Genomic DNA, 72,089 nt, shown 5'->3' with positions numbered 1-72,089 from the left:
TGTCTCTGCAGCTCGTCCGACCTGGTGAAACTCTTCCCACAGAACAGCCAGTTGCACACAAACGGCCGCTCCCCAGAGTGCCACCTCAGGTGCGCCTTGAGGTGAGAAGTTTTCCCGTAAACTTTCCCGCAACCCGGTATGTGACAGATGTGCTGCTTCTTCTTGCCCGGCTCGTCGCTGGACGTGGACGACTGACAGTTCGGACACCTGCACCTCCTGCACCGCCGCGCAGTGGCGAGCGGGGACTTGGTGTGCAGCAGAGCCGCGATCTGCGTCTGGTATTGCGCAAAGTCCGAGTGCCCCAGAACCAAACCTCTCTGCAGCTGGAAGCGGTGCGGGGCGAGGGAGGACGAGTGGCTGACGTGGTTCCCCTGCTGCAGGCTCCACCACGGAATATCCTCCCCGGGGTTTGGGGACAACTGTCTCTGCTGCTGGTGCACAAGGCCGGAGGGTCCCGTGACAAAACTTGGCATCGCGGGCGGGATGGGAGTCGGTGCTGCGTAGCTGACGGCCGGGACGTAGGTGGGAGGGCAGGTGGACTGCAGGGACTGCATGGAGCAGGGCAGCATCTTCACCGGGGAGAAGTCATAGGGGTACGAGGGGTCCGCCGGAGGGGTGAGGGGCAGTTCGTGGTGCGAGCTGAAGGAGCTCTGGATGTGCGCACTGAGCTGGGGCTTGGAGGATAGTCCGAAAGTAGAGTTGCCGGCCAGGCTGCTCTGAGGGTTGCCCTCGTTAGTCCACGGGTGAAACAAACGCGAAGGGGAGCCCAGAGTGGGATCGTAGGGCACCTGGAGGAAATCTGCCGGGTTTGATCCGTGGTGGTGCCCGATCCGGTTACAAGTGGCAGCCAGGAGAGCCAGCGGAGAGTGTTTACAGTTCTCTGGAGAAGAGTTTGGAGTGCGATCCTGGAGAACAGACACACACACACAGCCTCGGTTAGGACCACATTTAACACGTTCACGAGGTTAAAAAAACAAACACAAATAATCAGACACTTGTTTACTAATTACTGAACCGAATGATGAAATTGTTTAGAAAAACCGCGTCCGCTCCGAGTCCAAATAAAAAAAAGTTATGAAATCACGAGACGAGCGCGCGATCCAACTTTTTATCTCCGTTAAACCTTAAATCAATGAGCAAGTTGACAAAGTGGTCAAAGTGAGGAGAAAAGTTGCGCACAAACCTGCAGAAAAGCCTGAAGTGTTTCATTCCGCAGTACAGCCACTGCTGCCATGTCCTCCTCCTCTCGATGGAAACAAACACAAATAATAATAATACTAAAAAAAAAAGCCGCTAATTTAGATAAATATGTGCATTCGCAGTCAAATATGTTGCGGAGCGAGTCTTCAGTGTGCGCTGGCTCCTCTCTCCGATATATCCTTGGTCTATCTGAAGAGTGAGGGATCACTTCTTAGAATTTGATAAGGACTTTGGTGGGCCGCCAGCCAGTCAGAAATAAGATTTATTACTTTGAAGTTTGCCGCTGCCCAATCATCAAAGAATAGCGGCTCTTTGAGAGGGGAAAGCAAATCCTTTGAATCCACAAAGCTCCTATGGTGTGTTTGTTGGTCTGGATAAAGGAGCTGATTATTAGGGGGGTTGGGAAGGGAGGAGATAAAGGCGGGACAATTAATGAAGTAATCACTATGTGGGAAATGTATATACACAAATAATTGGATTTTCTTGATCAAAGACCCCCATGCCGCCTGGAGACCCCGGTATTGGATGCTGTAGTCATCTGATCCTCTTTTTGTAATTAAGGATTTGTAGCAGAACCCTATGTGACAATGTGACATTGTTATCTCTGGAGATCTCCAAGAGCTGCCTGTTTGATGGAGGAAAGAGACCAAAATCAAGTGACTCAACACAAAGTTCTCATCTCGGAAGAATCTCTTTTACATTTCTAATTTGAATTCTAATTTCTTTGTTGTGCCTTTGAACTACAACACAGCATTAAACACTTAATTATGCCCTCTCTGAATTATTTAAATGCTTAGTTCCCCTTCACTCATTTCAATCAGTTGTTTTATCAGCCTCTCACTCCAAATTTAGATTTTTTTTTCTTAAAGCACCTTTTCTTTGTTGAGCTTTAAAACTGACACTCTCTGCGAGAAACATGCACCAAACCTCTGTGTTTTTAAAATCAGGTGACAAAAGCAGCACTTGAAACGTGGACGTCTCAATCACAGCGTTTTCTCGTCACGTCGGGATGCCAACTGGAGAAACAAGCTGCATCCAAACAAAACACAGGTGTGAGCAAACTGTAGTATAAAAACTTACATATCCTGAAATATCCCTTTGTTGTTTGTGAGCATTTAATGAAGGCAAAACTATGCAGTTTTCATAAGATAATATCCACACAAAAAACTTTAGTGGCAGAGCTGGAGAAATGGAAGTTGTAGTTCAACTCTCTGATCTTTATCTGGCTTCCCTGCAGAAACAATCACTGTCCTCTCAACTAGTTTGGAGCGGCAGATTTTGAATTAGATCTGTTCCTTTGAAGGGATTAATGTTCCCAGTCCTCTCCCACGGCTTTACACACAGTCGTGAGGGAAAGGGGGAGTCCTGCTGGGCTGCACTGGAGCCATGTTAAACTACAACACTGGCTACAGCAGCGGTGTAGTTACAGTTACTGATTTAAAGAAAAAAAGAAAAGAAAAACTAGATTAACCTTGTTTACATCAAGTTATGGCTGGTTATGGTCGCCGAGGCTGATGCTGATTAGGAAAATATGCAAGAACTGAGTAAACAGGAAGGACACGGCTTTGAATTCTGAGCCACGTTATATTTAATCTATCATTTACACAAAGAATGTGTCTAGTTTTATAGCTGCTGGTTGGAAAAATGACTGTACAGATGCCACATTATGAATCAGTGCAACCTCAGAACACATGTCACCATCAAGAAGTATTGGTGCTACTTTTTTTTTGTAAACAGGTCACCCTTTGTTAACGGTTTATAAGTTTTATAATGGTTAATTTAATATTTTTTTAATAAGCTTTGTTCTTTAATTAGAAGTCATTAATATGAAGAACTGGGTTGCCAAATCACAAACATGCCCTCGTCCTCCTCGGTGTTTATCCGCCTCCGACTTAACACTTTGTGGTTATTTATCAGTCAGATGACTTATTAACGTACTACAAACTAGGTGGCTTTGTCAAAGACTGTTCATTACCCATATATTAATGTTTTATCAAAATGTATTGGTGGATTACTACCAAACTGAAAGAATAAACAAGAGTAAAGGAACTTGTTAACAACCTGGCACCCCAAACTCTCAAAATGAAAAGGTGTTATCCACGAACAAAAGTGTGAGACTCACGTCAATGATGAACATGTTTTCACTTTGTGTATTTGGGTAGTAAAGGAGTTTGATGCAAAAGGGCTCAAAAAAAGGTAAAAACAGAAAACAGTTAATAGATCAATGAGGAGACATTATATAGGATCACTGGGGTTGCCAGGTTGTGAAAAATGCATCTGATGGGTGTATATCATTTCTATTTGGCAAGAATGCAGGTATAAATGTTGGCAAACATTAATGCAGAATGTTTATAAGCCATTAGTACAAGTTTTTGTTTGCAAGGTCCAGTTGAATTAAAACGATAGAAGTGTTATGTTGGTAGGAGATAAACACCTTCAAAACAGATATTTATTGTGCAAGTTGACAACCTCAACGTTGTTCATGTTTATCACAGCTGATTTATAAAGCATTAGTAAATGGTTTATAAGTCATTTAAAGCTGTTACAAATTAAAAAGTCTGCACAACAGATGCCTAATTACAAAGTGGCACCAAAATGCAGTTTTACTGTGGATTGGACTTAACTGGTGCACAAGTATTTACTGTCACAAACAGGATCTTGACACAAAGTACATGAGAGCAGAATTAGAAAACGACCAAACGCTGTAAACTTGCCCAACCAGCAGAGACCAGACACCTCAAACATCACCGGTAAACATTTTTACAGTCGACACCGTAAAGTTTGTATTTGTGCAGCAAAGGGCTGTCAGTTAGTTTTCGCTTTTAGGTTTAAATGTCAGATAAATGTCAAATGTTGTAATCTGCTCTCTTGCCGTATGTCAAACCAGACAACTGTAAAGTAAAGGGAGAATCCACCCTAAAACAAAATTGAGATTTTACTGTGATCCCCAGCAGCAGCAGCGATATATGGACACTAAAACAGCAGATGTTAATTCTGATTTAGGCTGGATTTTCAAATAAATCTGCTTTACATGTGAGCTGTCATGCCATGCAAGGCAAATTTCTGCCATATATGACAACTGCATGAATTTTGTGAGCCATCAGCATTAAGAAATTATTGATATGTTCCTTTGAGATGCTCGGTTCAGCCCTAAAAGCAGGTTCTTACATTTTAATGCATCTCAATAGGACTCCAGCTGAGGGATGGATTTGGCTGAGCAGGACTTTGATATAGTTTGTAAGAAATTCATGACTGTGTGCTTGACACAATGTCCAGTCCCCGAGGTAATTTACTTGCTCCAAACCTGTGCCGTCTTATGGCCAAGCCTCAAGTTTTACAGGGTTACCTCAGCAGTGGTTTGGCTGAAGGAAAATTTTTCCTGCAGCATTTGATGGGAAAATTAAATTGGAGGAACCTCCACTGCAATAGTTTTCTGCCAGTAGACTCAAAGGTTTGAACATGGACTCAGCCAGAACCATCCAAGTATTTCATCCAGTCCTTTAAAGCAGAAAGCAGAGAGTTGATCAACAGAAATGCTGTTAGGAGGAGCAGATGTGTCTGGAGCTGCATTTAGGGGGATGTAGAGCGTCTACAAGGACAATACAGTTTGTAATCAAGTCGGTAAATAAGAGCACCTTCATATTATGCTTCTATTTTAAACAGAATGAGTTGTAAACACAAATTATCTTCTTTTAAAAGGTCAACAGGTGACTAATTCTTGTAAAGTTTGTTATTGGCATCAGACCAGTAGTTTTTAATATGTGTGAATGACAGCAAGCAGGTGTTCATGTGACTACAACATGATTAGTTATGACCCAGAAGAAGAAAGAAAGAAATTTTATGAGATAAAAATATGTCCAAGTATGAGCCCATGACGACCAATATCATAATGTTTGTGTAGTTGGTGCAATAAATTACAGTAAATATCTCAATCATAAAGTTTTGCATACAATATAAAAATGAGTCACCAGGGTTTGTAAAAAAGAAATACACTGATCAGCAATACCAGTAGTTTAAACACATTTATTTGTCTCATATAAAACAGCAGTTTAGTAGAAATAAATACACATTTACAATAGATGTCAAGTGTGTTGCTGAGATGCAGTTTTGTTTTGGTCCAGTTCAAAGGCGAAGAAGGCAATCTGCAGGAAAGACAGAGAAACTACATTATGCTGCACACGTTAAACACTTTCCAGTATAACTGATAAGCTTCGCATTAGGATCATTCCAGTAAAATGATCTGCACCTTATTCTACTGACCCACAGCGGATGTAAGAAGTGTACACGATCTTGATATTCTGACAGTGAGCAGTGTGGATTTGACAGAGTTGCGGGGCAACGCCACAACACCAACCCTTTTTATAACTTTCCATATTCTCTGGACAGTTGGAGAGAAAACAGGTTCCACATCTGTCTCATACAAGAGATATCAGAGACTTGGGGATGGGTGGGGGAGGGCGGGGTGAGGGGGTGTGAGAGTGAGAGTGAGTGTGTGGGAGAGACAGAAAGAGAGAGAGAGAGAGAGAGAGAGAGAGGGAGGAGGAGGGGGAGAGATGCTCGAGGCTACTGGGTACTTGAGCCGCTATAATGGTGTCTCGTATGAGAAAACATCTGTGAATTTCCTCAGTGATCTACAACAAAGTATAACTCAGAGCAGTCACTCAGCAGACCTTTGAAGTTGCTGTCTGACAGAAAGCTGCCATTGTTCGCAGCCCCCAACACACAGAAACTCCAACTTTGGTCTCACTAATTTTCCCTGCAACGCGATACAACTCTTTTTTTTTTTTTTACCCCCCTTCTCTCTCCCTCTCTTCCGAGCCTATGAAGCCGGGGATCTCTGCATATTCAAGAGCAAACAGCAAAGCCTCGGCAATGCGCAGGGTTGGCCCGGGGTCACGTAAGGCGGGACAGGTCATTTTACCTTCTCTCGGCCCACCCTGGATGCGTTGATCCAGCCTTAAAGAGGAAAACGCTCCCCCCTCTATGATGATGTACAGGGTTACAGCCTCAAGTGCTCTCCCAGGGAAAATTACGATAAAAAGGCATCACCTCCAATCATCAAACTGAGATGCCACACACAAAAAAACAACCCTGAGTTATTCGAGTGCTGTCAGCTTTTAAGGGCAACCAGTTTATTATGCTTGGATTTTTAAACACTTGTTTACTACATACTCTGTGTGCTGGAAAAGCTTGTGTTGTGTTGCTGCTCCAGGGTGCTTGAGCCAAAGAGGTTTGCTGCAAGGAGTGTTTAGCGTGTGATGCTGTGGAGCAGGTGGCAATGACATAACTGTGGGAAATTTGAGACATTTTATTTTATCAATGGACAACTCGACCTCACACAAGAAATTGTCAGAAACAGGAAGAACTAATATCAAGACACGTATGTTAATATTGCCAAATTATGTTTTTTTCCCCTACTTCTACCATGAGCTCAGGTTTGTAAGTTTCTTCGCACAATCTAACATTTAATGATGCACTGGCCAAAACTATATTTTTTTAATTAGGGGGATGATTGCTACTATTTTTTGGGGCCAATACAGATTTTAAGGTGTAAGAAATTCTGACATATCAGCGAATAGCATTTAGAAATATGTTAATTATATTGTAATGGGTAAATGATGGGGTTATTATTTATTAACATTCTAGCAACGTATTTCACAAACTAGTTCCCAAGTTACCAAGACCAAGCTTGACTCGGCACCTTCTGCTCATCTGTGATGCGTACTCTGCCACATGTGCTGCAGGCAGTTCTGAGGGCATTAAAAACAATTCTGCTCTGCTGGACAAACTATACGATGGCACCATTTCTAAATTACTGGAAGCATCTCTTTCGTCATTATGTTTGGTAAAATAAAGTTTTGAAATCAGAAAATGTCAGACAACATATACACCGTGATACGCTGTGATAGGCCAATAAAGGCCGACAGAATCAGCCAATTGATACATCAGTTGGACTCTCAAATAAACATAATTTCCAGATGAGGAAGAGGTCCTCATATGCTCAGTTCAGACCTGGTGCAGCATCAGTAACAGATAAAAAGGTATTTCTAAAGAGTAGCATTAAGTGATTTTGTTCTTTTTGTTTATCTGTGTTTGTGAGGATGAGTTTCCATTTGTTTCCATGAAGAGTCATACATCTGGACAAGATTAGTTGAAGATTCCTAATTTGTTTTGATCAATGTAAAGCTGAGCTGGCTCTTTAATGAGGAGATCTTTGGTTTGGCAAGATTGATAGAAAATGAATGGAAACTTATTTTTGGTGCAAAAAATAAGAGAAAGAACTTAATGTAATGGAAAAAACTTAATCTATACACAAAACACTACCAATATATATATGTACTCAAGATGTTCCTGGAAAGCACCATTTGTGTATAAGTACTGTGTTGCACTCATGTGAACCTCATCTAGCTTCAACAATATCAATAAAACTCTGAAAAAAAGAAGACGACTGCAAAAAATTAGCACAGTTATGGTCGCAAAATTTTAAACTTTCTTTAAGTCTTATGGTGATTATTATTTTTGGGGAAATTGACAGAAAATAAAAAGGAAACAGAAACAGAAAACAGACAATAACACAAATAACTTGCGTTTTAAAACACTCAGACTGGGCGCTGTTTTAGTTTGACCGCAATCAAAAGGTCGTTTGGTTGAACACCAGGTGACCGTTACAGTCCCTCCTGGCAGTAACAAAAAAGACAAGCTTTCTGTTGTGCCTCCCAAAACTGAAACAAGGTCGTAGTAATTCTCACACTGTTATCAGTCCAGCGTTTATTCAATGGCAGCTGGTCCCACCATCTGGGAAAGCAATGCTGGGGCAAAACAAAACAGGTTACACCTTTGGCCATGCCAAGTCTGCTAGTGCCCCGCTCCGTCTACAAACTGAGAGAGGCTAATCATAATTTCACGCTCTGATTTGTCAAATCCCATTCCAGCACCGGAGGCACCAAAAAAACTTTTAAGTCAATAAATTTCATGGCATACAGGATAACAGCTTTTCCAGATTGTTTCTATTGTTCTATGTAAGCCTTTTCTAGCTTTATCCCTCTTTACAGTGGGAGGAAACTGAATGGTTGCATGTGTCTGTTGCAAATGAAAAGGAAGCTGTAATTTTGACCAAAACATTCGGTGACCTCTTAAGATTAACAGCCGGGAAGGAACTCTTATCCCCCACATGCATGCATTTTATAATCATGCAAATGTTAACAACAAAACAGTGCATAAAGTGCCCTCAACAAACTGCAGGTGAGAGGAAGCTGAAACAAAAGCCACTGTAACCCTAATGGCATCCCTTGTCATTAAGAGACCTTTGATGTATGTACTCAACAGACTCTTTTATCTCCTTCTTCCTCTATGCCTCTTACGCTCTGTGTCGCTACCCGGCTCAACCAGTTTCTTTATTAATGCCGTCTTTAGGGAACGTTTCTTTTGCCCAGAGCCCTCGACATACATCTGGCATCTGGTTGACGCTCATGCATGTCACTCTCTTCAATCATTAGCCAGCAAACAGCATCACAATGCTGAGTTTGTAGCTATTTTAGGTATTTGCTCGTCCTCTGTAATTGAAGTTTGTGGGAGCAACAACAAAAAAAAAAATCCTGAAACAAGACCTGGCATTAATTCTTTCCTTACAGAAAGAAACTATACAACTATAATAGAGTGTGATATATTCTAGTGTGGTGAAAATCTGACACATCTGGGTATCAAAAGCACGTAAACTGCATTAAAACAGTATTTGAAAAGGCTGCACATGAAATGCTGTATTGAAACTCTCCCTTTGAACTCAAAGGATATAGAAACAGGACAATGTTGGCCTAATCGTGTTCTCTCTTTGAAGTGAGACATCACTATTAGGTGAAAAGGTAAGTATGCTTCTTTAGAAAATAAAAGCTTTTCATCATTTGTTAAGGCTGCAGCTCGAGCGATTTTCATGAAGGTGGTTTAAAACTTTGGATAAGAGTGTTTGGAGCTGCCTTGGATGTAGCTTTAATGAAAGTGCGGCTCATGAAGCAAATAGCTAAAATGGCAAGAATAACACCAGCAGTAACGTTAGCCACATTAAAGGAGTGCTCTCCCGCACACCAGATGTTGTCAGATTTAATGAGGGAAAACAAGAGGGAGCTGGATTTACGAAAACGTATTAAAGAAAACACAGGTGTCAGGCCTCGAACGCTGACTTGACACTGCGTCTGTCCCTCGGCGTCCTGCCTGCAGACCCGTACGACGACCCGGGAGTCCGTGCAAACACAGAAGCTTCGGTTCATCAGGTCAGAGCATCTTTCATTTGAATGACGACAGCATTTCATAACATTTGCCTTTTGCAACACATAATCAGCTATCCAAGCCAATTACATACACACCTCTGCTCACCTCCTCTCATATGCTAAAGCAGGCAATCAGCCAGGGAGTTAATTTGGCAGAGAAAAACAGGAGAAGAAACACCCACTCTGGCACCATTTGTCACCACAGTCCAACCTTGTTATTCAAACTAGTGAGCCTATTTGAAATTCCTCTCTGTGGTAAAACAGGGCCAAAATAATCAAGGGAGCATGATCACACTTAATTGATTCAGTGTACTTTTAAGATGCACTACAGGGTGCTGGGGTGACCTATTTCAGACTGCTCTTCAGAGGAACCAACTATCCCAGCAAGGGAGTAATGCACAACGAGGATTTTAATTATTGCAGGATCTGTGGCTACGACCGGAGGTGAAATGCTTCTGAACTAACTGTGACACCACATTATAACGCTGCCATGGGTCTGGGGCTTTACTCTTTGAATTTTTTGCAGACTTACATGTGACAATAAACTGAAAGGACCAGAGAAAAAAAAAATCGATTATGTGTAATTATGCAAGCTCAATTAAAAAAGACAAGAATGTATTTTTTTTTAGATCAATATTATTTTAACATCTAATTTAGTGATGACTGATTTTTTTGTCTGTGATCTTTTAATAGTCAAGAGTACATTCACTTAAGTATGCTACTTATGTAGTGGCACTTTACCTTAGTATTTCTATTTAATACTACTACTTTATTATATTTCAAGTCTACTTCACTACATTTATTTAACCGATGCAGTTATTAGGAACAAAACGATAGTAAAAAAACAAAAACAGTACATTATTATAGATTAACTGCAAACACTTTGAATTAAACAAGTGCTGGATACGATGCTGCTTTCACATCATGCATCATGAATAATAATCCAATCATATAAAAATGACTGGAGTCACTGTCTTATTACTGCTTTACTTTAAACTTCATTTTCTTGATAACAATTTTGAAAATAGGACTCTTTAATGCAGTACTTCTACATTGTGGTATATCTACTTTTACTAGTAAAAGACCTATATACGTTTCCTAATACTGACTGGTTTGTTTTACTTCCAGGAGACGTGTGACAAGATGTGTAGCTGTTCAAAGTATCTGAATTAACCACATTCATTCTACAAGCATTGTGGCTGTTAGAAACAACAAACAGCATAGTTATGGTTGGAAAATTACAGGGTTCAAACCACAGTGTTGTCAAGTGACAAAACCAGTAGAGTCAAAACCAACTTAAATTTTACTTGTAAGAACTTTTACCTACAATAAAATCTCAGAGGAGGCATCTGATCTTAATAAAAAAAAAAAAAAGGGAAAAACACCACATATGAGCAGTGATGTTTTGGTGATGAGTCAGTGTCTCAACCTGAGTCTGACCCTCACAGCTCTGAGCTGCAGGATTTGATGAACACTTGGGCCTCTTTAAACCCACCAGGATTCCTGCGAATCTGAACCTAAGTGAAGCCGGTCTCGCTATCAAGGCAGAGCTCTAATGTTTTCCCCGCTGAGTATAAGGAGGATGAGATCCTCAGTCATACCACCCTACTCTTCCTATTAAGATCAAAATCTCCTCTCAGGCCCTCGGGTGTCAACAAAGGGAGATGCAGTAAATGATATGCAAATTGAAAAGAAAAAAAAAAAAAAAGCTCTACAAATCAACTCGCCAGCCCTGCATTTCCGACACTTCACATCTTAAAAGAAAATTCCTGTATTTAGGGTGAAATTCAAAGTGAGGTCTAGCTCTGCCTCTGTGAAGCTCTGTGTGGTGATTCTAGCACTCAGACAGCACAAAGCCCCTCTAACTACAGGCAACTCGCTGAGGGAGAACTCGTCGAAAGAGTTTTGGGTTTCACAAGGATTTGTCTCTGGATCCGTCTTAGACAGTAGACATAATGCTCGAAAATTCAGATGTTTCCACGTCAGGTTAACGGCACTGAATTTAGAGACATCCTGCCTGCAAAACGAGGAGCTGCTTATTGTGAATGTGGAGCAGTGCTGAAACAATGGGTCGATTAGTCCATTAGCACAACAACAGAAATGAATAATTAGAATTATTTCAATGTACATATACGATAGCGAACCAAAACACTTGGTTTGCTTGAGTTCACATCATTATAAACTAAATATTACAGTTTTCTTGAGACAATTTCTATCACTGATATTTGTCGTTATTGTAAACGTCATATACTGACAAATCAATCAACAACGCAATTAACAGATACATAGATAATGACAATAATCACTAATTGCAGCCCAGTAGAGCCTAAAAATCTGGCACAATATTTCAGATGCTCGAGTTTATGTGTTTCATTGTGACTTTGCAAAATGTTTTTATTAATGAGTCCCCTCCTCCCCTCGTAATCCCACAATGGTGCATTCTTTGTTATGCCTATTGTCATTAATTTATTTATTGATGCAACATCTGTACCGTTTCACAGCAGTTTGTACGCTGAATGGTAATTTCTTATTTAGAGCCACATTTCAGCCTCTAGAAAAATGACAAACACCCAAACAATGTGATAAATTTTGCCACATGGTGGAGGCTCAGTAGCAGCATGAAAGGACGGGAAAGAAGTTCAGCTGTGTACATGAAGGAGTGGATTCTTGCTAAATCTAACGTATCTCAGCTTTTATTAAGAGAAGAAGAGGCTATCATAGTTTACTAGAGAGAGAACGGCACCGTGTTTATAGGAAACTATTGTAATACTTCCACTGATGATGCTCTTGCTGACCACTTTGCATGAACAGAGGAGGGCAACGCCTGCACCGCTGCTACTCGCTCCACATACCAAAGCACATCCAACACTGAGGATGTTCTTTGGAGTGTCTGTCTACACGTCTCATGCGTCTGTCTTACCGGCTGACATGGTTGTAAGGCTCAGCTCTGACTGACGGGAGGCCCACTAGAAAGGGTGGGAGGGGGGGGCGGTCGCGTACTCTTCCTCAGGGATTGACTCCACAGTTGACAGTAATTTGTAGTACTCATCTTCTCCATCCAGCACTTTGATTTGACTGTGATGTGAAAGAAGACAAGAAAGTGGTGAGAAGTTACTGGGATACGGAACAGAGACACGGCTCTCATGATGTGGAAAAACTAGACGTTCAGAATAAAAACAATATTTGCAGATGCAGCAATGAGGCGTTCAGGCGTTTTCTTAAGCGCACTGATCTGAAGCAGGGTGTCATTTATAGTACAAATACAAATCAGACCTTCAACAATTAAAATTAGCATGCTGACAAAGGCCTAATATGTAACCCCCTCTCTAATGACGCAGAGCATCTCCTCATAAAAAGCCTGTTATTTTCGGCTCTCCATTTACATTATAAGAAAACAACTCCATTTCTGGATTCTCCTATTCCACAAAGGGCCTGCTCTGTTTAGAGTTGCTGTAAGTAGGAAAGCAGTTATTTACCCAAGTTTTCTCGGCTTCCTCTTGCTCCCCTGGTAATCCAGAGTTCTCTGAGGAAAGGGCCAAGAGCACACAGTCAAAAGATGAGCAGAGAGTCATTAATTTTTAATTCAAAGTGATTTTGTGTTGAATGCGAGCAGATGCTGATAATATCAGAAGTCACAGCATAATTTTTTTCTGATCAAAGGGCTCAAGTGAGTCTGATGAAGCATGCATCTTGCTCAGCTTTGATAAACCACATCAATTATTCACCGTGAAGGCAGACATCCTGACATGAAAGCAACAGATAAAGAGCATAAGCACATGTTCAAGACAAGAGGCAGAGAAGCGTGGGGGTGGGGCTCCAGGGTCTGGCACAGGTAGGTTTAATTGTATTATCATGTGGAACCAAAGTCAGACAAAGGCCTTTATCGGCACTTTGAACTCACATTTAGCTGGTTGTAGTACAGGCTGTCTTCAGGGCTGTTGAGCAGCTTGGGCTGCTGGCCCCGCCGGCGAGGAGTTCTCTGTTGCAGCTTCATCACTGGACCTGCAACAGAGGAAAAATGAGGGCACCGATCCAACCAGGCAAAACAACAACAAGCACCAACATGATACTGACGATGACGACAGCAGCAGTAAACACATTCTGCCCTCGACTTTTTAAATCTGCACCCTTGCGTGACAAGGAAAGTCACAGAAACATTTCAAATTTACTTAAGTGAGATTATGTAATTTCATTGATGAGATGACTCAATACAGGCTTAATATTACGCACATATGAAGCACATCGAATTCTATCTCTCCACACAGGTGCACAGCAGACTCGGTTTAAATTTGTCATATTGCTACAATGGAGGCAGGAAGACGTGAAACTCCTGTAAGGAATAATCACATCTTTTTACTGCCTTTGAACCAAACCCATAGAAAGACAGAAAGTTAAATTCATAAACGTGTCTAAACAAACACTCCCATCAGATTTTTACTTTAACGCTGTGGACCACCGCCAGCTGTGAGCGTCTTAAACATTGCACGCTTATAGAGAAACCACTGCGCTTTCTATCGCTTCAGTGTTTCAGAAACACCACCTACTGAGATTAATGCTCAGAAAGATGCTACAATCATCTGCTGACAGTCCTGGATAAGTGAACATTGCAGAGTGATGACAATGAAAAAGTGGGTCAACATTAAAAAGTGCAGATAATCTCATTTATTGTATTTCCGTCAGGGTGTCCTGGGAATTGTAAATATTGTATGGATGTGAGAGTTTAACACATGAAAATGGAGCATTTGGGGTTATTCGCCCTGGGAGTAAACAGACTATTTTAATAACTGTCTATACTAGATGAGACATCAACATCTTTAATTTGAGAGTAAGAAACACATTTCTCTTTAATGCATGAAATATTTGTCTCAGTATTTAGTTGCGTGTCGATATCTCTTGTATTTGAAGCAGTAGTCAGTGGAGGATTGTTTAGAGGGGTTGTTTCAGGTTTTTTTTTTTGTCTTTTAGAAGGTGAGGTTTTCTGGCTACAAACTGTCTTCTGGATGAGATGTGAGGAAGCTGAGCCTTTTGTAACACAGAATATTGTTCATGTAGAGTTAAATATTTGCACGGTGAGATGGCAATTTATAATTTACTGCAACTGAAACTTAGTCAAAATGTCAAAGCATTAACAGAGGCAGAAATGCACAGCAGTAAAATTTTATGGGGCTCTGGTCGAATCAAGCATAATGAAGAACCCAAAATAAAAGCAGGGCTCGCTCTATAATGTGGCACTGTGAGAAACACACTGGTTACCTCAGTAGTTACTCACTACTCCCGGAGTTAAATATGAAGCTACAGTAAATAGAGGGTTAGTTTAGCTCATCATACAAATAACAGAAAGTAACCAGCCTGGTTTTGTCCAAAGCTTCTTAAGCTCATTAATTAGCAAGCAAAGCTAACCGGCTGCAGGTTCATATTTGGCACAAAGCAACACAATGTGTAACAGCTGAGTAGGTCAAGGTATTAGTTTCACAATAACGGCTGTAAAACTGTGAAATACTAGTTATTTTTTAAATGGACTGTGTGAGTTTCTTCCACCTTACAACTAAAAAGGGCAACAAACTCCACTGTTTTCAGCTGCTGCTGTATGTATGGAGACACTAGAACTACTTGGGTATGTTTTGTGAAAGATCACAATTTGTGTAAAACATATCTGTGCAAACACTGAACACAAAGCTCCGGTTGTTTTCTGTGTTGCTGAGGGGACGAGTCCTGTCCCAAGAATAGCTTTGAAAAACATAAGCATCTCATTGTTTTTATTATTAAAAAAAACCCATTTTGCACAATGGACCACCGGGGCTTCGACATTGTTGCTTTTTGTGGGACTGGACTGCATGAAGACATCACAGTCGTATCAATCTCCAGTTCTTAGAAAAAAGCAAATAAGCATATTTCCCAGATGTCAACCATTCTTTTAAAAGATCAGTTTTAAATCAAAAACTAGAACTTCTTTCTTGCCCCTTGTGGTCATGAGTCGAGCAGACAGCTTTGTTGTTTTTTTTTTGCCTGCTTCTGAGATTTTGCTGCCAACCCAATACACTGGAAGTGAATAGAGTTTAATTTGTACCAATTTCAGTGGACTGCCCCTTTAAAATGAAGTGACGTCCGCTTACTGGCCTAGAAAACAAATATTTCTAACATGCACACTTCAATAGGGGTCTGACTAAGCAGGTCTACAGGGCTTTATATGTAGATTTTCAACCTCCCACTTCTGATTCAATTCAGCAACATAAATGCGAGCTGTGGTTAATTTGTTAAACAGAATAAAAAGCAGTTCATCCATTCAGATCCCCACTTGGTGAATGACTGCTTCTCTTCTCTTCCTGCTTCTCCTCCAGCAGTTCACTGAATCTTTGGCAGTGTAAGGTTGTTTTCCCTGATTGTTCAAAACAGTGTGTATCAAAGAATGAATTATTCATCGCACCGCAGAAAGTGAAATCTTATTGACGACTTACCGAAGATAATGAGCTATGTGATAACGTAGTTATTTAAACAAAAGACAATTATGAGGGCTTACTACATGCTCGTACCGCCGCTCACCCCAGGTTTCAAAATTCATAGGTTACAAAAGTGTGTTTTAAAGCTGAGACACCTTTACAAGGAAGCATCTATATTTAATGTCTGATAACGTTTCATCTTCTTTGCCTGCGTTTCGGGTGAGACAGGACATTTCTTCATCATCTCTTGCTACCTCTGCTTCTCTACCTTGACTAAAGCTGCATTTGCTTTTTCCATCTTAACACTACTTTGTACTCACTTTGAACAGACCTCATCACATCTCAATCCTATACATCAAAGAGCAGGGTCCCCCTCCACCCCTTCAATCTTTCCTCGGCTTTCTTGATGTTATTCAAACCAGCACAGGTTTACTAAAGTCACACTTTATAAATGCCCAGAAAGTTCCTGTCAGTTCTGAGATATTAGCCAACTTTTACCGTGAATCTTATCTATCCATGCCTCAGAGGTGCCAACTCTCCACTGTGAGAATCCTTGTTACAGCTGAATATTTCAGCATATTTGGAGGAATCTCATGTACTGAGGAAAATAGCTATGAAAACATAGCTGTGCATGTTTCTTCTAAACAAAACAGCTTTGTTTGGTGTGCATCAAAAGCACTTAGGATTACATCTCAGATTGAGATAAATTGTACAATATGTTGCTGCTCAGCTTTTGAAACCTGAAAGAGCTACTGCATCCGCATGACATGCTGTCATGAAAAGAAAACAAATCAGCACAAATAAAATGTTTGCACCTTGCATCTTGTTAAACAATGTATGTAGGACATTGTTCTGCTAATGATGCAGAAATGGTTTTTGATAAGCAAATGTTTTATTCCCCTGAAATTGCATCAAAGCACTCAATCACAAATAATGAATCCGAGCGTCCTTGAAGGAAGTTTCAAGTTTAAATCATATTGCACAACAGTCTGCACAGTCACTTTCTGTTTTCACTAGTACATGTGTTGTATATCTTAAAATAATAGCAAATTCACAAATATATATAAATATATAAATAAATAAAAATGCATTGACTCCTACCTGCTTTCAGAGCACACAAGTCTATCTATGCTTCAGGCTTGAAAAGATCTGAGCTTTCTTCAGATTTTATGTTGTAATCATTGGAATGATCACAATTTTTATATCGCAAGTGCCACCATGTTAGTCTTAACTAATTTTGTAAAGTCCCTCTCTGGCCTTTGTTTGAACTCCTAAAGAGTCATCTTCCTGTCAGAGTTACATATTTAGAAATGTATTCCATGTAAACAGTCTTTCTGTTGTGCATCATAACGTCATGTAATGTCGCTTTCTTTAGAATATGTGGTTCTATGAAGTCCTCGCCTCTGTCTCTACACAATGCTTCTGCACTTGCTGTAGCTGGAGCTCATCTAACAAACTGCTCTGACAATGTGCAACTACTCTACACTACATAATGGACTGAGGTAATTCAGTCATAAATGTTTTTCTCTGACGATGATGAGCCCCACCCTGCAAGCTGACCGATTCGGTTCTTCATATTTGCAACATATGAAAGCCCAGAAGTCTGAATCTATTCTTTTGAGACAATCATTGGTATACTGTTATAGCATATTAAAAACACTATTTAAGTCATGTTAAAAAGGTAGAAAACTTGAATGTCATCAGAGGGGGTCTTTAAAACTGTTGCAAAAATGAAGTTCAGCACTGTGACTGGCCATTTTGACAACTGCTGCCACTAAGCTTACTCAGCTGCAGCTTCATTAACATTAATTCTGTGAGTTGGCCAAACAGCAAAAAATAAATGTTGACTGCTACTAGATTATCATAAAACGCTCTCTGTACACAGTTTAAAATGGTTTTGTAAAAGAAGAAACATGACTGTATAATCAGTAGCGACGCTGGCAGCACTATGGGGCTCTCTTGGATGGTCCATTCACCTAAAACTGTCTTTATTAGATGGACTGACACTAAGTTTCAGACAATCATACTGAGCTCAAGATGAATCTCGCAAAGCTCTTAATATTTCAGGGAGCATCAAACGCTGCATATCTGTATGTATCGTGCACCATCTATATGTACCATGTAGTCTTTCTTGCATCATGTACATATGCTACATGTATGCTGATATGCATCGTCCTGATGAATTCTGATTTTTTTTTCCTGATCTCCTCCCTTTTCCTCTGTCCAATCCCCTCCTTTCCTCTATCTCTTGGCCTCAAGCAGATGCCCCTCTTATGAACTGGGTGTTCCCTAAGTGTTCTTCCTATTAAAAGAGTTTTTCCTTGTCCACTGCCACCTTTGACCTGGATGTAGGCTCTGGTTTCTGTAAGTGCTGTGAAAAAACTAGTTGTGAAAATGTTGATTGTAATTGGGAACATATATAGGACATAATTAAATTATGAGGTAAAAATATTAATTGGTCTGATACTAAATGACTAAATACCTGAAAATGTCCCATCAGTCCCAGCTATACTTACTCACTTGCTGTACTTGCCACTAAATGGCAAATGCAACCACTCTAACCTATAATGTTGAATGTGGTAAACAAAATAACTGATAAACATCAACATGTCAGCATACAGCTGAAAGCACCAATGTACAGTCTTACAGTGCTGCTATAATGACTGTAGACTCTTGTTTTTAAACTCTTTTTAACTTTTATGTAAATTCAAGCAAGTTTATTTAGAAACTACAATTTCTCCAGGTCCTACGCACCTTTAAATTGCATTATTTTAACTGTTTCTATTAAGGCAGAGATAAGATTTGTGATTATCGGCTTGCAGTGAAGTTAGAGAAATGAATGTAATTTAAATCACAATGGGAGAATTGTCAAAAAATAAATAAATAAAAAATTGCTCTGGATTTAGTACTGCGGATGTGATAGGAGGTTCAGACTCAGAACTTATCCATTCTGACCTGCAGCGATTAGAGCATGTAGCAGATCAGAGGATGGGTCAGTCCTCCCATCTCTGTGCCTCTATTTGGGAAATCACTGTCATTTGATCCAGGTCAGCCCCAGAGGAATGCTGCTCCTGCAGATATATTACAGGCAGGGAGGCTGCCAAACTGGCTTCTGGCATGGGAGCGCAGCTTGGACATGGGCAGGCAGAGCTGGGAAGGGGTCAGACAGTGGCTCACACCGGGGGTTTGCTAAATGATCGTGGGTAATGTCTGCTGTTTGGGGTGGGGAGGAATAATGGTCAAGTGGGAATACAGAGGCAGTGCGTTTCATGCAATATTGATTTCTCCCTATCAAAAGAAAGCCAAGCAGAGTTTGCTCTTCTTGGTGAGAGACTTACATATTGTACATGTTTGCTTCTTGAGATAAAAAGGGCTGGAATACTTTTTTTTTTTTTTTTTGGGAGATAGGTATTTCTTTCATTTTCAAAGAGTAGCAGATGAGTCGTATAACATCTCTAAATACCACTTTGAAATCCCTTGAAAATCAGAATGCTCCTCAGAAACACATAAAAGAGCTGCTAAAAGGGATTTTTAGTGGAATAAATTAGAGATGTATTGATTTACTTCCCAAATCACGTGCTGCGATCACCTGACTTCTCCCAGACCACAGAGAACCACTTGGGCTTTGTTTATTCAGATGGAGGGAGCAGAGGCACCAAAAGGCATGGATTATAAGGAAAAATCATCAGCAGAGGCCTTTGATGTCTAAATGAGGCATGTGCAACCCAGACCCTTCTCTTTACCTCACAAATGCCTCTTCACACACACACACACACACACACACGCACACACAAACGTGTCTACACAAACACACACGCAACACACAGACATTATTCTTCGGCGGCAAACAAAGAGCCGAAACATATCTTCAGCTGAAGAGGATTTCCAGAACTTTTCAGGGAACATTTCATCATTTTCGACATCATTCTTAAATAGCAACTCATGTGCTTTAAATTAGCGAACAAACTGATCAAGTCCAGCAGATAATGCTGACGAAGGGCAGTTCCTGCATCTGTTTTCACTAATGCAAGGAGAGGATGTTGTTACTTACAAGCAATTTTTCACAGTGAAATCAATCATTTCCCCTGACAGCAATTTTTAGAACTTTGACTCCTGAAGAAATGTTTGCATGGAGGAGAAAACTCTGAACTTTGGAAGTCAATCATTTGTCAGTGACTTTTAAGTGTGAAGTATAAAGTAACTAGTGAGGAAGGAGACATGAACGACAAGAAAGGAAAGCCAAAAATAGAATATATATATATGCAAATAAGAGGTATTCAGCCTTTCCTCCCCCTGATCAGGACAATCCCCAATCATTTAATTCATTAAAATATGATTAAGGATTTTATACTTTTCACCAACAACAATAACAAACTAATAAGGTTTTCTGTTTGGAAAAACTTTGTTAAAGTACATCAAGTGACTCAATCTACATGTGCAAAATCAGTGAGAACTCTGAGTATCATTTTCCACCTTGATTTTATGTCTGAGGAGATTATTCTGTTGGAATTGTGATGATGAGTAGTTTGGAAGTACATCCTGTTAACTACTCCCACTGACATTAAGAGGATTACGTAGGTAGCGTCAGACAGAGGCAACTCCTTCCGTTAAGTTGAGTCTTTCCTATCCCTTCCAAATCTCTGCTGCCGCTACGTCGAGCCTGTAATTTGCCTAAAACTGAAGGCATCCGGTTGAGTCGCGGCGATATGTGGAGACAGACAGATAAATCAAAAGGCTGAGAGACAGCGAGAGGGAGGGAGAGTATTTGTCTAGAGAACATGGAGAGGGTGGATCATTTGTCTGGCAGATGCATGTTGATACGGTGATGCTGCTGCTTTGCTGGTGATGGTGGTGGTGGAGGGCTGTGGAGCAGCACCTGGTGGCTGCAAACCTTGTGGGAGGACATGTGGGAAGATATTTAAGAGCTGAAGGAGGGAGAAAAAGGAAAGGAAAGTGAGATGTACTTGTGAGTGCAGGATGACCTCAGTGTGGGTAAAACTGCACCCACATTTCCAATGAGCTCTCCCAGCTGCAGCTATAAAGCACAGAAAGCGCTCAGAGCGACAAACAAAATCAATTCTTATTGACTGTACCATGTTATGCACTGAGGGGACGTAACTGTAATCATTAAGCCAACATCACTTCAACTGTTTTCCCCTTTCTTCTCGTTGTTTCATCCTTTCAAACTACCAGGTTAACTATCTTCTAAGGCACAGAGGTAATTGGGCTCTGTGTTGTGGCTCCACTTTATCACTGTCTCTCTCTTGACATGTATGTTTACCACAACTATAATCTTCAAAAAGCCTGTTAACATAAGTAGCTCAGCTTTCATAAACCATAAAGTCAGCTCTGACTGATCCTCGGCACCATCCTGTTTACCACGCTGAGGAGCATAAGCAGCCCTCTGATCATATCTGCTACTTGCTAGCAAAGGCTTTCTTTCGGCACACGTCGCTGTGACTCATTTCCAAACATGTTGTATTAATATTCAGGCTCTAGAGACAGGTGACGAGAGGTGACATCCTCTTGACTGCGCAGCTTACATGACTACGCTGTGCACGTATAACTTTTTCACTGACAAAACACGGGAAATCAAAGGTTGGTGCAGCAGACAACTGTGAGCGCCTGGAGTACAAAGTGCTTTAATGCTCTCTTCCTACCATAAAATGCAGCATTGTGGGTATTTGCCTAAAGAGTGAGAACCGTCACCTCGTCTGGTGTCAGACACACAGTGAAACAGATCTATTTCAGTTGTCTCTGTAACTGGTCTGTTTTGTTTAATACATGAAAAAAAAACTGGGCAAAGCATGTCACTTGAACACAAGGCTTTGTTAAATCATGTAGAAAAGAGCCGACGTCCATCAAACACATTGAGAGGTTCCAGGTCACGCCCTGCTGTTTTGGCATTAATGGGAGCGGGGTGCAGAGAGTGTGCGTGTGTCTGGAGGGGTGGAGTAATTCGATTTCCATGGCTAATTTTCTGTTTTCTCCACTGGTGTCCTGAAACACTCCAGGTCGAGCTCCAGCCCAAGAGAACCGACGCGATCACCAGAGGCGACAGCAGGATGAGACACAGGAAGGAGCCTGGTCTCCAAACATCTGGCAGGGCAAGGCTTCCATGACTCGCTCAACCTCGGGATGAAAAAAAAAGACCCTCAGATCTGCAGGGATCAAAGTGTGCCCTGGGTGCCTGAACCACCGTGGCCTCCCTCAACATATTCAAATGGGGTTTCCTGAAAGACGTCGGTGCCACAAGCAGACCTTGGAACATAAACGAGGCAGGAAATAGGGCGACGATGAATACCTGAAAATCTGTGTGCTCACCACACAAAACATCTAAGGAAGTCTATTTTTTTGTCAGGAAATTTAAATATGAGTAAGATATGAAATGTTTTTCATGTGCCCAAGGCAAATCTAGTTGGTGAAGAGACTTTTTAGTTTACTGATAACAAAACCTAGTCTAATAGTGTTTGATGCCAATGTCACTAAAATAGGTTTTAGGTTACATTAGGTTAGAAGTTCCTAATGTGGGGATCGGGTCCCTTTTAAGGGATCCCCAAGACAAATTTGAAGGGTCACAAAAACACTGCAAAAAATCTCCTCCTCACAATGTACCTGTTTGTGACATGATTCTTTAAAGTCTTTAATCCTCAAGGTCTGCTATTCAAACAAGTGTTGTTTCAAGTATTTTCTGAAATCTGGTTTCCTTTTTTCATCCCTGAGCAGCATCCTGCTTTCATCTTTCTTGTTCACAAAGAGACACAATTCTAGAAAACTTTCCAAAAACAAGTCAATTTGTTTTGATGACAGATTAAAATTTTCTTTAATTTGAAAATGAAAATACTTCAGGATGAAGATATTTTCAAATTGTGATCACAGAATAATAAATACAAGTTAGAAACATCAAATTCGGTTTATTCTTGGGACTTTTTTCACCATTTGGTTAGATTAGAGATATAACTTTATGGATCCCTTTGGTAGGGTACCTCAGGGAAATTGTTGATTATAAATGTGATCGTTTTTCCTACTTTCACATTGCCATGTTTCTGAGTTCTTCTGACTCAAGAAGAAAGCAACTCATTATTGAAGTGAACAAAAGGCTACATATACGTATGAAGAGAGGCTGAAGTAGATAAACATTATTTATCTATAGTACAAGTCAAAGCTGTGGGGATTGAGTACTTTATGTGGCATGGTTGAAAGAGGAGCACTGTGCTACATGTCATGGTTGGAAAGCTTTGTTTTTTTATGTACTATGAAAATCATTCAGATGTTGTATATTTCAGTAGAAGGGTATTCTAAGTACAAAGAACTGTGACTTTTGTACGTCAAATGAAACATCTTACATTCTCACGATAGGTTTTGAACTGAGAAGAAAACAAAAACAGGGAAGACATTCAGTTGGCGTTTCAAAACTTCAGAACTGTGTCGACAGACGGGAGGCTCCAGTGATGCAGGACAAAACACATTTTTGAGCAAAAACGCCCTCATAATGGCATTCACTGCAATGCTTCTCTCCATGATCACTCTGACATTATAAATTCATCAAACACTGCCTGCCTTCAGCAGCCGTGACGCCTGGGAGCGGGGGTCACCTGTATGCAGCATTACCGAATTAGCCGCTATCTAACCCAGACCTGCTGTGGCGTGCTGACACTAATCCCGGGCCTGCTGGAGAGCCCTGTCTGTGTTACATTATCATGTCTAATCCCCGTAATCTCTCAGCCGCACCGCTAAACACTATTCCACCTCCGTCTCTTACCTCATACCCCTCTAATAACATTAATGAAGGGCCGGGCCCCATTACCAAGTCTACCCCAGTGGTGGGCTGGGTGACGGCCATAATCGGAGGCCCCCTGCACAGCCACCCACTCAGCCTTCCAGGCAGCAGGAATTAATGTAATTCATCGCCTGGGGCAAAAAGCAAACCAAACATATGTTCAACAAATCAGGGTTTGTGTATTTTCTTGTCACTGTTACTGTGCAGGTCTATTAGAGTCACTGATGAGATCCTTAGTGAAGGGCCCGCCATGCGGGAGAATGAAAGCTTTGAAGTGCTCATGCCACTTTGAAAGCCCCCCCACTTGCCATGAGACGTTTATGATGAGCTGACCTGGGTTATTAAAATACCGCAGAAATGATCGCCCATAATGCCTCTCTCTTTTGCTGTCAACAAAGAATGGCAGCAGAGGATTGGCTGGGATGAAAGGTTGAAAGGGGTCTCGTATTAAAAATGGCACTTTATCCATTAAAGCAGGATTTCTGCTGTCTCTTTGTGTAATTACCTGCACCCGCCAGCTCTGTGCTTGGGCTTACCTTGTTTACACTGCATGTCTCGCAGTCTAGCTGTCTCCCTGCAAGGCTTCGTTACACTGTCTTCTGCTCTGCCTTTGTCTCTCTTGATGTCTTTCACTTGTCTGTCTCGGCTGTCAGGGCCAACCTTGAAAGAGGAGGCGTAAACACACCCAGAAGAGCAATGTCAATGAAAGCACTGGATGAATAGATACAAGTTAAAGCAAGCTCTGTAATGTGTTTTTTTCAATTTAGTCATGTAGATGTTGTATTCATTTATTTACAATTTACAATTTGGCACTCATATAACTCAAACCCATTAATGTGCTTTGCAATGTTAATCAAATGCTAATGCAATTGCATATCCCCCTTTACTAGCCCTACCTCCTAGCAAACAGCACCACACTGACTTAATTGTGAGGGTAAAAAACAGCACATACAGACTTCCTCTCATATTTAATTTTATCTTTGAATAAAAGAGCTATAGGAAAGTATTAATCTGCTTAACATTTCTAAGTACATCCTCCAAAGGATTTTGCTTTTTTAATCTTACATATGCTCAGCAGAGTTACTGGCAAAAACTGTACATTTTCCTCATTTCATCCTTTCAACATCAAATGGTGAGCAGCAAAAATTGGATCAGACTTCAAAGACTGTGATGTGCTCCAAGTCACGGAGTGGCTCTTCTATTTCACATATTGAATCCGAGCAGGATATCAAAGTGCTACCAAAGAACCTCAGGTCTTTACTAAAAAAGGGGTCTAACATCTGTAGAAAGAGGAGCGCAAAGACAAATCACCTCAGGGAAGAGCGAGCATTTATTCTCAGCCGTGAATTTCCAGCCTTTTGATTCTCTCGTTCCTGTACCACCCTGTCTTCTCCGCTGAGATGGAGGTTGGAGCAAGAGAACTCTTTTGTCTCAAGGACTCAAAAAATTCCCAAAGAATAATCTGGGTTAAAGCTGCTTTGTAGAGGAGCAGCATTTTACATACACAGCTAAAGGAAGGCAGAAAAAAAAATGCTCATTGATATTCTGTTACTTACATTTCCTTTATGTATGTGATCTGTCTGTGCCTCTTTACTATTTGGAATGTACCTGTCAAAGAGAGAAGCATTTTTTTATTTAAAATAAACATAAAAATGCTAATCACAAAACAAAAAATGATGTATCTGCTTAATGCAAAGCAATCCAGAGCTGACTATGATTTGTATTTCTCTTTTTGTTTCACAATTATGCAATTTGTGCAAGACAACTGTATGTTTCTGTGTATGATCACTCATGGTGCATTATTTAAAAAACAAACATGAGAGAGACAACATCTGCACACACAATGCTGGATGCCAGTCGCAGTCATGCTGCGAGTATAGAAAAACAAAATCTCATCCAGTTTGGAATTGGTGATGCAACTGGAGGCTCTGCTGTTTGGATGCAAACACAGAATTCATGCGTGGCAGAGAGGAGGGATATCAAAAGGGAAAAGAACAGCATGTAGGTGAGAACATAGATCTTACAGGAGGAAAATGGGCCAGATCATGTCAAAATAAATATATATGGAGAGATTCCATCACTGATTAAACAGAATTGTTAAGTGGAGGTTTGAAGTTTTTCTCACCAAGGAATATGATTGTAAACATGGAGAGAAAAATCCCCAATGAGGCTCGGCTCAGTTTGAGTATACAACAAGCATACCATTTTCAGATGTGTAAATCTGGTATTTTGGAGTTGGGAGCCTGGAGAGAAATGCACAACGTTGACCAAAAGTCACCAAAGATTTAAACGAGATTGCTTGTTTGTGTGAAATGGTTTAAGAAGTGCACTGATATGCAATGCAGTTCTGCACACAAGTATTTTCTGTTACAGTAATTTTCTTGCTTTCTTTTTAGAAGCTACTTTGAAAACCACATCATCCAAAATCATTCAAAAACATTAAAATGTATTTTAGTGTGTTTAGTACACTTGTAATAAGTGATATTTGTGATTTGAGCTGCAGAGAGAGGCTGAGCACAGAGCTAACAAGCTGCCATCGACACCTCATGTGCTGCTGTTCAGTCAGTGGCTGCTCTCCTGCTTAGCACATAGTTTCTTAATGACTGGCCTGCCCATATGCTGAATAAACACAAAGTCCTCCGCTCGTACATCTGGAGACCAGTGCAGCGCCCAACCCCATTTGTGGTCAGACAAGTGTGCTATCTTGGTGGAAAGTTATTTATTACATTTATAAAACTGAAAGAGGTGGTGCACAGGGAGGAGCTTTCTCCCCAGGGTGAAACAGCAGTACATTATAGGATAAAAGTAGCCTATCCAGCAGGGCTAAAGATGAATGACAGGTATGTGAGACCTCTTACTCAATACGCCGTTTTTAACAGTGGTCTTATTTCCAGCCACATTTGATGACTACTTTCTGTACAACATGAAACAAAGAAATTAAATGACACGAACAACTTAAGTGCAGGAAAACATGTCATCAATAAGCACAGACCCTGAAGGACAACGGATGCCAAAACTCACCCCGTATGCTCCTCCTTGGTGGTCTTTCCTCCAGCCTCGGGGTGACATCTGTGCCTCTGGGGTTCTTGGTCCCGACGCACCCGATGGCCTCTGTAAGCTGCACAGGATATGAATGTCAGACATGCTCTCACATGGTCAGAAAACCGTTTTCCTCCTGCTGTCATCCATCCAAACAACATGCACGTTGTCCACTGAGGCAACTATTAAATATAATTAAAACCAATTAACACAAGTTACGACAATTCATCCAAAGCTCTCTGCAGTTTTGTATTAAAAACACTGCACTTGCTTGGAGGAAGTGTTTAGCATGCGTAAGGACTGCAGTGTAGCAGTGGGAAAACATTGTGTGATTATTGAGACATACTGGGCTCAGATGGATGGTAAATGGAGCCTGCTGACTTACTCCGTCAACGGGCTTTGTGTTTTTCTGGTAAAATTATATGCACAGGAAAAGAAAGCTCAAGTACATTGTTGAGCAATGGTTCTATTTTGCATGGTCTAATCTGATCGATGGTGAGCATGTCCCCCAGGCCCCGCTGAGATCTGAGAAGCCACCAGGCTCATACATTTGAAAGGCATCTGTTTATTTTCAGAATGCAAATGCAGCCCACCTCAAAGGCTATAAGCTGCAGAGAACACACAATGTGAATGTGCTGGAGTGCTCCGCCGGGGGGCTGAGGCCCCACTTATGTCAGGTTCAGGTTCTCCCCCCGTGAACCCCGGCGGCCACACACAAACACACTTCTCTAAAAAGAAAGACAGCGGCGACAGAGAGGCTTTCCTCACAACGAAACCATGTTTACCCATGCTGCAGCTGAATTTACAAGGGTTTAATGGAGGACATTTACACAAGGTGTGCAGGCGACTGAGATGCTCCATGTGCCAGATGAGGGCAGCCCTTAGGAGAGCCAGGGGAAACAATGCCAAATCTCCTCCCCCTGCCCTCCTCTCTCCTGCCCCTTTTGGCACCCTCCCTTGTCCTCCAGTGAGAGGCTCCAAGGAGGGGGGGTGGGGCCGGGAAGGTTAATGTGCCCACTTTGATCTTCGTCAAGGCACACTGAGTAAGAATTAATTTACATTTCAGATGAAAAGGTTGACAGTATAAAAAGGCATCTTGTTTCTGGTATGTGAGAGCTGTGTAATAGGCCAGGAATTTGAGAGAGGAAGTCGTGAGGAAACAGAAGGGATAAGCCCCTGTCTTGCCTTTACTGGGAAAGAGATGAAAGGAAAAAAGGATCTCAGTATGCACTGTTCTTCTGAAACATGGGGACCAAATGCTGCCCAAACTTTCAAAAGCTTTTCTGTATGCATTATTAATTAATTATTACTATTTCGTAGGCCACTCATGGAGATCAAAAAGGTGTTTCACAAAGATGCAAGGTTTTCACGCCTTTGTCCCCTTTCCTTTTAAAATGTGTGAAAAAAGTGGCGCGAATCTTCACTGGACATGGGACCACATGAGAAATTCTGGGTTGTCGCACTTGAATATATGATGAACTTCAGAAGAAAAAAACCTTTTTTTTTTTTTTTACCTGACTGTATGCGGACGGCAGCCTCGTCTCGCTCCTTTTTTATTTGCTTGAGGTTCTGCCGAGCAACATAGCCCCTCCAGGCTAGAAAACGAGAAAGAGACACTGTGTGTGTGTGCGCGAGATTGCTGACCTACCTCTGTGAAACAAAATAGACGGCACATACTACACAAGATCCCACTTCAAAACACTGCTAAACCAGGTGGCAGAGGGATGGATCCCTTTGAACTCACTGAGGTCTTATTGTCTGCTCTGAAGCATTGCTCTTAACCCTCATAGGTCAAGCTGTGGTTATCAAACTCATCTCTTTTATGAAGACTCACAGGCACATAATAGACTAGAGGTCATTAAGAAACCAGTAGTCAGATTCACACCAAATATGCACCTGTTTCATCATTATGCAACAAAAGAATACATCAGAACTCCTCCTCTCATTAACATATTTTTTTAAAACTTAAGTTTGAATAATGCCTTTCCTTGTTTACGGTTCAATTAATACCAGTGTACCTGACTGAATGATGATGGCTCCGTGGCTTCTCTTTTCTTTCTCTTTTCGGTACCGTCGGGCCCCCAGCCAGCCTTTGGTGTAAGCTTGCATCACCACCACCCGAGCTATCACCTCCCGCAACAGCAGGTTCAGCTGCTCCACATGGTAGTATTTCAAAAAAACCTGATGGGACAATTAGTTCTGGTGATAACATCCCAAATATGGCTTTTTGTCCATGTTACACTTATGTACCTCACGCTGTGCTTCCATCTGCTACATACTCTCTTTTTCCGTTTAATGAAAAGTTTTGATCACATAAGAAATTATACATAGCTCTATGTGTTTGACAAAAACAGATTTCTAAATCATTTGACTTTTTTGGTGCGATAATCACGCTACCTTTGTCTTCCCCAGCACCCAGTCTTTCAGTTTGGCCCGCTCTAGTATGGCAGTAGCGTTCTCTTTGCTGGTTTCAGGCATCTGGTGAGCCCGAAATGCAAGATAGTAATATCTGTGAGAGGAGACAAACAGGAAAAAAAGAAATAATATGAACAAATTTAGAACAGAGTTGGTGTGGAGCTGATGTGGAGCAATCAGGACTTTTTTCATTTTACTTTATTTTATGATTAAGACTTTATGGCACATTTTCAATTTGTGCTAAAAAACAGTAAAAAAAAACATATGAACATTTAAAAAGTACTCTAGTAAGAAATCTTGCAAAACAGTTTTAAAACATAGCTGCAATGGAAAATACGACAGATTAAAAAATCAACAAAAAGACTCCGACTTCGTGAACAAATTAGCATTTGACTGAAATGGATGCATTTGCTCCACTGAACACGAGTATGGATATTCTCAACTCAAACAACAATTAGCAAAGCAAAGATACAGAGGCATCCTTAGCAGAGAATTAAGTTACACTTTCTGTGTGTGCTGCAATCTGAGCTTCACTGTTCTATGTTTTGGAAACCAGTTTAGTCGCTCATACGCTTTAGTGCATTTGAGTCCCTCACTTTGAAATTGTTGGCCTGCCCTGTTAATAAAGACACTAAGACTGACCACCTAAACAGAACTGTAAGTTCAGTAATTTAACTAGTTTATGTGCGTTTGTTTTATTTCAGCTCAGTGGAGTGTCTCTACTGCTGTTCATCTCTACTTTCTCTCCGGTCTGCTGTTTGTCCACTGACACACACACACACACTGACCAGAGTGGAGCAAAGAAGAGACAGCTGAAGTGAAGATAACATTGCTTGAGTTGACAACTTCTTGTTATTTAAATGTATTTTACAATGTTAGCATGGGCTGAAGGGTGTGGTTGGATTTTTTGTTTTGTTTTGTTTTGTTTTGTTTTGTTTTGTTTTGTTTTGTTTTGTTTTGTTTTGTTTTGTTTTGTTTCGTTTCGTTTTGTTTCGTTGGCTTTTGTGTGCACAATCTTTCTGGTTGTAAATGGGAAGTGAAGGGAGGGAGAAGGTGTGGCTGATGCACCTATTTGTTTTGGTCTGATATGCTCAAGTGTAAAGTTTGTTTACAAAACCTTCAACTAATTTTGTGTTCAAGACTTGATGAGTGAATAAACCACTAATAACCTGGACATACTCTGTTTATAGTCCTCTGTTTTGGTGGATTATGTGATTACAAAGATGTAGCTCATAACTAAGTAATTTACTGAACCCTGTTTAAGAGAATGGACTGTAACTATTAACACCTTACTGCGCACAACTACTAGAAGCATTGTTATGAGCCTTCATGAGTTCAGAAATCAGCTGCTCATAAAAATGAGTCTGACTGAGACATGAGGCCCTTCAACAGAGGCCCATTGTTGGAGTTCTTTTGAATGGATCGTCGTCTCTTATTTCAGTGGCCTCAGAAGATGCCCATCAGCTCAGGCCTATCAGTGTGCATCAGCTCCACTGCTGTTTATTGCTCACATTGTCTGGATCCATCCACTGATCCTCTTGTTATAGTTTACAAAATACCAGCATAGGACAGAGTGGCTCTAACTGTTTGCTCAGGGACATCAAGGCTCCAAAAATACTGGTTCATCTCTCGTGTTCTGGCGTTGGTCAAAAAGAAGAACAACAACAAGAAGAAAAACTTCTTTGAACTCCCCTCCCCGCCTTAGTCTACAGCCTTTCATTCTAATTCCTGTTGATACCTGTTATTTCTTTGATGGTAAATACAAAGCACTGCAACATCAGACGAGCCTTTGATATGAGAGCACAAATTTAAATCAGTTTTCACTAAAGGTGCAGTTTAGCCATTCGGGTCTGTCTGTACGACTTCTGCCTGGCTCAGGTAGGATGATATGGATTCAATAGCAAGGTTAAAATGTAGTAACGCACTCTCCTGTTCACACAGTCACATTTCATGCACAGAGGCAACAGGAAAATCATGTCGGGTCATGTATGATCTTCTAGTAATCACTCTTTAATACTGGGAGCAAAAGTAGGACATGCAAGGAAACACCATGTGGCCATTCAAAGTTTTAGTTCACCAGAATTAAGCACACATTCTTAAAGCTTCCCTTAAGCAGTGAGACTAACCAGCCATCTCAAAGTTTTTTTCCTACAGGCCAGAAGCCCAAGTTAATTAAATTTTATATCATCTTAAAGTCTCCACATTAGAGGTGGCTGGAATATTTTTCAAAGGAACACTGATCAAACATTAAGTTTTCTGGCATTTTCCCACTGACTCGACTAAATATGTGTCTTTTCCTTTAAATGACTGAGGATGTTTAGGTATATATACTTTGAAATCAGGGGTTGTAACTTTGAATAGGAGGGTGTAGTCTTGGTAACAGCTATCGGATCCTGTCCCATATTTTTAAAAACAAAAACAACACCCTTATGTAAAGTCCCACTAATGATGAAACTCGCTTTAATTGTGTTCTAATGTAATACCAATGGGACAAGGAGACTACATTTAAGCTTTTCCAGGTCACTGAGTGTAAGAACAAACTCTTTATGAATAGTAAAAGGAAATCTATTAAAATGCATCACCCCTTATAATCACAGTTCCTCCCTGTTTGAATTTTATCCATATTTTCCAGACTGGAGTATCCACCCAGTTAAAAGAGCTGTAGGATTTAGTCTTGCACTATCACTAATGACTGCCAATTAGTCAGCCTCTTGCTCTGCTCAACTTGCACCCCTACCTAATTAAAGAACCCGTGTTTTTGTGCGATGCAGAGCACGGCTCACTTGTTCTGCACTATCTCTGGGGTTGTGTCGGCACTCAGCATGCGTGCTGCAGAGTGGAAGTGCTGCCTGCCTCGACACCACTCTTACCTGTTGACGAAGTCTTCAAACAGGATGCGGTGGGAGTAGCCTTGCCGGCGGATGTTCACGGTCTCCAGGATCCCCGTGTAACGCAGCTGCACCATCACCCTCTCCTTGCAGAAGCGCAGTGCCTGCCTGTCATCGTTGGGTTTGATGCAGCGCACAAAGTGTGGCTGGCCCACCACCATCTTAGACAGCAAGTCCATCAGGGAGTACTGCAGCAACACAATAAGGCAACAACAAACAGTGGGTAGAGGCAAGGCAAGAACACAAAGCAGCTATTATATGAATCATAGTGTTAAAAGTCTGATGGTGTAAATTCAGATATTAGAGTTTGTACTTCAAAGAGCATCCAACTTATTCAGGCTGTCTATCAGAGAACAAGCTGAACAGTAATTGACAGTATTAATTAGCCCCAACAGAATCCTTACAACAGACTAACTAATAACAGAATTACCTGAGGATGGAAATATAACTTCAATAGAACTGTGCATTTTTTTTTGTGTGCGATTTTGACATACCAGTTGTGCTAATTCTTAAAAACAAAACAGATTACAGCTGCATTCACTGATGTTTACCCGGTTTAGAGCAGCACAGCGATCTGTAAACACTACATTTTTTCATCTTAAAAAGATGTGGCGGACTTGTTAGCAAACAGTCACTTACTAGCAAACACCCAGAACAACATCAGCATTCGGCCGGTATTCATTTGACCCATATTTACCCTTCGCTTAACTCCATCTTGCTTTCCACCAAAACAACCCTGTCTCTTTATCAGTGAGATGCTTCACTATGTTTACCATCTAGTCACAAAAAGTAAGAGGGCGGTGAGAAACTCTTCACTTCCTTAAACATCTTAAGTTTGAAGCCATTTGTGGACATGGAATACATAACACTGATAACTTCATCAGTCCGTTAAACTTGACGGCGTTCTGTTATTCAGACATTTTTGGTTAATGTTTCTTACGACTTCATTCAGACATACTCACAACAGTGACAGAGAGAGCGGTGGTACAGACGCAGCATTTATCATTCAGACGACATTGGACAGAACACTCAGTGATGCATAGTGCATAATAATGCAATAATGAACAGAGGACTAAATCAAATCTAATGGCAGCTTATTAAACTGTCCAAATAACTAACAGCTTGGTCTATTTTAGATAAAACAGTAAACCTGAAAGTTATGGACTCAACCTGTCTCTCTGTTGGGGATAATTTATAATCATGCCTAATTACTGAAGTTACTGCTGTTGTTCCATGTGCACACGCGAGCGGCTCTCTGTCTTTGAAGGCGCTCATATGGATCATGCTGCTGCCTAATGCTGCAAGTATTTAATAAACTCAGAGGAAGTAGTCCTAACAACACTTCACACAAATCGTTGCTTGTGCGTGGTGATCTGTTAACTATAAACTAATTCCTAGAGGGATATTCTATATGGTAAATTTGATTTCTGTTGTTGCCATTGGTTGTGCAACATTGTGGGTTTCAGCTGCTTTCAGACAGGCTACGGTTAATCTATAATTTTCCAAATTAATTTTGTATTTTAAATGGATTTTCTTTTTCTTTTATTAAATTAAAATAAAATCTTGTTAGGTTTTACTGATGCAGTGAATTTAATCAAATTTGTATAAACTACAAACATAAGGGTCTGCATACCAGAAAGGACTAGATTCATTATAATATATTGGCAGAGTTTAACTATTCTAATTAGCAAAAGACTCCAGCAGTTATTTCTAAAAAACTAGAGACAGTTTGTTTGTGTCAACACAACTTTAATTTCTTTGCTTGTGGTGCGATAGCTATTAGTGCAAAAATGGAAACACCTACACGGAAATAGGAGGCCACAGTCTGTCTCCTCATGTTGGTGGTTTCTTCTGGGTGACGCATCATTTCCATGGTGTCCACCTGAACACAGACATTTACAGTGAACACACCGCATCAATAAACAGGCCAGGCACAGGCCGTGAACATCACCGCAAAATGCAGCAGATTGAAATGAGATGCTGTTTATTTGCAACATGACGTCCTCAGTGGGCTCTGTAGAGATAAAGGTATTATTACAGCAGGTCTCCTTCCCCTAAATGGGCCAGTTGGGAATACACAGCTGTACTAACTGTGCCGTCTGTATAACATAGCCCCATAAACACTTAAACCTAACAATCTAGAGAATAATTCTGCACTGCTGTGGGGCATGGGAAAATTGCAGAGCATTCTGAGTAATGAGACTAGCCGTCACCAAGCAGACAGCCATCCCGATGACGACGGATTAATGAGGACACAATATAAGCTTTCTAATGGCCTTCGCAGTTCATGGCTTCATCAAAATTAATGATGCAATAGATATTTTATGGTAAGTCTATGTAGCAAAGTGCATATCTTAATACTTCATCCTTGCACAGAGAAAGAAAGGTATGTCAAACGTTGCTCGAGTTACATGAACAGAGGAATCAGACGCTCCGACTCTTTGCTATTCTGAAAGCAGATCATACAGAAGTACAAACGGTTATCTGAAACCCACTTCCACTATTCTAACAACTGCCACAACTCTTTAATCTGGCTGCACTGCTAACTTTTTTTTAAGTGTCAGTCTCTGTCAACTTTTCTCAAACTCTGATTGAGAACATGACGGCATACATATTAACACCAGTCACACCGAGCTGTTATTAAGATGTCCTTTCTTGTTCGAGAATAACTGAGTAGGTTCTTCGTGGAAGTTCATCAAAGTAGAGCTGTGTTTCCACCGTAATCTTCCTCCAAGTGTTGGCCTGTGTTTGTGCCTCACATTAACCTAATTATATAATCTAAAGGAGACATCACGGCGTATTTGTTTACATTAATGACGCGGGATTGTGGCTGTGTGAAAAAATACTTCAAAAGAGATGATTTACATTTTCCAAAGCCAGGCTGTGATTGATGTTAGAAGAGTGAAGCTGCACACGACTCAAAGTTAGCGAAACACAGTTTGAAGTTCTAATTTTGGATTACACTAGCGTTCAGTTGATTTCAGTAAATTACACTTTTTCCCAAACACCGCTTGAAATTTGGAGCTGGTCTGTGATTTAGGATTGGCACATTTAGATTCAGAAAGTTTTATTGTTTTTAATAGAAGTCTTACCTTCAATAGGTATTTGGGGGACTTTGAGTACAGCACATGTCGGCGAATAACATGGAAATAAAGGAAGAGAAAAGTGGACAGACAAGAAGTACAGAAACTGAAACACACTTTTAAAGGGTTTCTACTGTCAATCATACTGTGATTTCATATTTCTAAAACACAGGCCAAGTAACAAGATTTTCTACAGTAGATGAATATTTTCTGACATTATGACTTCACTACATTTTAAGTAAATAGACACTGAAATAAAACAGCTGAAGTGTTCAGAAGAAAGAAAGCAGAGAGTCACTGCTATTCAGAAACCTTTTTGGCAACTTAAAACAAATTGAAGTTATGTATAACACCATAAAACACACCAACAAATTCAGCAAGAACCTCAGTAGCAGCATAATTAATCCACAATACTCTGCGTGAATAGATAAATTTTACATAAAGAATTATTGTCAAATATTACGCTAATAAAACAATCGTAGCCGCATGTTGATGCTGTCATTTGAGCTGATTTTGGAGAATCTACAAAAGTAAATCTTACATTTATAACGCTTTACTACCCGTGAACAACAAAACAACAATAGTCAGTAAGTCTGACAAACTACTTTTATGTTGTAGACACCAAATGCCAGATGGCGATGCTGCATCACCACAAGCAAGACAGCAAACATAACAGGGTAGTCAATTAATGTGGCTATGCTTCACAGCACAGGTTTTTACTGGGTTTCTTATGGTGCAATGCCTGTGAGCAACAAATAAAAAACATTATGGTCTCGCATGTGATGATTTGTGCTACAGGAGCGTAGGCCTCACCTTGGTGCGTCCTGAACCGAGCTGCGGTGGCAGAGATCTGGAGGCAGCAGTGACCCGAGCCCTGGATGTCGCCAGATTTCCTGTTGAATGCAAAACCAAAGCCAAACGCCATTTAGACGCTCAAATGTCAGGAATTATTGAAGGCTTAGAGAAGGTTTGCGCTGCCTTATGCAATGTAGTATGCAAAATTATTACTGAAAGTGAACGATTAAACACTAAGTTGTATTGAAGACTGTTTTTCCACATTCAAGAAAAAAAGGAAAGCAAAGTGAACATTGCACTACAATGTTAGTGTTCATACAGCAACACAGCGTAAAAGACGGTTCAGAAGGAACCTAAATCTGAGCTGAATCCCATGGACTCAAGAGTGCAGCTGCGTGCACAGCAGTCCAACAGCCCCACACACAGCGGAAAGGATATGAACATAGCATATGCAAGACAGTCTGAACATTTCAAAGTTTCTGCACAAGATGTCCAAATGTTTTCTCTGGCTATATCTTCAGAGGCTAAACTGTGATTAATAGCAGTGAAAGAAGCCTTTGAAGCAGGATTGGTGACATCAAAGTCCTAATCCATGGGTGGCAGGATTTTTATAATGAGTGGGAAGTATCTTAACACATTTCAAAGGGTTTACTCCATGAATAAACAATAGCTGCACAGATGTGCCACACACACCTTTAGAAAAATACGTCTGCAGACACAGGAGGCAGCATTACCCAAGCAGCCGTGTATGGCAAGGAGGAAAACCTTTGTAAGTTTTTTAAGATAAAGCTGAAGTGACAGGCCAACAATTGTTCTAGATTTTCTACCGCACACAGACGAACTTCTAAAATGCAAATATGCAGTCAACGTCTGCAATAAAATTTCAAGACTCACTTCAGCTGCTAAGGACAGTGTCTGACAGCGAGCCAGAAACTTAAACACTGGATCAGCGACTGCTTTTCTCAAGAGGACTTTTCACTATCAAATGTGCATTAGTGCCTTCAATCAAACACTGGAGAGATCAAAATCAATTTATGATGGATTAATTAACAGCCAGACCACTTCTAACTTTAGACAAAGAATGTCCTATTTGTGCCAAAGGTTTCTCAGTGAGCAACAGCAATGTGGTGTCTCATGGGACAAAAACACAGACACGGACGTGCACACGCGCTCACACACGCAAATATGTACACACACATGCTGCTGTAGTCAAAACAACCCAAAACATATGATGTGAGAGCACTTCAAAAGACTCTTTTAAGCTAGCAGTGATGCTGCTTTTAGCATTTGACAGTTATCTGCTAATTTTTATTTATTTATCTACTCATTTATTCAGCTATCAACACATTTTTTATTTTTTTTTTTACATTTGGCACACAAACTAAATTCTAGACACTCTGTCATAATAAAATATGCACTTTTATTTTTTTTGAAAATGTGCTTAGAAAAGTAACCACAGGTTCAGAATTGGAGGCTAAAAATAGAAGAAAGGAAAGTGTAAAATATGATAAGATGGAAATGTAAGCAGTTAATTGCTCATTATGAACACATGTTTGTGAGAAGGCCTTGTGTTTGGGATACCGGGAACAGATTTTACAACCTCAAGCGGCCCTTCGGCACAATCTACACAAAAAAAAATACACAAAAAAAGTATGATCTTTGAGAACAGGGGCTGTTAAACTGTGTCGGGTATATTACCAGCACACAGGCAGGGAGGGCCCTGCTCCAATTAGCCCAGAGTAAAGCTGGATGGATTAATTGGAGTGGGTCTTGTGCAAATGAAGTGCGCTCTCTCCTCTCCCCATTAGTGCTGCTGGGCCAGATCATCTGAGCACATTTGTCATGATGAATTAGCGGCTGCGAGTGGAACGGGCTCGTGGAGTGTCACTGTGCTTTCACGCCTCTCACTTCCATGACACCATCAAGAGGAGATGAAGGGGCTGCGCCACGATGAGAGAAACTATGACAGTTGTACCTAAGCCTTGCAAATGGACACTCGCTGCTTTCTTCGTGTATTCCTTGGCGGGTCGTATTAATTCATTCTTCTGGCGGGTTTCATATCCCCTCCTGACTACATGATTAGAGCACGGGTTAATAGTCAGTATCCTCAAAGATTTCTGCCTCCTGAGACATGAAACCAAGGGAACACCTGTGATGTCCGGCCTAAAAGAAGACCGTCTAATTTAGACAGAGTAGGAAACGTGTCTAATGATGTGGATAGTAATTATTCAAACACGGAGATGAACAAGAAAAAGGAAGATTTGTTCTTTGACAGTGGATTCAGTCAAAGAAAAGGCCACATGTGTTTTTAGTTACAGCTGGAGACAGCTCTTATTTTAGTCAGTGCTCTCAAATGATAAAAATAAAATGGAGAAAGGAAGTTTTAATATAAAAGGTTAACAATTAAAAGAGCAGAGCAGGTGAGGGGAATATTTCCCATCAGGGCATTCAGTCTTGAGAAACAGGTGGAGAAGCTCCCCACTGATCGTTTCTGCTTCACGCATGTTGCTCTTGGCATGGACTTCCAGGACAAACACAGAGAGAGGCAGAGCGGTGTGTGGGGAGGGGGGCAGAAAGAGGGAAGGGGGAAAGAAAAAAAAAAACCTTCCCTGGCATCTGTGCGTTCACTTTGAAAATTAAGCCCAGCAAGAATCCTGTAGGAAAAAAAAAGCTCAAGCTGGCAGTTGTATTGGGGTTCTATTGACAAGAATAGTCAATGTGCTTGGGATTAAAAAGCAATCCCGCGTTCAATATGACACCTCCCTACACGCTTTTATGAGTGCCAGTGTGCGCCTTGTACTTCAGAAGCTGTGGATCGAGCTGTCGACACGGGGGACAATCAAAGTTGTAAGAGAGAGCAGCCTTCCCGAGCTGAGTGAGCAGAGGCTTGCTGGATATCTCCGCCGCTCTCCCGCTCTCTTTTTGAAAACATGTGATCTAGAAACTCAACTCAGCAACCAAGCAAATTAGATTAAAGCACCCATAACCCCCGCTACCCTCCCCACCCTCCATAACCACCACCGTTTATGCCTAGAGATGGCTCCGGGGGCTGTTGATTTAAATGCCATCCACTACTGTCAAAGCAGATCAATCATAAAAAGCATGGTGTAATTGGCTTTTAGTGACACAACACAGTGTTGCATTTATCAAAGGATGTTGTACCATGTGACTTAGGAGAACCGGCTTCCTGCTATTGATGTGCGGCGCCGTCAAAAATCCCACTGCTGACTCAAAACATTCTCCAATACCACGATTAGGGGAGAAATTGAACAAAAGTATGACTTGGTGAGTGTCTCTCCTGGTAGCCAGAGTGTGTGGAAGTCTAGTGAAAGACTGTGGCATCTGCCCACTGGGATGAAAAAGGCTTCGACTGGGAGAGAACAAAGAGCCAAATGTGTCACAGCGCTGGGAGAAGCCTGTCACTTCTACACAGGAGGATCTCCTCACATGAAGGGAGACGGACGGAGGGAGATGCAGAGGATGGGAGAACTGCAACGGTGGCTTCATGTGAGGATGTAAATCAATATGTCAACTGTTGGACACACATGATGGTCTTGAACTTATTAACCTTAATTTCACTGATGAGTATTATTATGGCATGAACGTATTTCATTAACTGACACGATTGTGGCTGTAAAAAATTAACAAAACTCTACATGCCAGAAATATTTTTGCTTACAAATGTGATACCTGGGATTGTGGTTTGTTAGGTGGTGCATATCTTAAAAACTATTTTAAAAAACCCTATGTGTACTATTAAGACCTTAAACTGCAAAACAGCTAGTTAAAAAGACAAGTGTCAGACAAATCTAAGTATAGTGCATCCCTCTAAAATGTTATGAAATAGAAGTACACATAAAATGAAAATATACAAGCAAAGTGGAAGTGCTTAGGTTAATGTGCTTTGCTATTCTGCACCACTGTCAAATACACAGATTAATACCATGGCTGCCTGTGTTTATGGCTCTACCAAGAAAACACTGATTGTCACAACAGCTAAAATATATTAATACCTACAATCTCAGGGAGGATTTTTAAACCCGATAACGTTTTTTCCAAAGCGGTGGTGGTAAAATGTAAAATAGTATGCGTGAGGTGTAAATCTCTTTCCCTCCATACATACATGCAACAGTAAATCTGACTTTATATACATACATTATACCACTGCATAAGTTTAATCACAAGAATTTTTCAAACGCTGGCTTGCTTACTAATAATTCAAAATGGCAGCAAATTATATTGGTGCAGGTCTCGCTCACACCAGTTATTTTTCAACATACTATGGCAAGTGTTTAAAACCCTAAAAGATTTATGATGCATTTTGAATGAAACAAGAAAATTACAAGATATGTATCTGTGAACTTTAACTTTTGTAGAGAGGCACATCACTACATTTTCTCTGTGCTCTGACAAAGAACTTGCAGTCTAGATTTGGTGCATGTGCAGATGTGCTATGCTACAATCAGCAGGGCCAGGCAGCCCTGAGGCTACACACACACACATAAACGCACAGACACACGCACAGACACACACACAGACAACACACTGTGACCGCAGGCTGCCCAGGCCCTGGTAGGCCCTACTGAGCCCAGCCAATTCAAACACTGTGATCCCCCTGATCTGGGAAAGGCCCTGGCTCTGAGGAATTTGTCCATGCAAATACATCCCATTTCCTCTGACAAAACACCACCACATGTCCAAGCCTCAAGGACCCACATTCTGCAGGGCTCAAGTGGCCTTGCTATTCACCGCCTGGGAGCTTTTTACTTTCCGAGGCCTTCCTACTTCCCTACTGCTCTCCAAACATGAACTGCATCGATACTCAGACCATCACATTCTGGGTTGTGGGAAGAAAAAAAAAATCCAAAATACAACAATGTGTGTTATGTGCTTGGTTTACTCTTTAAACAAAATATTAAGTCAAGGAACATTAACTGGGTTAGATGATTTTTTTTCTGTGTCACTGCAGTTTGATATGTGGGCCAGCAGAAACATTAACAGCCAGTGCATGTGTGTGTGTCTGTGTGTGTGTGTGTGTGTGTGTGTGTGTGTAGTTTGACATCCCAGATCCATTATTTTACTTCCACCAAAGCTGCAGGTCTACGAGGGTGTCCCCTAGTGGTGACACTGTGAGGAAACGAGTGTGAAGCCACCCTGGTGTAAAACAGATTTCCATCAGATCCCACCAGATAATGGTAATTTCACAGATAACAGTGAATCTATAATGTGAAGTAAAATGCAAATTAAATCCCCCCACAAATTTTACCCTGAAGAATAGATTTATAATTTTCTTATGCTATACTGTATCTCACTTTAAACAGTGCTCCATCTTTTCCAGAACGATAAGCCAGAGTGGAGCGTTTCATAGCTTTTATCTAATAAGATGATCTGCAGTTCCACAAATTGCAGTAAGAAAATTGGACCTCCAACTCCAAAGAAATGAGTTGACTGTGAGCATATTGCAGAGATGCTACCACTAAATGAACATGTAAAAGAATCTATATAACTAACCGCGAGCCTTCTAAAGCCTTTTAGTACAAAAAGGTTCAAAAGGAACAAGAGAGTAACAGTTTAGTTTCTGACAAATCATCACATTAACTTCATCCACTGGTCTGAATGGCAGGACGCACAAAAACGCAGCTGAGCAAAAGGAAACAAAGAAGCTTTTAGACCGAACTGACACTATGTCAGCAGCAGTAAACATTATAGCACATCTTCGTTTCTATTCAGTGCCTTTGTGCACCGAAATTAAGTGTTCACTGAATTTGTTTTTATAGAGTGTACTCCTCTGAAGCCGTTAATTGCAGAAAGGAAGTGGCTGAAGGCTCCCTTGTGCACAACCTGCAATTGAAGTTTACAGACACATCACACAGATTTCTACAGGAGTCTCAGCTAAGGTGCCTTTTGTGAATTGAAGCTCATTTTAATGCCACTGGGAGTGAAAGCAGGCATTTACAGGTCCCTAAAAAGGAAGAGAAGCACATAATGTGGCTTAGCTGAAATAAAGTAGGAAGTGGGAATCTGATAATTTAAGACATCTATTAGCATTTCGGCTAAGTCAAGTGACCAGGAGGCCTCAGCCAGGGCTAATGACAAGCACATTACTCTACCTTCATTTAACCAACAGAAAAGAGGTGGGAAGAGTTGCTTTTGTGTTCTCTAAATACTGTTTCTTCATCCCCTGGGTATTTAGAAACCTTATCATAAAAATATCCCACTGCACCCACAATCTGTAGATAGCATTCAGCAGTGGGAAACCAAGAGGGACAGCTTAGTGAAAATAAAAACAGAGCGCCGTGCAGAGAGCTGAGCCTCTCAAGAGATAATGGAGACTGCAGATTTATCCGAGCACGGCACACAGAGGCTTGAAATGAAGGGGGACCAGTAGATGGCTGCGAGCCGCGTCTTTAAGAAACCCACTTACCTGAACATTTATGGAAGCAGCACAATTCACTGAGTAATACAGTCCCGGAATTGTTAACAATAGTTTGTCTCAAAGGAAACTTTCCTTTTCCATCGTGGTTAGTGATGGAATAACGTCCCTGTTAGAGGCTGAGATTTTCAGAACTGCTGCATTTTTTTATGGAGGCCTGTATCATGTCATACCTGTTTTAGTTAAGGGGCTGGAAAACAGCTGCTGCAAAAGTTTGTTCTCTGACGTTCTCAACACCACAACGATGTCTGCAGGTAGAGTGTCTCTGTTTTTCTCCAAAAATCCGTTCACATCGTACATTACCTGTCGAGTAGAAACACGCATTAACAGTCTATTTACATTTCAAGGAGTCATTCTGAGTTATCATTATTCCAATTTAGGGCTTGCTGATGTGGATGAAATTATCATTGTTTTTTTTCCTAATGAATATTTTCTGATATCCAAAGAATAAAACTAATATTATTTTTATTATTTCTCCACATTTCAACGTGCCAGCAGGTAAAGTACAGGCAACATAATGAAAATACTCATGGCTGAATACCATTTAGCTGCTTCAACTCCAGTTCATGGTGTGGCTATATCTGTAAGACTGTCAGAGCTTAGTGGAACCCAGAATTGAGTGATTGTTAATATTACCAGTGACATCTGTTTTTTTTCTTAAATGACAAGTTAAGTCTGTTGCTGTGCTGTTAGAAAGGCCTTTGTACTGCAAAATTAGATCACACATGTGAAAACTAATCCTGTGAGCTTTTAATTAAAATGTTCTTGAAATCATTAATATGAACAACACGACATGATCATATTGTCCCTGACAAGTAATTATTGCCTGGTCGAATCTTGAATATTCAGGAGTCAAATCAAATTTAAAAATGAACTTGTTCACAGTATCTATGTGAAACTAATTAGGCTTATGTAGATGCTTTTCAAATAATGTAATTAATCAGTAAGGTGTAATTAAAACTGAACCTTTTCCCAGTGACCCATGTCATGTGACAAGTGTTTTAAAAGCCTGAACTAATGTTAATACACTGTTAAACTATATTCTCTTCACATCCACAAACAATATAAGTCATTTAAATCACAGATGTCAGGAGTTACTGATACCTTTCCAGCATAATGCTGAATTCCAAAACAAAGCTCCACACGTTTCGGTATCCAAAAGTATTTGCAGCGCAAGTTGTCCTCAAATTTATCTGTAAACAAGATAAACAAAAGAAAAAAAAAATGAAAAGATGTTTTATGCTTGGCTTGATCTGCTGCTACAGTCATTTGTCACTGTAGAATTCAGTTTCATGACTTTATGTTTGATGTCAGAGCATGTTTCAGGTGTAGTTCTGGTCTTACCCACTAGGGTCTGGTCAGTGGCTTGAGGAAATCGGCTCTCTTCATCCAGCAGAGACAGCAGACCCATGGGCTTCTGCAGGAACATGTCCAGGATGGGCCTGTTGTCCTCGTACTCCACCAGGCTCGCATCCACTCCCTCACTCTGGTATTCCATCTAATTAGAACCAGCGAATGTAGAATAATCTTGTTAATGGTTTCTCTAAATGACCCAATTAAACAATCTGGGCTAAATATGATTTGTGCATGTGTGAGGGGGGAAAAAAGAGTTTCTAATCAACAAAACCAAACACTTGCAGCTGGCTGTGTGTGTCTATGGCTGAAGTTTACAGCATTATAGTCTTTTACTGAATGCATAAAACACAACAGCTCCGAAATAACAAATAGAGCCACTTACTTATTCATAATTTATTTCGATGTGCAAATAACCCAGAGTCATATCATATTATTGCATCTATTTAATTTCAGATCAAAAAGTTGTTTTAAATATATATTTTACTAATAAAGTGGAACCAATGGATCTAAACCACCCTCATGTTTAAGTCATTAACTCAGAATAATCAGTTTCTGTGTACAGCAAGACGGAAAACATCCACACCAAATAAAAATCCCTTTTCCACTGAGCACCAGCCCCACATCGGGGGAGAAAGTTTTCCACAAGCTTAAGGCCTTGTTTTCAATGATCACTGCAGTAATTAATGTGAAAAGGGTAAATGTATCTTCAACAGTTCTGGTCCTGGAAAGAGCTAAAAATGTAAATGTAAATGAATGAACAGAGGCCATTATCGGTTCTTATGCTGAGTGGATTCTGGCCTCAATAGATGAGCTAGTTTGTATTTTTTAGCCTATTTTTCTGTGTATGTGATGAGGAATGCAGTTTGAAGTAAAGAGGGCTGAGATTACTTGTAATAAAATGTGCCATATAAATAAAATTGCACTGCCTTGTCTTTTAATTCCCTTAAAAGGGCTGTTGCAAAGTTAATGCAAACTAAAAGGCATTATGGCAAAATGGTTCTTGATTAATGTCTATTCATTTCCATCAAGGAAAATAAAGACTTCTCACAGTTCAGGGTAAACAGCTTCATTAAATCAATTAAGAGAGTCATTTGGTGGTGCACAACAGCATAAACAATTCTTTACTTATCACAGCCCGACTACAAGCAAAGTGATCCTGTTGAGAACATCTCTGCCCTGATGGATGTGTAAACACACAAATAATATTAAAATGACAGATTTCCATAACAGTGTTTTAAAGGGAATCTGTTTATCGCAACAAATGCTGTGTTATTTGGTGGATGCTTTTATCATAAACACATTACGGCAGTATCTTACGCAAAAATGCATTAGCGCAGATTATTAATAACCTTCTCCTATGAATAACTCACCTGTTCGAGGGCAAATATGTGCTGGTTGAAATAAAACTGGATCTGCTCATTTGCAATGTTGATGCACAATTGTTCAAACGAGTTCTTCTTGAAGTTTTCAAATCCAAAGATGTCCAGGATTCCCACATTCATGCAGCTCTCTGCGGCACTTCAAAGGAGAAAAGGGGGACAAACAAACTTATTCTTCTATGTAATGGAACAAGCAAATTCCCAGCAGCGATATTAATTGATAAAACTTTAATGATAATCCAAGTTCAACCCAAATACGGAGTCTGGCCTGGACAGCCTAGTCTGATGAGAAATCATAAACATCAGCTTTCAAAAAATCTGAGCTTCTTAAGTTGTTTTATTTCAGTCTCTATTGATTTAACCTCAAGTCATTTTCAATATCTGCACAAACAATACATGCTTCTACAACACAGCATGAAGACTTAACATCCTGAATTTTATATTCAGAGCTTGGAGCTACTACTTTCATGATCAGTCATTACCCACTGTATGTAGAGGTCACCTTTAGCCTGTGCTACCGGGTTATTAATGGCAATAAGGAAACGGCAAAGATGACTGGAATGCAGACAGGAACTCTGGCTTCTGTGCATCTCTGAGAGACGACTCCTTGACAGTCAACGCTCATATTTATGAAGGAATTCTTTTGGATCAATGAAAAGCCTCTTTGCAGTCTCTCTGAAGTCTTTTTAATCATCTGAACATTATTTTCTCTGCACGCAACTCAGTATCAAAAATTTATTATAACTTTTTTTGCTCTCCTTTTGCTTGTCTCGTGCTTCCCCATTGATATTCTCCTCTGCATGTTTGCATCTACCTCCACAGACTTCCATAAAGGTCATCGGAGCTTTGCAGAAACTCTCTGTGATCACCCAAGACAGACGAAGAAGAGAGAGAAACAGTGGACGTCCACACAGATGTTCATCACTGGCATGCGCTCACCAGATATTCATGTCAGGCTGCAGCAGTGAGTTGATGCGGTTGACTATCCAGCTGAAGAGGCGTCCGTACAAGGCCTTGGACATGGCGTCTCGAACATCCACGGCTTTGTCCACCGTGTTGGTGCGGATGATGGTTTCGCCCCTTGTGACCACACACTGAGAGGTCAGTGCCTCCTGGAGCTCCTCGGGGCCGATGCAGAGCAGAGATGCAGCTGAGAAAAAAAGCAAAGGGAGTCAATCAGTTTGATAATCAAGACCTCGCCTCATCATTAGCATAAAAATAAGCCCAACATCCTCTCTCTGGAGCTGTTTTTGCTTCTGTACCTTTTCATGCAAGTGAAAAGGGGTTTTGTGTGTTTGGGAAAATTATCCGATTTTTTCCAACCTCTTACCTTGGTAACAACGTACAATTGACTTTGGTGTAATGTATGCAAAAGATATCCAATATGCAACTTTTGTCATAAAAGAAAACAAACAGTTTAACAACATAACACAACACGCATTTGGGAATGTCTCTCTTGCATCTCATAATATACATACAGGCAAAACATGTCACAAAAAAGCTCCCTTCTCAAAACACAACTCAGGTTATACAAATCCTTCATCTAGACAATGAAAATTAAAGCATTAAATAATACACTATTTTTAAATATCAACTAAATCACATAACAAAGTGTCTAGGTTGTCAGGAGACAGTTAAACCCACTTGTTTCTTTGACTAAAACACACATCACCTAATATATTGTATCTCACCGCTCTCTAAGGCCTCTGAGTTAGGCACTTCACTCTTATCAGTCTGATGTTGGGACGTGATGGCAGCAAATTCAATATTGCCAGTGTTCAGAATGGCTGAAAGAATTCTGTAAACAGAGTTGACCTCCTGAAAACGAAATGAAAAATAAAATTATTATGGCACTTAAGGGACATTTGACCAAATATCTGATGTCAGTGTTTGGTACCTCCTCTGTAAAGCCGATATTTCGGAAGCACTCCTGAATTGCATCAAACTGCTCCTTATACAGTTTTCCTGAGACAATGTCTTGCATCACTTTGTAATTTTCACTGTCAATGTACCTGCAGACCCACAATATAATCGTCAGTTTCCATGATGGGAAGGGAGAAATATGAACAGGTCAGTGCGAAACGGCACAAACCTGGGAGGGGTTCCGTCCGGCAGCCTGTAAGCCTTAAGCTTGTCTTGGTGGTAAAGGCCAGCATATATGTAATAAAATATGTGGAAGTTTTTCTCCCCCCTGAAGGAAAACAAGAGTCAGTACAATGACGAAGATGCGACTTCAGCAAGACCAAGTGAGAGGGTCACTTACGCAGCCTGCTTGATGACCCTTGATTTCTCCAGCAGGTACTCTGATATTTTGGCCCCAATGACGGCTCCAGTCGGCGTAAACTTCATCTCCAGGTACTTGCCGAAGCGACTGGAGTTGTCATTGATGGCTGTGCAGGCGTTTCCAAAGGCCTCGACAAGAGGGTTGACCTGCAAGATCTTCTCACGGAGGCTCCGATTGTTTGCCTGAAAGCAACAACATAGTTCTTTGATAAACCCTAGTACAGAGTTCATGACATAGACTGCACTAGTATTAATAGATTCAGCAAAGAGAAAATGAGCCCAATGCTACCTTTCCCAAAAAGGTAAGATGCTGAACAATCAAATGAGCGCTTTCTGTTTTCCCTGCACCGCTCTCCCCACTGATGATGATACACTGAAACACAAGGAGACAAAACATTAGGCAAGAAATATGGCTAATATATTACATGCAATTTTCCACAAAAAAGTCCAAACGTTCATTCGACCTCTCCAGGAAAAAAGCTAAATGTATTCAAACATATCAAGAACACCCCAACATCTTAAAAACATATATTGTCTCAAATAACTTTCTCTAATTTTCATGACCAGTTTATAGGTTTTACTGTTACAAGGCAGGTATTTACTTGTAGAATACCTGGTCTTTGCAGAATGTCACCATGCCTTGGTAGGCTGCATCTGCAGTAGCAAAGATGTGTGGAGGGTTGTCGGCTCTCTTCACGCCGTGGTACAGCTTGGAGAACTATAAGGAGAAAGAAATACACAGGTTAAAAGGTTTTTACAAAAAAAAAGTCTAGGTATGAAAGGGGGAAATTAGACATATTTCACCCTGAATTTATGGAATTAAGCTTTGGTGTTCTCTCTGTTATAAAAAACAACATTTACCGTCTAGTGATATCTAATATTTGGTATCCAGTGAAGGAAAAAACAAGCCAAAAACTGCTGACTATTCATTAGAGTTGCTGTTGAACACAGAGGGCTAAACTATTTTTCTGCTGAAAAGGCTATCACTGAAGTCATTTCTTTAATATTAAAATTAACATTGATTAAATCACTGACTTGTACTGAAAAACAAAAACAAGCTCTACACATACAGCATGCGCTACAGCAGAACCAGTGGCATAACTGATGGGCACTCATTCATTATTTCTACTGCCACTGAGAAACCACAAAAAACATTCGAGTGACTCATGTGTTACTCACCTGAGGAGAGTAGATGCTGAGATTCTGGAAAGGATTGAGAGCGATGAGGATGTCCCCAACGTAAGTGTACACCTGCAGCTCATCATACCTCTTTTGGAGATGGCAGATTATTGTCTCCTGAGGAAAAGAAAACACACACACACACACACACATAAAATCAAGAACAGTGTACCTGAGGCCAATCGATGGATGATGGGACAAACACATTAAATCTTACCTCATCTAAGAACTCCAGGTTTACCAGATCATCATCAGGACAGCTCTCTATTATGAGGGTTTTACGAGTATTGATCCGCTCGTGCCTGTACGAAGTCAAGGACATGATAATGCCTCTTAAAGCTGTAAAGTGACCACCAAATGAGAAACAGTAGTCGACAGGCTAAATGTGAGACCCAGTCACTTCCAAGGTTTGTGTGAAGCCCTTTAAGCTCTCCCAGGGGACACATCTCCCATTATCACAGGCTGTGATTGCACTTCATCTGTGATTTGACCTATCACTCTCCAATGAGCCCCAGTGGGCAGAGGTCAACACACAACCAGCTGGCTCCACAGAAATCTCTGGGGACACCACACAGAGTGTGAGAAACAGAGAAAAATAGAGCTGTGTTTGCAAAAGCCTATTGCTTGAGGTACTTAGATGTGCACACATAGAGATGTGCATAATAGACTGCAGTGTATAGAGGACAATTAGATGCTTCTATGAAATTCTAAAAGATTATAAAAGATGAGGTTTTTTAAATACTTAATTTTATATCTAAAGACTGGAACCAAAAAAAATCAATCGTATTATCAATTTGGTGTAGCTATAGCTTTTGTTGTGAAAAAAGACATCGATGTTGCACTGGGTGTCAGACTGGTGAACATGGTCACTGTGTTTTATTTTGAGTTAATCCTGTATCCTCTCCTGCTGCCACAAATATTCACCAGGCTGCACCAGTTAGTCACCAAGTTTGCATATAAAGTCTATCCTAAATTAGTAAGTACTATCTATCCTAACTAGTAATTTAGTAAACTGAGTTGCGCCAATAAAGCCTTCATTCGTGTGTAAATGCTTTTTTGTTAGGAAATAGGAATTGCTAGAAAAACTCTTTAGCACTTTCCAATTAAAAGCTAGCAAATGTACAGTTTAAACAGGAATTCACTTAAACGTCACAAAACTAACTGCCACAGGTAACAGCTTAAGAGAGTATAAGCATTTATTCAACTAACAATCCTTTGTAATTGTAGGTGTTATTTTATTTTGTCAGCGTTCTAGGTATTTTAGTAAATGCATTTAATGACAGATGCATAAAATTTGCAATTTGAGGTAAATTGAGGAAAATATAGCAGGAAGTATTTCCAGTTTACATTAATATTAAACAAGTTAATCAAGTATTAATCAAGTCTTAGGTCAGATATGTCGACCATATTTCATCGTATTTCTTTGATCCTCACTCAAAACAGCTTGTAACGAAACAAGAAAAAAATAGTTTTGACATTCAGTCTGGTTAACCATGTAACAGTTACACCTGGCAGTAACTGGGTCTAAATATTATGGTTAATATAGAGTAACAAGTCATCTGCATGTATAGACCAGCTGGTTGGCGTGGTACAACGGTTTCAATGCCTGTTGAGCTTAGTTTTTAAAGATTTCCGTTTTAAGTTTGATGTATGAACGAAATGGCTTGGAGCTGATTCCCACAGAGCAGGTAAGTCAGGAAAAAGACAGATAAACAAAATGTTAGTTTTGCCCTTTTCATGGGGTTCAAGCATCCAAACACTTGTGGTTCCTTTTAAATCCTCAAAACAGCAACAACAATAAATCCCATCATATGCTATTGGCAAAATGTATCTATATTCTATTGTGATAAATAATCAATTATAAGAACAAGAATATTAAAGATTCAGGTTACGAACCATTTCCTACTTTCCTTTTGTACCAATTTTATATTCTGAATATAGTGTAAATGCAACAGCATAGAAATATGCTCAGTATGTGGTCCCTATAAAGTGAATCCTCGTCATCATGTCCCTTTAGAGAAGGACTTGAGACCTCTAGCGTCTAACTCTCTCCTGCTTTGAAGTAAATCACACTATTCCACCTACGGCAGCTACTTTTAAGTTCTCTATGTCTTTATTCTTATCTGGAGTCATTGTTTGCTGATCTGTGGCATGAGAGACTAAACCAGGCGAGCCCAGTTCTCACCCTACAAGCTCCTAATCCCATTATCCACTTTCACTGTGGACAGGAATTCGGGATCAGGCTCAGGCACCGACTCTGCACACTCTTGGGAGTAAACAGAGCTGGCACGACATCAAGACTCTCAGTCAAGGGCAGGTTCAGCAAACTCCTTTATAATGAAGATTAAGCATTGCCAAAGTCAGTATTTCTCCAGTAAACAGGCGACTTTCTGCCCTGTCATTTGCTGCCACGAGAGCATCTGGGCAAAGTATTCATAATACAGATTTAACTTTCATTAAATACACACAGACACACTTGGGGACACACACATGGACACACAATGGATTTACCTACTTATAGCAAACATAAGGAACTTGTATAGTAACTGCCAGTGTAATCTGGAAAAGAATATAACCCTAATTAGCTCATTTAAAATACAGAGAGAAGGTAGTGCGGCTGAAATGTCACCTATTTTCAGGAGTAAATGTATATATTTGTTTATTCCACCACCAGTTTAATTGGGTAGAGAAGTCCTCTGTACTACGTCAGATGGTTGGCACATCCATTGGCCTAAATGGGATTTATTAATCTAAGGTTAGTCAGCACAATCACTCCTTCTGAATTAGTCACACTCCCCTAACTTCTCCTTAATCACACACTGTAATGTCCATTACTGGGTCTCATCTTCATTTCTATGCTGGAGTGTAAGAAGATGAGACCCTGCCCCCTACTGGACAGAAAAAATATGAGCACTCAATCAATGCCTATCAGCTGAAATAGAGATCTCCAGCACTCAAATGAAGCTATTTGTCGTCACAGAACGTCATGTCTGACAAGCGCAATTTTAGAAATACACTTCAAGTGACTTACTTGGTTTTGGTTTTGCAGCCTATTTCTTGCTGCTCTTGGATCAGAGCTGCTAACTGCTGACGGAGTGCCACATCTTTACCATGGGCCTGCTTGATAAAGGGGTGCTCCAGGAGGTGGGTCACAGACGGACGTGCCTCAAAATCCTTAATCAGACACCTGACACAACAACAAAACATACCCCACAGTTAGTTCAAAAGCAACCATCAGTTAAAAAAAAAAAAAAACTTTAGAGGGCTGAATCAGCATATACCAACCGTCAAATCAGAGTGAAATAAACAGCTTACTGCAATCACCTGAACATTGTAGTAGGCCGATTTGTCTGGATCAACTCTGAATGACACTCACACCAGCGGGGAGCTCCTTGCAAGTGTTTTTAAGTCTGGGTCACTAATCTGTCGTTCTCTGTCTGAGTACCACATGGTCACTATCACCATGGCCCCGAGTCCAAACAAGCCCTGCTATGGCACAGCAGTAAGTCCTATCTGTGATGTGCAGTGTTTGCCAGTAGGTGATGTCACTCTGTGATACCGGCCTGCAGCTACACTTCAGATGCTGATGTCAGTTTGCTGCTGATACAAATGCTTTCCTAATATTGACTCTTGAACACCACACTCCTGAAAAATAGGGAGAACACATTTGGCTTTCCCTTCTGACAGTTTTGATATATTGTGAGACAAAACCTATGAAATCAGAAAGCTTGAAATCGCTACCTGAGTTCAATGATGCATCGATCAACAATTCACGTTTGTACCGTTCATTCCCTTGTTTGGCTTAAAGACTTAAACATTCTGAGTGTGTGTGTGTGTGTGTGTGTGTGTGAGCACTACAACACCAACAATTGCAGGCAGAGGCAAGATAGTAGAAAAACACTAATCTAATTCCTACCACCTAATCTACACTGAAATTCTGTTACTTTTATCAGTTTGTTCAGCTCAGAAAGTTAATTCCATGAATTCATTAGCGTCAGGACATTAAGCAGAGGTTGCTGCTATTAGCAAGGCTGTGCTGCCGGGATGCTGAACGGCAGGCCACTTTGTCACAGAAGTCAGCTCTCTGGCTGCCCAAGTGCAGACACTGGTGATGGATTTATTATCACCACCCCCCCCCCGCCCCCACCCCAGTTTCCCCTACACACAAACACACAGGCCTGACAGGGCTGCAAAGGCTTCACAAACAGCCTGCAAAGCTTGATAACATTGTCCAACCTCCCCACATTGAACTCTGGTGGGCTTTGTTTGAGCAGATTAACTTTGATATGATATCAGACAATCCATTAACCCAGATTACAGAGCTGCAATCCAAAAAGTATCCAATGAAAACCACGACAATGACACTATAAAAACTAGAAAATCTAATATCACAGCAATGTGTTGGTTTAAGGGAAAATATGCCTCAACTCTATCATGGCCAATCAATAATTGAAGTGGCACAAACAAAGCCAGCAGACCTTCAAGGCAGATGGTCTGTTTGTTTTTTTCAATTACTCCTCTTCCACCAATGCAAACATAAGTGTTAGCCAGAAACCATGCCTACACAAATAATTCTCCGAAGAAATTGAATTTTATTTTCTCATTATGGTTCAGGCTCACACACCTCTCCGCGGTAGATATTAAGGTTGTATATTCTGAGCACCCATTACAAGCCACCCCTGACATTATTAGCTTTGCACAGTGGAGGAAATGATAAGTTATCTGGGCCTCAGATAGAACTGATAACTCAGGTGAATTAGTTTGTTCCTCTGTGGCAGATTTACACAAATGAAAGTCAATGAACAGAAAGACAAGAGGCTTGATAGAATCTGGCAATAAAATATCAATTTCACTTCCCTCCATGTTTACATGCACATTCCTGCCTGCTGATAATGTACTATCACTGATGTCCAGTCGAATCTGATTACAACGGCTTTAACAGCATATACGTTTAGGAATTTTTCTATGGAATAAAATGCTACATTAAAAAACAGTTTAAGCATGTGTAATTTTCAGATGTTCATAATAATACTATGACAGTAAAGGGAACATTCATTATCTCGAAGGCTGCATTATTAAAGCGTGAGCGACCACAGTTACTACAAGGTTTATTGTCAGCCACAGATTCAAATGTCTTGCCAACAGATTTAAGACGTCTAACCCTTATTACACTACATTGGTATTTATGGTGAATAACGCTGTTGCTCCTACTTGTTTCTTTTGATTTTTTATCATGACTGTGTGTGTAGAAGATGCAGCTTTTGAAGAATAGAACAGAATGTGAACTAGATCCTGATCAATCAAGTGATAATCTCATCACACAGTTTATGTAATTCAGCACTGACATGCTATTAACAATACAATACTAACAAACTAACACAGAAATCTAACATAATGCTGTAAGTCTTGTATTCCATTGCTAAACCATCCTACCTGCAGCAGAAATATGAACATACCATTATCAAGTCTATTGTCGATGGTTCAGGAGTTTTACACAAATGTTTGGGCAAATTTGATATTTAATTTAATTTTAACATATAGGGGCTTTTTGCCTTTACATAGAGCAGTAGATATAGACAGGAAAGCAGGGAGAAGAATGGGGAGAGACCTGCAGCAAAGGGTTGTGAGCAGGAGTTGAACCCACGACCGCTGCGTCGGGGAACTATAGCCCCTGGTCATGAGTCGCCCGCTCAGCTAGGTGAGCTATAGGGATGCCCTGGCAAATTTGATATTTAGCTGATTTTTAAAAAATTTTAAGATTTGTTCCATCCATCCATTCATCCATCCATTATCTATACACCGCTTAATCTTCACTAGGGTCGCGGGGAGACTGGAGTCTATCCCAGCCGACTTAGGGTGAAGGCAGGGGACACACTGGACAGGTCACCAGTCTATCACAGGGCTACACTTAGAGACAGACAACCAAGCACACTCACATTCACACCTACGGACAATTTAGAATCACCAATTAACCTCAATATGTTTTTTTACTGTGTGGGAGGAAGCCGGAGAACCCGGAGAGAACCCACGCTGCACGGGGAGAACATGCAGACTCCACGCAGAAAGATCCCACCGGGACGCGAACCAGTGACTTTCTTGCAGTGAGGCAACAGTGCCACCAACTGCGCCACCTTGCAGCCCTAAATTTGCTTCATGAATTCAAAAATGGAAATAAAAAAAGTCTGACTACCCCGTAACACTGCCTAATAAACCCCTCCACTGGCAAACACCGCACCTTGCAAATACTGTTTATTTCCAGGTGAGAGTTTATGTAGTTTAGATTCTCGACTGTTAACCCACTCTTCTTTGCAGATCACTTCAAGATCTGAGATAAACATGCAACAAGTTTAACAAATACCAAAATATTTTCAATAATGTTGAAGTTGAAGGGATTGTGAGGGCCAGGCCAACAACTTCAACCTGTTTCTGGGTTGACATCTGTTTTGGGTTGTTCTACTGTTATGGCTTTAATGTTGTGTTTAGTGGAATCCATTCTTCTGTCTGTCCGTGCAGTATTTCTTATGCCACTGGCTGTCACACAAACCCCAAAGCAGAATGTTTCCATCATGCCTAACAAAAGGCAAGATGTTCACCAAATGCTGCCCCTTTTTTTCACTAAAAACATTGTTTGTGTGATTGTTTCCAAAGAGTCCGAGCTCCTGTTCACATCACTTGTTTCTAGCTCAGCAGCAATTTATTTTTTCTTTTTCAGAAATAAGTTATTTAAGTTCATGAATTTAAAGTTACAATGGTTTTTAATGTGTGGTTGCTGCAGGGTTGCTGCCCAAACTTTTTTGGGCTCTTTGTTGAAAGTATTTCTGTCTAGAGTGTGCTCTCACAACCCATTCTGGAAAATAATTGCTTTTCCACAAAGTCTTAAGTCTGAAATAGGACAAAGCTTGACAGGTTGAAGTTAGAGGACACTTACTGGCTGATGAAATGGCTGAAACTTCTGCACCACTGCTCTGGATTTCGTAATGTGGGCGAGGGATTTCTGAAACAAAATCACAACAAACAAAACTCAGCAAATATATGAGGAAAAGAGACTTCATTAAAAGCATTCACACTACATGGCCATTGTTGTAAATTGGACAGACTTTGAGTATGTCTCCTGAGCTATTTGACAAATGATAGCTGGCAGACAGACTGTGACCATCAGACTCCTGTGAGAGTTTTTGGTCCGAGGACAAGCTGGTCGGGGTCCAGGTCTGTGGCAGCCACAGAAAAAGTGACAAATGATAACTGCTCCTCCACTGTCTGGCAGCAAGCATCTGCCATTGGGAGCCAAAAGTTATGGGAGCTAGTTATACCTCTGTCAGCAGCATTTACGGAGGCCATCTATAATGAGGCTAACACTTTTCAAGTGCGCACGATGACAGGAGGCAGGTCTGTATGAGGAGCCAAGGCTGGACAGGGCCTGAGTACAGTCATCTTCACAAGGAGCTGTCAGTCTGACAGCTGGAGGCTGAGCCTTTTGTCACTGTCAGGCAAACAGTGACACACCTGGCATTTATTAACTGTGTTAATTAGTTCACACGTGTTGTTCTGCAAAGCCTCTGACAAGTAGAAGAGGAAATCTCAAGAGTAAAGGGGGAAATGTGAAATTAAAAATGGAAACGGTTTTATTTTGTTTGTGACAAACCAGCAGCAGATGCAGCTTCAAAACAGCTACACATTTAACCTTTTTTTTTTTTTTAGATACAAGGGGGGATGTTAGGGTACAAAATCTGTCATTTTCTGCAGTACTAAGTTAGTCAAGTCTTTGATAAGAATTCAGACAGGCAATCCTTTCCAAAGTGCAGATCAAAGCCAGTAACTGACTGCCTCAATGCAACCTCTAATATGAGCCTGAAGACACGTTCTCGCCTTGATGTTGTACCATACTGCTTATACATTACAAAGTCAATATAGCAGCACACTGCTGATAACACTGTCAAGTGCGTACATTGTGCTTAGCAAATTCAGACCGTTTTTTTTTTTCTTTCAGTATTTGTGAGAGTGCTGGCTCATATTGTAAACACAAATGGCTTATTCAAATTTAGGTCCAGGCAGAGCGTGTACTGTCAGGCATTCCTCACTGTGGATTGAGGCGAAATCAGAGAGGTGTCAACAGCTCCTGACAGCTGTAACTAAGCCATGAAAAAAGACAAAAATCAAGTCAATGCAGTGTTTGAATATGATTTTTGATATGCAGAATTTGCCATTTCCCCACTTCCCACATGATGTAAAAAAATATTTTTATTTAAGAAATTCTTCAGATTAAGTAGAACTTAATTCAACATTGTCACTTAAAGCTCGTCTCTGGTCAATAATTAAACCCATAAAAACTCATCTTTGTTTATCAAAGTTACATGTTTAGAAATTCTGTTCTGTTTTCCATGAAAATAATCACTTTCTATGTTAAAATGGCTTGGCTGTAACTTCACACCGTCGCCAATGTTAGAAAGTGCGTATCAGAGAAGTCTTTACCCCCAACACCACGCAACCCTTGGTGCAGCTCGAGCACACCAGCTCACCTACAACTCTGATAAAATACGGTAAAATACTCTACATTACACAATGAAAAGTTGTAAAACTGGAGTAATTTAGCGACATGTTCAAACAAGAAACTGATTCTGAAGACAAAGTAGAACACAGAAGGCTCCACCCTGCAAGCTGACAGGGTTTGTCTGTATGAAACCTTCGCTGTCTGAATCATCAGTACTTTGCATTTTCAAAGGAGAAATGCTCAACCATGACACTGACTGCTTCTATCACTCATGATATGCTTAAGTATGCAAAAAAATAAAACATCATATGGACAGAAGAACATGGGGGGAAAAAAGTAGATTTTCACCAGTTGGGGTCTTTAAGAATTGTTTAAAACCTCTCTACTTAGCTCTGTATCTTAGCTCACATGAAACAAGCACTGTGAGGACAGCATATCAATATAATCATCATCATTATAGCAACATAAATCAGGTATTTTGCCAGACAAAATGCAGCCTGTTGGCCGTTCAGCAAACCTTATTTGTGCAGTTTGGAAATGCTGCACTGTTGAAATAAGCATCAACCAAAACAGCATTTAAGATTTATAACGACTAGAACAAGATTGATGTATTTTCTTGCTTTATAGACAGATAGTATAGGACATTGGCTTCTTGAAGCAGAAACACATTGGCTTTTATATAAGCTTACCAGAAAATGAGCACGAGGGCCCAAAATAAAGACTTACTCAGTGAATGGACCACACACTTAAAATTTCAGCTCATCCATCACCGCAGCCACAGCTCCAGCACATCTTTGAGCATACATGCATGAACACGGAGAACTACTGCAACATTTATCATGTCCTTGGCGGCTACATTGCAGTCCAGGACACCACAGAGAGCAGTAAGATAACTGCATCAAAAGGTAGAGATATTAAAGCCTTTACTCATGATCGGGAAGTCATTGAACCAGCCAAAGATCTCCCATCAGGGGTCAAGACTGCATCAGTGTCTGATAATGGGAAATCTGGGACATTAAGGTTTACGGTTACTTCTCTCTGTCCAAATAGAGTTTTTTTGTTTTTTGTTCATAAAATGCTAATGTAGAAAATCGAGATGATCTGACGTCTTTTAAATGACCACTGGTTTTTACAGTAACAATGAGGAATTTGATGAAAGAAACACTGGTGGGGTGTGCAGTTTCCAAATCAGCATTATTTCTGGCATTCTTCTGTGACAGAAAATCTGACAGGTTTTCAATTGTGATCATTCAGGAGTGAAATGTTTCATTTTTGTTGGTGGTTAAAGGATTTTGAGCCAAGCCAGCAGCATGGATTTAGAGATGTCAGTCTGTCTAATTTTGTCCACACAGAAATATCTGAAAAACTATGGGATGGATTGCCATGACATTTAGTACACATATCCATCCATAGAGCCTAGATGATGTATTGTACTGACTTTGGTGATCTCCTGACCTTTCCACTTGTGCCGCCATGAGAATGACATTTATAGTTTTACTGTCTTAACACCCCCTCCCCGTAGCAGAAACCCTCATTCACGTCTTCATTACATCACGCATTGACGACTGTAATAGCATTCTGGTACCACCACCAACCTCCTCAATAGACTGCAGTACATCCAAAACTCTGCCACCCGCCTCCTCACCCACACCCATTCCTGAGACCACATCACCCCTGTCCTTCAAAACCTTCACTGGCTTCCCATCCCATCCCGCATTAAATTCAAAATCCTCCTACTCACCCATAAAGCCCTCCATAACCAGGCCCCCTCTTACCTCAAAGATATGCTCCACCCCTACATGTACCCTCCGCTCCGCTAATGCCAACCTCCTAATCGTTCCCAGGACCAAGCACTGAACCTGGGGGGATAGGTCCTTCTCTGTCGCCGCCCCCACCCTCTGGAACTCTCTCCCACAACACATCCGTGACACCACAGACCCAGTAATTTTAAAATCCATACTAAAAACTCACCTGTTTCGCTCTGCTGTTCTCACTTCAACCTTGATATTGATATCTTGTGTTGTTTCTATCTGCTTGCTTGTATATCTTGTTGTCTACTTTTGCATTAGTTGCTTTTATTGTTCTTTTATCCTGTAAAGCGTGTTTGAGTTTTTGAATAGCGCTACACAAATAAAATGAATTATTGTTATTATTATTATTACTATTAACTACTGGATGAACTATCATGACATCTTGTAATAACTTTGTTAAGCCTCTGCATTTTGATACAGCTCTAGTGTCAGACAACAATTTCTTTAAGACTTTGGCTCATGTCTGACCTGAAAAAACAATGGAATTTCTTCCAGCCTCAGGTCTGCTTTCTTTTTCCTGCTAATCAGCAAATGTTCCCATTTTGATAACACTCTAAGATGATGAACATGCTAAACTTCACTGCAACGTTTAGCATGTCAGCACACTGACAGCATTCAGCTCAAAGCCTAAATATAGCCTCAGAGCTGCGAACATGTCTGGATACTCTTGTTGATGAATAAACAACTTTTGAGCATATTTTTTCCAAGATGTAAAAATGCATGTTAATGTGTGAGTTTAACATAGCATGCAATCACTTTCAAACGCCACACTTGACTTTTCACCTCTTGAAAGACTTCATTCTGTGCCACAAATGCCAGGAACTGTGTTATATCCCTCTCTCGGCTGTTATGCTCCACAGACTATAACTCTGTTTTTTTTTTTTTTTCCACGAGAGCTGTCTCTCAGCGGCACACTAGTCTGGAATTCTCTCGCTCAACCTCATGATTTCATTAGCCTTTGTTGCCTGTGACAAGCTATCATTTACTTCACCTTCTATCTTGCTTGTTCTGGTCTGTGCTCAGACAGATACACGTACTGTTTAATATGTGGCTGATATTGACAGGGATCTGGACGAATAAACACAACCTTGGGCGTCTTTGCCAGCTGCCTCCAACCTGTACGACACATTTTACATACGTTTTTCTTTGACTTTACATGAACACTGTGAGGATGTACGCCGGCTCAAACAATTAACCTTTCCGCATATTAAATATCAGAAACCATCTTTGACTTGAGTGTCTGTAATTAATTTTGCAGCTGATGATTTTACAACTTTGCCCTCTGACATGCTCCATTACCTTCATTCATGGTCACCATGAACATCACACATCTGTCACATACGATGTAACACGCTCAGGTACTTTTAATCATAACAAAGAGCACATGATAGTGGGAAACACGTCAAAACACCTAGGATTCAATATTCAAATTTAAAAAAAACAATTATCTACCTGAAATTTGAACAAGTGTGTGTGAATAGACGGTATATAACAACTCATCTGATATTTCTGAAGCACAAATAGACCCACCAAGGTGACCCTATTTCATCAGGCTCATCAGCGTCCCCTCTGACAGGTATCAGAGCTTCTCTTATCATTTATAGCCTGATGGGACGGGAATCATTTCCACACGTGCAGTTTTCCCACAACCAAAACAGTGACATAATGGTTATCTGTGTTAATAGCACTGGGTGTTTATTTGACCCTCCCCTGGATCCATTACATCCTCAGCTTGACTACAGACTGTCCAGCAAAAGCCTGTAACATGACCTACAACTGGCTGTATTTGTCTTGCATTTTACTATCTCCATGTGTTTTATGGAGGAACAATGGTAAAGTACACGATACAGATATGATTGACTACATGACAGTGAAACCTTTAGCCTGGAAACACATTACTGTGTGCAACTGTAAAATATCTGAATGATGAAAATGCTTATTGCATGTTTTAGTGCTTACATCAGTTTCATAAAACATGCACAACCCAAGGACAATACTTCAGAAAAGGCTCCTCTGGTAATGGTTTGTGACGTAATAAATAGGGAAAAATAAATAAAAAGTCTAGAACTCCACAATCATCAAAACCTGTGAATATGAATCTTTCTGATTTCACCATGAATCACTCTCATTGCCACTAAAGACACAAGGGTGAAACACATTTCCTTATTCAGAAAGTAATTCATACAGGAGTCATGTATGCGTTTCTCTGTGATTTTGTCTGTCGTGCTGCAGTGACGGAGAAAATATATTTAAGATAAATGACATGCTAACAGAATCATTTCATGGTTCAACACATTCAGAGTGATTTATATCTCAAAGGCTAAACCTTTAAAGTTCCAATTCACACCAAAAGGCCAAAATATATGTTTTGATTGGAGCAGAAAAGGAGGAATGTCACTTAATGATGCATGTCCAATTCTACCAGCATCCCAGTTATCTCCAAAGTCAAAGAGTCAAAGAAATCTGAAGTAGTGAAATAGAATTGGACACTGACAAGACAAATGCATATGCCCCCTCTTATTATGGTAGCAGTTGGATAAGGAATCATGGCTACAACTTGACAAAAGCCACTCATCCAGTACCAGATTGCTTTTTAACATTTTTTCCCAAAACACAATCCCAAAGCAGCATTTACTCATTTGAAGAAAAAAAAAAAAAACAAAAGGGGAGGGGGGAATGTGTTATTATGTGAACGCCTGAGAAATTTTACCAAGCCATCCTTCTATCAGTCATCCTTTCTTTTATAATTATTTTACATTCTGGCTAAAATTTGGTGCTGATGAAATGCTGCGTTAGCGCCCATAATTCCTGCTACACAAGGCATGCTCCTCTGTCTTGGCAGGGAGGAGATAATATTGTGACGGGGAGGAGGTGACAGCCTCATCTCAATGTGAATGGAGCTAATCACCAATGCAAATTGCAATCAGAAGGGCATATCTCTACCTAACTGAGAGATAATTGCACGATTGTGCTGATAACAAAAGGTCAACCGCGTGTAGCCACAAAGCTCTCAAATGATCATCAGACACACACTGTTTCCAGCAGTGAATATTTTTACAGATTGAATCACTGCATTAATTTTAAGGCCAAACACTACTAGGTTTTTTGATGATGGAGATTTTATACACTGATTATTCAGCAGATGCTGCCTTTCAGATAGCAACGATGAAAATGCAATGCTAACAAAACACATGGATCAAACCATAACAATCCAGTTAGCTTTTTTTATTTCTTAAATTTCAATTTAAAATAAAATAAAAAAAATTCAACCATCAGGAAAACCACTGTCATTTTTCCTTTTACCACTTCTAACATCAAATTCACTTCATCATTGTCCTACTGACAGATGGGAAGGCAGTATTTGAGTGTCTCTGCGTGGGCTGCTTCCAGTTGTGTGGTAGGAGCGCCCTCTACTGGACTCACCGTGGGATCTTGAAGAGGGCTTTAACTGGATGCATCTCGGCCAGCGGGGGATCTCCATCTGCCAGCTCGATGGCTGTGATGCCAAGAGACCACACATCACAGCGAGCGTCATACGAGTAGTCATACTGCTGTTCACAGGCTATGACCTGGCAACAGAACACAAAGGGGACCATCTGAACAGCTTATTTAGACTGTCACTGAGTCATAAAATTCACTTTTCCTGAAGCATGTGGGGAAGTCTACCACTGAGGTGAGATTAATTTACTTTTTAACAACAGAAATACAGCATTTACCAAAACACTGTGTCAAATTCTTGACAAAAAAAGCACTTCATCAGAGAAACAAACTAATTAAAATTATCTGGGACCTATTACACAGTTCCAGCACTCTTTCTTATTTTTTATCCTGGGACTCCACTATGGTAGCTCTGCATGATGGGCAGTTAAAAAAAAAATAAAAAATCCATATGTATCTAATGGTGCCTGGTACATTGGCCCTCAGCAGAGTCTCTGTCGAAAACAGGAAATATTAGCTCTGGGCTCTTTAACATCCTGATTGGTCAGCCTCTGGAAGCCTGCTGAGGGACAGGACGTGGTGCAGTGTGGAAGCTCCCAAAGCAAACTGTAAACCTACTAACTATCATAATTTCTCATGCTTGATTAGAAATGTCAGCTTGTCTAATCCATCTGAACATGTTCAATCTGATCCAGAATATGAGAGTGATATAAAGATTATAGCAGGAGGTCCCTGTATGGTAAATATTGTGCTCATTACCAGCCTTTAGTATGACATTATGTATTTCATCTTTCAGTCATGAGCTGCATATGAACTATTATCTACATTCACTGCAGTAACTGGTGCATGTGTGTGAAATGCGCTACACTGCCAACTTAGGTGGAAAATGTTTGTAATGTAAATAGTAAAATGTGACTCAGTTCTCCCCATATGACTGTCTAGTATGTCCCAGCACAGTCGATTATTTGTATGCTGCAGTACATACAATGCCTGCAATACTACTCAAGTACAGTGTTTAGCATGAATGTGTACATACAGTTATCAATAAGACTGTAGTTTGACTTCTGTGAGTGCTGAGCCTGGATCAAATGACTGTATAAATATGATCAGCTTGTCACAAAAGTGGGAAAAAAAACTATTGGAAACCAAGTGCTCAGAACCATCTGAAGGCCAAGGTTTTATCTCACAAGGATTACTTTTTAAACCTTTACTATAACCATCTACACTTCACATATATGGCAAAACATAAGGAAAAGCATAATATTTCCCCTTTAAAGAGAATATTGTTAAAAAGGATCATGAAGCGGAACATTCATTCTTTGTTATCACACTCTTACTTACTGCCAAAAGTCTGGCAGACTTACAGCCAAGTATATTTATGGCTCATTTAAACACTGAGAGGTAGGTCAGTTCAGTGGCTGTTGGTACGAGCTTCTCTTTTCCACAGTCAATAATTATAACTGACACTACATTTTACAGCTGAGTTTATTCTTATTTGCCCCTGAGGTCCCTGCCTACGAGCCCAATCACCGCACCTCATTTCTGCCAAAGAGCAAGCTGAGGGGCCGCGGACTCCCAGCTATTAACCTTGAGTCGACCTCAAGAGCGGCACCCGTGGAGGGAAATAGGAGGGGAATACACAATGACACATAGGAGAGAGAGTCCCGCTGAAATAACTGAGGCACTTGCATTCTTTCTCTTCGTGTAACAAATAAATCACACTTTGATTTTAAATACATGCGCATGTTTTAGTGCTGTGTTATTAGTAATGAACCTTAAATTCTGACCTCAGGAGCCATCCAAAAAGGCGTCCCGACTGATGTGTTCCTCCGCAATCGTGCACTGGTCAGTTGAGCTGAAACACCTACAGAAAATATAAATAAAATTCAGTCCCTACTTAAAGTAATTAAGATTTTTTTTTATCTTACTGCGGTATGTTTATCAGTGTGAATTTCCAAAGAATAAAAGTGGGATTTATAGCAGGCACTAAATGTTTGAATTAATCAATAAATCCTGGCATATAATTTAGTGTGGCAACCTGCCAAGCAGTAATAATAATGGGCTATAATCATTTCAAATTATGTAGGACAGATTTTTATCAGCGTGAGTCCACTTCATCTCCATGACACAGAGGACATAAACATGCCTGGGGGTGACTCAAAGTCATTTGCCATAGCAGCTTTCTTTTAATATGCAAAGGATCAAATAATGCAATTTAAATGAGCAATAATAGCCTTGGGTTAAGGCTACGGTCCATGAAATAAAAAGATGTTATGGTGAGCAAGGGACTAAAGTGTGGAGCACATTAAATGATTTATCCTGCGCTTGTGTTTGCCTTCACAAACAACGTTACAGGAATCTGATCTGACACTTCCCAAATATCAGTCACAGAAGAAAAACAGCTGATTTATCTCACAAAGCATTTCAGAGAAAGAACTGGAATTGTTGAACAGCCTCTTTCAAAGACCATTACCAAAGTCAACCAGTTTGACTCCTCCCTCAGTTGTCAGGAGGATGTTGTTGCCTTTGACGTCACGATGGATAATCCGGTTGTTGTGCAAATGCTGGAGACCCTTTTAAGTTAGAGAACAGAAAATACAAGGTGGTTTGTGTGAATCACGGTCACAGTATTAGTCATTAATCATTTGTAAAAAAAAAATAAAAAATTATAATAATATGCATTAAAAGTTGAGCAATACAAACTATATAAAAGAACTCCCACAGCTGTTCAGAAGCAGAGACATTCATAACTGCCTGCCACACCTCCCCGGCAGAAAATAAATCCTCAGCACGCTCTCTGCATGTTTGCATCCCACCTCCTCCCCACCATTAGCAGCTTTGCAGAGGGCCGTCTTACCAAGAGGGCACTGTATAAGATGTATGAGATAACGGGCTCCTGCAGACGCTGGCCGCGCATGAGCAGGCTTTTGATGAGTTCTGTGACAGAGCCGCCGTTGCACAGCTGGGAAGGAGACAGAGAAACTCCAGTGACTCGTCCATCACTCACCACTCTAGATTATGATTCATGGAGAGAGCTTGGCCAAACACACAAGCCACAGGAAGCAAAGCAGCATCACATAGCAGCATGACAGCATCAACATTGGTGCCATGGCAAACTGAGGCCTACTTCTATAATACTTAGATAATAAATAAAAAGGGTTTCAGAGTACTAGACTTTTTAGGGTCGCACACACAAAAAGGCAGCACTCAGACGAGAGTGACAAGCAAGAATTCAAGATAACGTGAACTCTCATGTAGACAAACACAGTTTACTTTCAGAGTTTCTCACCAAAACAAAATTATCTGTCAGAATTATATTTTGAAGCCTGTTTTGTTTAGATCCACATACATCAATGAGCATTTTGTCTCTTTCCTGTCATTTGTTGCCACATTTTTTTGACTTCTTGGCATATTTTCAATGGACATCAAATAACACTCCTTTAGACATGAAGGAACCTTACAGATAATCATTTTTAAATGTTGCTGTTTTGGTGATTACAGTTGCAAGGAGTAACTGATCAAAAGAATTGTCAATTTAATAATTTAGTATTTTTATCATTTGATTGAGAACAGGGCTGCAAGGTGGCGCAGTTGGTAGCACTGTTGCCTCGCAGCAAGAAGGTCGCCAGTTCGCGTCCCAGTGGGGGCACCGGGATCTTTCTGCGTAAAGTTTGCATGTTCTCCCCGTGCAGTGTGGGTTCTCTACAGGTTTTCTGGCTTCCTCCCACACAGTCCAAAAACATGTTGAGGTTAATTGGTGATTCTAAATTGTCCGTAGGTGTGAATATGAGTGTACTTGGTTGTCTGTCTCTAAGTGTGGCCCTGTGATAGACTGGTGACCTGTCCAGGGTGTCCCCTGCCTTCACACTAAGTCGGCTGGGATAGACTCCAGCCTCCCACGACCCTAGTGAGGATTAAGCGGTGTATAGATAATGGATGGATGGACTTATTTGCTTTATGCTTACAGTTAGCTTTGTCAAACAGGAGGTCCTGTGCCTCTGTGAACAACCATATATATCATTTTTTATCTGTTATGTACGGTGTGCAGCTGGGGTCAGTTTGAGACCAACTATATTTTCTTCATACATGCCTCCACTCCTGGAACATTATTTAAAACATACTATCTCTTTTCCTTTTCATGCTGATGACACACAGATGTACCTGTCAGAGCTTTCGAGCCTGGTGTGCTGAATTGTTTTAACAACTGCCTTTGTAACATCAAATACTGGCTGCCAAAAGGTTTCTTTAGATTAACTCAGAAAAAAACAGAGATGCTCGTTCTTGGGTTGCAGCACGTGGCAAAACTGATTCTGAAATCAGGTGGTTCCCTTTTGGATAATGTCAAGCCTGTTGCAAAGATGGCTTGGTTTGACAAGTTTTGAGGTGAACAACGTAAAGCTTGTGAGACACACTTTTATCAAGTTAGGCCAATTTGTGTTTTTATGATGATTATGATGATTTTATGACTTGTCTGCTATACATTGGTGCCTTGAAAATCAGTTTCGTAACTGGTATAAACTTGTTCTAACAAAGCAAATAAGTGTATTACCCAAAATGTCCTATTACAAATTTTAGCAAAACACCAAACTACCAGTGCTAACAAAACATTAAAATGTATTATTCTATATACGGTGTGCTGGACAAGGTTGTTTGGTAAATCAGAAACAATCTAAGTGTTCTCCAGCACCTGTACAATGCAAATAAGACATTATGAAGAACTCACCTCAAGTACCAGCCAGAGTTGTCCCCCGGATAAGTTGTCTGACTTATAAAACATGCCATAAAACTTCACCACATTAGGATGGTTGGACAGGGACCTCAAAATGTTGTATTCTGCCTCAATCTCCTCATCCACATCCTTTAAAGAGCAACAGCAAACAAAACACATTTAAACACAACATTGTAAGAGATGAACCAATATAGTGACACGTAATAAAATATATATTTATGTTTCAATATTTCAGGTTGTCGTTCATAAACCAGGTAACAGGTTAACTATAATCATAGCCAAAAGATAGGGTTATAAACTCAGTAACAAAAGGAAGGCATGGGTCGGCGTGCTGAACTATTTTGGGGAGCGGTTTTCTATCAAAGTAATCTCAGAGGGAGGGAAGATCAACAGTCAGAGCAGCTGAATTTCTCTTCCTGGATGTCTGAGTGATAGTGTCAGCAGTCTAATCAGGGAGAGGGATAGGAAAGGAGGCAGCTTCATCTTCATGGCCATCAGGGGAGCATCATGGTGGATAGCGCTGCCAGGATGGGGATTGTTCCACTGACACAATCACAGGCACGCCTCAGACCAAGTCTTACTTCCACAATATGCTGCCAATGCAGAGTCTATAGTGTCCTTATCACACAGACAAATGAACAGACATACAGGGAGGATGCAGCCAATGCAGGAGCTACACTTTCTGGTAAGAGTGCGTTAGACTTAACATGACGGGAAATAAATGAAAAGGGGAGACATTTATATGTATCACGGGAGCAAGTACAAGTATAGCTGCATCAAAATGGAGAGGAGAAACAAAAGGTACTGGCAACTTACTCTGTTTGTATGGCTCGAATGCTGAGACAAGTCACATAGTTATAAAGAAAAACACAATGGGTTTAGTCTCTGCTTTTTTTTTCTGTTACAGTATTATGAGTTCTTACACTCATGAGAAAACTGTCAAAAATGAATGGTTGTGGGCGCTCAACACTGACAACATAAACTTACAAAGGGGAGCCGTAATGTCAGATCAGTGTTTGAATCATATAATTTAGCAAGAAAACAGGAGTCTTGCAACTGTCCATCAAGCTACCAGCCAAATCCACTACGCATAGACTACTATATACTTTTTTTTTTTCATTTAACCTTAGTATCTACAGGGTAAGCTAGAAAAGCAGTGACAAAGAGCAACACAGAGACCAGAAACCAATAAAACAAGCTACAGTCTATTTTAAAGCAGTTAGAGAGCAGTTTTGATATTACAGAGAGATGAAAAGTGTTTTGAATTTCAGGTAGGTGTCACCCAACATCTTCCTCTTGCTTGTTCTTAAATCAGTAGCACGTCGAGCTAATTTTACACATGCAGCTACAAAACAACATAATGTGACAATAATGCTCCTTAACTTAAATCAGTGGCTTTCAACCCACGGATCAGGACCCTCTAAAGGGTCACGAGGTTAGAGTTCAGTTGAGACAGAATTAGAAAGACAGTAAAACAGAAAACAAGACTTGAAGAGTCTTCAGCCATGCAAGTAACTCTGTAAGGCTGTACTTAGGCAGAGCAGTTCTCTGAGGTGAATAGAATCGTTACCATGCTGCCTGTATTATTGGTAACAGGGTTTGCAGGTATGGAGTGCAAGCACATTAAAGCCAATGAGTCTATGTTACCTTATTTGACAGAAATCTATGCATTTTCCAGTTATTTCTGACTATTTGATAAACAAAAATGTCTATTGTGCTTGAGCAAGTGAAACCCTATTTATTAAAACTGGTTTATTTCTGTTTATCAGCCCTCTGAACCTAAAGCAGTTTCTGGGTGTTTTTTTTGCTCCTGTCAGACTTTATTTACTGTTGGCTAATTTTTCACTGCAGTATGAAGTCCTGCACTTAAAAACAGCACGACCACAGCTAGACAGCACATTTTTCTAAGTGTCCACAGATGTTACCAATAGTATAAAAAATGATGATTCTAGTAACGCTAGATGCTTTACTATTTACATATTTAATTTGTTTGAATACTTGTCACCTATTTGCACTGTGTAAACTCAGCCAGCAGTTCAGCCAGAAAGTCACAAAATGTTTGTGATTTGACTGTTTCTTGCAGCCCAGTCAGTCCTGGCATAACAGTTGCACCAAGGAAGGCGGAATTTTTGGTTTCTACATAATCTGGCTAATGTAGATGGTTTATTTCAGACATTTTTTTTTTCATGGAATATGTACAATATAATGATTTTACTTAAATTTCACAATTTTAAGCTATGGTCAAGTTTCCCAACTGAGCATCGAGTCCCAGAGTAGTTCAAGGAGAGTCAGAAGGCTGAAAATCTGTCAGTTTCAGATCCTGATAAATATGAGAATTTGGGCTTTATTTTTTTAAACACATGCATTTAAGGTGCTAGAAACCAAATAAGGTGGGGCCTACTGAGTTAATGAATGTCACAATAGATTATATAAACTAGTAGGACTTTGTCAAATGAAGTCCGAGCTGTTTCTGCAACACCAATAAAATTAGCTCTTCTCCAGCCACCATTAGGTTAGTCCAAACTGCCTAAACAGCTGAGTGAAAGAGGAACCTTATACAGATCAAGTGTTAGTACTTAGCACACCAGCATTTTTATTTCTGCACATAAATCAGTCTGCCTTATCTGCCCTAACAGACACTTTATGTGGACGCTAATGGTTTTTATATCAGCCAGGCAACAAAAATAGAGAGCATAACATGGAGTAGCAATGGTGCTTTTGAAGAAGCCACAGTAAAAGTGCTTTTATCTGACTTACATTTATAGGGTCCAGCACTTTCACTGCTGCCTGACTCCCGTCCTTCTTGTTGGTCACTCTGTAGACTTTGCCATACGTTCCTTTACCAATGGTCTCCACTATGTCCCAGTTACCTGATGGATCGCCCAGGTTCTCCAGACCAATCATGCTGGACTTGTAGGGGTAGAGTCCATACAGTGACCTCCTGGAGGACAAACAATGCCAAATCAACAATGCTGAAGCCACAGATCATTCCCAAGTGTAAAAAAAAACAACAATCCTTTTCCCAAATACTGTTGCTGTGTCTGTAAAATTTAAAGAAAAGAAATGTCTAATACTTAATGCTTGGTCTAGTCCCACAACACTTTAGTCAGACTTCAAGACAGAAAAACACATCGTCTCCCATCTACCATCACAGATAAGCAAGCAATTAAAATGTATAAACTGTGCACTGTGTTGTACAGCACACAGAGAAGTACATTTGTTCCCCAGGGCTTTTCCGTTCAGTTCAGCGTAACAACTATATTCACCAGGGGAGCCACTTAACGGGTTTAAGGCAGAAAAAAATCAAAGCGAAAACAAAGTCGACAGCTCCAGGTGGAGATGACAACACTCTACTTACATGGCAAGTGTTATTTTCTTCTGAGTCATCAGGGCTGAGAAAAATTACAACTAAAGAGTCTCTAGTGATCATAATATAACAACACCAGTAGCAACAGCAATTGCTTCCTCAAGAGGACGGGCAACAAGTGGCATTTCACTCAGTCACTGAATTAGCTCTCCACGGGGACCTTGTCACTAAGAAGTCCAATCTTCTAAAGATCAATTGAATTGGATTGGTCAGAGATTAACTTGAGAAGCGCTGTCCAGAATGAACTGTGAACTGGCCGCCACACCTCCAAACAAGCATAAAATGAGTGTTTTATAAAGTGATTTGCATGTTTTCAGCTTATGACACAGTTATAATGACTAATGATCAACAGGGATAGAAGAGCCTAACATAAATCCTCCTCACAGTTAACATGGGATATCTCTGTGACAAAACACAACATATAAAACCAATGATGCAAAGCATTAAGTGTCAAAATAGCTAAAGCAAAATAACATGATGGATTAGGAAATGAGGCTGCCCCTGTTGGGACACATGCATCCTATTATTAGAAAATGAAAGATCTCTCAGACAAACATGATGGAGAGAGATGTTTGTGTACAATCGCACAACTGCTCATGTCGCCATAAACGTGGTATGAATCACAGACGTTGTGTGACCCTGTGAGAGGGAAGGGGAAGTCATTTTTTTTGGGAGATCGGCAAATTGATGTGAAAAACATTGAATGATGTTTAACCCTGAGGACAGACTTATGAATTATTGTGCATGCAGTGTGAGCAGTGGCATGTGGGTGGATATCAAGATGGATATAGCACTGTTCCATGGAGACGCTCAAATGTGCAGCACAGAGATACAACTGATATCCTTCACTGTGTCCTTCAAGGATGTGACAGCAGTTAAAGTGCTCTCTGTAATTGTGCGTTTTTATGTCATATATTTAACAACAAATATACCAAATCACCTGCATACAAGGTCCGGTTTATCTTCACTCTAATAATCCATCACTGACTGTTGTGAAGTTAATCGCCCATCTTAGACCGCCTGTGAATAATGCAGCGCACATGCTTTATAAGTCAACAAGATTCAAACCTGTTCACTTGACATTTACTACTGTTGCTCTGTTTTGCAACATGCGTCTAACACTCTGCGTTGAACACAGTCACCTGTTGCCAAGACACCTTCACAAACGTTTGTAAAAGGCAGCTCATATTTCTCGACAGCAGCTTTTGGTCTCCAGCGACCAGCAGCAGCAACAGATATCTTCTCTACAATATCAACAATATTGCATACTTTTAGTCAAATGTGTCGCTGCAGACCATATGAGGGCATTTACTGCTAAAGACATTATACTAGCCAATGTGTTCTTGTATTGTCTGTTACTGAACTCTTTATGAAAGACCTTAAAAAAAGACAAGCTTAAAAAAAAAAGAGGCAGTACAACTACAACCACACTTAAACACCAGAACAGTTAGACATTACTTCAGGTTACCACAGCACAAATAACTTCTTCTACTTTGACTATCAATCTAATAATTAAAAAAAAGACTTCTTAGCAACAATCTGCAACTTACAACCATCACAAAAGCAACTCACATTATCATACTTCACTGATCTGCACTTAGTTACGATTCAAAATAATTTTCAAAGATCAATAAAGCTCAGATCATAAAGCCAGAAGTCATACGTACCCGTTTCTGTGAAAGTGCTGCTGCCTCACACCAAAAGCGCTCCAGGCTAATTCATGCCAAT

At 40.4% G+C, this 72,089-nt stretch overlaps 2 protein-coding genes across 3 annotated transcripts in view; both read right to left on the bottom strand.

The window, feature by feature from the left end:
* Positions 1-1,363, bottom strand: part of sp5a (Sp5 transcription factor a) — a 1,984-nt gene extending 621 nt beyond the window's left edge. The window contains exons 1-3 of one of the 2 annotated variants that reach the window (XM_008278697.1): positions 1,184-1,363; positions 462-905; positions 1-425 (exon numbers count right to left, since the gene is read on the bottom strand). The exon at positions 1-425 is cut by the window's left edge and continues 621 nt beyond it. In XM_008278697.1, the coding sequence (XP_008276919.1) occupies positions 1-425; positions 462-905; positions 1,184-1,234 (920 nt within the window). In that variant the 5' untranslated portion in view covers positions 1,235-1,363. Of the gene's footprint in view, positions 906-1,183 lie in introns of both variants that reach the window. The other variant, XM_008278696.1, reaches the window with a different exon arrangement.
* Positions 1,364-12,427: 11,064 nt separating this feature from the next.
* myo3b (myosin IIIB) lies at positions 12,428-70,381 on the bottom strand. The gene is made up of 36 exons (XM_008278695.1): positions 70,353-70,381; positions 69,752-69,935; positions 67,811-67,831; positions 66,989-67,123; positions 65,123-65,227; positions 64,739-64,838; positions 64,053-64,129; positions 62,251-62,396; positions 55,457-55,522; positions 51,560-51,715; positions 48,746-48,830; positions 48,529-48,645; positions 47,963-48,067; positions 47,639-47,722; positions 47,330-47,532; positions 47,159-47,257; positions 46,964-47,078; positions 46,758-46,884; positions 46,006-46,216; positions 45,058-45,205; positions 43,676-43,829; positions 43,436-43,524; positions 42,505-42,634; positions 35,917-35,996; positions 35,113-35,133; positions 33,825-33,902; positions 32,003-32,208; positions 29,115-29,226; positions 28,736-28,898; positions 28,232-28,312; positions 26,700-26,796; positions 25,235-25,286; positions 24,215-24,338; positions 13,363-13,463; positions 12,938-12,984; positions 12,428-12,536 (listed from the first exon to the last, which is right to left on the bottom strand). Exons 1-36 carry the CDS (start codon positions 70,379-70,381, stop codon positions 12,428-12,430), a joined length of 3,957 nt encoding a protein of 1,318 aa, XP_008276917.1.
* Positions 70,382-72,089: the final 1,708 nt, after the last annotated feature.

Source organism: Stegastes partitus, unplaced genomic scaffold, assembly GCF_000690725.1.
Source record: "Stegastes partitus isolate 25-593 unplaced genomic scaffold, Stegastes_partitus-1.0.2 Scaffold130, whole genome shotgun sequence".
In the NCBI taxonomy this organism is placed as follows: Eukaryota; Metazoa; Chordata; class Actinopteri; family Pomacentridae; genus Stegastes; species Stegastes partitus.
This window is presented reverse-complemented; position numbering and strand designations above follow the sequence as displayed.

Excerpts from the sequence above, each read along its gene's own strand:
- myo3b (XM_008278695.1), bottom strand. The coding sequence starts at position 70,381 with ATGACTCAGAAGAAAATAACACTTGCCAT. Across the intron at positions 65,228-66,988 it reads AACTCTGGCTGGTACTTGAG|CTGTGCAACGGCGGCTCTGT; the intron begins GTGAGTTCTTCA and ends TCTCCTTCCCAG. Across the intron at positions 47,079-47,158 it reads CCGGACGGAACCCCTCCCAG|GTACATTGACAGTGAAAATT; the intron begins GTTTGTGCCGTT and ends GTGGGTCTGCAG.